The sequence below is a fragment of the Rhamphochromis sp. 'chilingali' genome (genome assembly GCF_963969265.1).
Source record: "Rhamphochromis sp. 'chilingali' genome assembly, chromosome: 7".
In the NCBI taxonomy this organism is placed as follows: Eukaryota; Metazoa; Chordata; class Actinopteri; order Cichliformes; family Cichlidae; genus Rhamphochromis; species Rhamphochromis sp. 'chilingali'.
The window spans coordinates 24,170,389-24,242,477 of record NC_137934.1 but is presented as its reverse complement, the minus strand read 5'-3'; the positions used below and the strand labels follow the sequence as shown (position 1 = coordinate 24,242,477).

General features: G+C 41.5%; 2 protein-coding genes and 2 long non-coding RNA genes across 6 annotated transcripts in view; 1 reads left to right on the top strand and 3 right to left on the bottom strand.

Annotated features, from left to right (window-relative positions):
- LOC308399525 (uncharacterized protein) overlaps positions 1-1,345 on the bottom strand; it is a 2,608-nt gene extending 1,263 nt beyond the window's left edge. The window contains exons 1-3 of one of the 2 annotated variants that reach the window (XM_080886839.1): positions 1,131-1,345; positions 132-220; positions 1-43 (exon numbers count right to left, since the gene is read on the bottom strand). The exon at positions 1-43 is cut by the window's left edge and continues 34 nt beyond it. In XM_080886839.1, the coding sequence (XP_080742965.1) occupies positions 1-43; positions 132-220; positions 1,131-1,281 (283 nt within the window). In that variant the 5' untranslated portion in view covers positions 1,282-1,345. Of the gene's footprint in view, positions 44-131; positions 327-1,130 lie in introns of both variants that reach the window. The other variant, XM_080886840.1, reaches the window with a different exon arrangement.
- A 3,213-nt stretch (positions 1,346-4,558) lies between these two features.
- LOC308400086 lies at positions 4,559-6,921 on the top strand. The gene is made up of 2 exons (XR_013972308.1): positions 4,559-4,765; positions 6,425-6,921. It is a non-coding gene; the product is annotated as an uncharacterized lncRNA (long non-coding RNA).
- An 82-nt stretch (positions 6,922-7,003) lies between these two features.
- Positions 7,004-8,957, bottom strand: LOC308400085. Of its 2 annotated transcripts, XR_013972306.1 has the most exons (4): positions 8,893-8,957; positions 8,680-8,792; positions 7,588-7,682; positions 7,004-7,479 (listed from the first exon to the last, which is right to left on the bottom strand). It is a non-coding gene; the product is annotated as an uncharacterized lncRNA (long non-coding RNA). The 2 variants fall into 2 exon arrangements; XR_013972307.1 differs by lacking the exon at positions 8,893-8,957 and having other exon boundaries at positions 7,030-7,479; positions 8,680-8,885.
- Positions 8,958-22,880: 13,923 nt separating this feature from the next.
- LOC308400290 (shaker-related potassium channel tsha2) lies at positions 22,881-45,788 on the bottom strand. Its single transcript, XM_080887918.1, has 2 exons — positions 41,844-45,788; positions 22,881-29,351 (listed from the first exon to the last, which is right to left on the bottom strand). Exon 1 carries the CDS (start codon positions 45,717-45,719, stop codon positions 44,277-44,279), a length of 1,443 nt encoding a protein of 480 aa, XP_080744044.1. The 5' UTR covers positions 45,720-45,788; the 3' UTR covers positions 22,881-29,351; positions 41,844-44,276.
- Between the last annotated feature and the right edge of the window lie 26,301 nt (positions 45,789-72,089).

The following is a 72,089-nucleotide window of genomic DNA, read 5'->3' as shown; positions in this document are numbered from 1 at the left end:
GCTTAGTGAAGATCATGGAGTTGATGGGTCCTGGCTTCACACCCTAACAGAAGACACATTTACTATGGATGGTGTTGCTGTTCATATGTAAACATGGACTAATTCAAAAACTTTAACCTCATTTAAATTACCACTGTCCGTGGCTTGTGCCATTGCTGTTCAGATTCCGTGCAGCTATGCACAGGGGGGACAACCGGCACTCTGAGTTGTGAGTAGTGTGCTGTTTGGAAGAGCAGTGCCACTGTGTGATTGCACATAACAGTGCCTGCCACACAGGAGCACTGGCTATGTGTCAGTATCACCGGCGATGAATCCAGAAGCTTAATCTAAGAAGAAAGAACGAAAATTAAAAATGTAACATCTTCATGGAAGAGCCGAACAGGAACATAGTTCAGTGTTATGGTTACGCACCCTCCTGAATGCTTAGTGTTTCCTTCTCTCCCTATTAAAACAACTTAACCATGCTTGATAACTGTAATAACTTAGATTGTGTATATTTGCAGTATTAACTTGTTGTCAAATGTTTCTGATCACCCAAACACACGTTGATTTAACTATCTGACTAGTCAAATTAGGAGTGATAAAGCAGGGAGACAAGGAAAACATTCAAGTTGATGGGCCTTTAGGAATGAACTTAACTAATGCTTAAATGAACTGAACCCCACTGAACGGGGATTAACAACTTTACACAGCTTCCTGCCTACACTTAGTCTGTGTGGTGCCTCACTCTTCCTCATCGACCTGTAGCACAGGGCTCTCACACCGACCTCCCCTGACAACCTGTCTTTATTGGACACTGAATAAAGATACAAGTACCATTAGCATTATTTCTGTATTACTCATTTCAGCATGTCTTAAACATATATATTTTACACTTAGCAAGAGTAGCATTAGGTAGTTAACTACCTCCATAGTTAGCCAACTACCTAACGCCATTATAACAGTGTCTAACTACAAAAGTGACATTAGTTAAGAAAACCTCAACTATAGTTTAGGACGACATAAAACACCGTTTAAGAAAACATGTAATGTAGAGAACTGACATCAAATGAAGGACATAGCGGAGTAACGTAGTGTTTGCATTTGACGTTAGCTAGCGTTTCTTTGTCGGTTAATTTACGTTTTCTTACCTTCGTAGTTGTGTATATATGATGCAGCATATAACTTAAATCCTTTATCTAATTTGCTGGCGGGGGTAGTCGTCACTCTGCAAATCCGATGAACATCGGTGATGTTCAATTTTGGGAGCTCTTGTAGGCAGCGAGTGTAGAACGTCGCCATGGTTTAACCGCACCGGAAGCACTGGGGCAGGACTACATAGAACGCGGAAGTGTTAGTGCAAGTAGTCCATTCTAATTTCCAGATTTCAGTTTTTCACAACATAAAGCTTTTTTCACCAATGCCTACAGTAAATAATATAAATATATAAACAGTGCAAACAATTTCCAGTGACACGATATGCTGTCAACTTGTAAAAATTCATTTTTGCTCCAAATGGCACAGCAGCCGCAGAGAAAACATTAGAACGAGACATCTTCAACATATGTACATACAAGGGAGCTCAGTTTACCATAAATTGTATGGGTGTGCATCTATTTCTGCATATTTAGCAAAAATGTGCCATTTCTTCACTCAGTGAAGTGATGGTTAAGCTTCAGCAGCAGTTTGCTCTCAACGTTCTTTCTGTGAAGCTGTAACTGTTCAGCAGTGAACAGGAGTCCTGCATGACTGAGAAGTCCTTCACAAGCTCCAGATGCAGGAAGAGCTGTACTGATTTTGATCGACAGCTTCTTGATGTGAGGAACGCCATGTAATAGATCCACACCTCCAGTGAATGGACATGAAAGGTACCTCTCCAGCTCCATTGCTTCTGGCTTTCCTGACCCCATGGATCCATCATCTTAGTCGGTTAGGCCACTGTTTGTGCTGGCCTCATTCAGCTGGCCTCTGAGTCTAGGTGATGTCTGATGAAGTTGAGACCTGTGGAAGATGTATGGTTTTCAAAAGAATTAGGTCTGGTCATTATAGTGCTGTATACACTGCCAAGCTGCAGATGTTTGGCAAGAAGATTTGATCACACTGGAGATGTTTTTACTAACTCTTGTAGAAAAACAAAATCTTGTCATTCATGTCCCGCACAAACAGTTTGCAATGAATTCCAGATTAAGTTTAAAATAAGAATGCGTGCAAGGCTAAGCAGTGCTAGCCAATGTTTGGCTGTTACTCTGGGGGAAAGACGAGAAAGACAGTGTTGAAAGCCGTGACTGGAGCCAGTGTTGCCAACTCCTCAGTAAGGAAAATCGCTATTGGCTGTCCTAAAAGTCGCTAGAAGTCGCTAAATGATGTCATCGCCTAATTTGCATAATTGGTCATGCTAATCTAATTGTAACCTATGTTGTTGGAGAGAGAAATAACATCGTGGAAGAGACATAAAGTGAGTAAAAAATGTCCTAAATGCATTTAGAGTTTATTTAGAACTACAAATTAAATTTCTTTTAGCAATTATTGGGTTTTTTTTTATGTCACAATTCCAACCCTGCTCCTTTACCCGGGCTTGGACCGGCAAAAGTGACCCGAAATAGGCACTCTGGTGGAGTTACTTTGTGTGTGTGTTTTTTAGTACCAGTTTTAAACCTTGTGATCCACAAAACAGCATAAGAGTAAAAGAAGAACTGACTGCGTTACAGCACCCGCTGCTTGTTGAGAGTAAAAGCGATACGCGCTTTCACGTCTGAAGGGGTCTGAAAACTCGCTAAATATAGCGACAAAGTCGCTAAGTTGGCAACACTGACCGGAGCTGCAATGTAGCCTCTAATCTCAATTGTACGTTTGTACAATATAATTATCACGTTCGTACAATACAATATTTGTAGTATGTATATTGTAATAACATGATATTATATAGTTCAAAGGTGAGAGGTATATTGTACCTACATGATAGTATACTGTACAAACATTAAAAGTATATTGTTAGAACAATATACTTTTCACGTTATAACGTGATATATAGCTCTATTTTTCTTTTGCCTGGGTGGCAGCTCTACGCTTACGTATCCGAGACTTTTCAGTGTGGCCTCACAAAATTATCACGACTACAACAACCATGAAAAGAGCTGGATGGACATTGCTGCTCAATCACAGCTGTGTTTTTCATTAGTAATTTAGCAAAGTTGATCGTGTGTGTGTGTGTGTGTGTGTGTGTGTGTGTGTGTGAAAGACAGAGAGAGGGAGAGCGAGGGACAGATTTTGTATGATAAGCTTCATGTTATGAACGCACAGTTTGAGGTCGCATCAGAGCATCAGGCCGTATAGTCTGAGACCCTGCATCGTGACCTATGAACTTCTAACCCCTGAGATTCAATTGTACAGTCTGAGCAGGAGCTGAATAACACGACTGAAAAAAAAAAAAATCTCAGTGTTTGCCCAGCTTAATGCAGACTGTTTAAACGAAACAAGCTGCAGTTTGACATAATAAACCCTGTCACCTGTCAGTATAGACCCTGTGCACGAGAAAATGCTAACTTCCTGGTTTGAGACCGGATGTGGGGTTGTACATTTCCGGTAGCTTTACTTTGCGGTCAATCGCGAAGATATACTCCAAAATCATGTCCAAAACTCGAGAAACAGAAAGATCGCGTTAAGTTACAAAGAGCAGAAGGTGGGAACACTCACCACTGTTGTATCATAAAAAAATCTAATGATAAATTTTGACGTTTAAAGATCGATCAGTTGTTTACATCACTCAACACAAGCAGAACTGCATTAGAAAATTAGAAGACACATCATCCACATTCAGAAGCACATCTCTGTATAGTGACTGGTCTTATGATTTAAACGGGCAAATGTTCAGCATTCAAACTACAGGTGAAGAATAGTCAAACCAGATGTTTCCCCCATTATGTCGAGATCAGCTAGTCAAGTACACACCTACACAGCATGTTAACAAACCGTGAAAAGAAGCCACACAAAAAATGAACGATTGCTGGTAGGGTTTCTATACTTTAGTATTTACGAAGGGTATGTTGTGACTTACCTTCAAAATTACAGTGGTCCCTCGCTATAACGCGGTTCACCTTTCACCTCGCTGTTTCGCTTGATTTTTAAGTGCAAGTTTGCATGCTTGTTTTTTTTTTTTACATCACATTGTGTCTTGCATAGTGATTGCTGCAGACGATCTCCTCCGTGACGTCTATGGAAGAAATATAGTATCATCAGAATTCAAGTATTTTTAGACATTGAATTTATGACACTAAATTTTTATCCTCCAAATTTCCCTGCAAAAATATTCACCTGCAAAAATTCACCTGCAAAAAATTCACCTGCAAAAATTCACCTGCCAAAAATTCACCTGCAAAAATTCACCTGAAAAAAATTCACCTGCAAAAAATTCACCTGCAAAAATTCAACTGCAAAAGTGATGAACTTTAATGACCCAAGCCAGAGCAATCAGCACCAGATCGAGTCGAGTGGCTCTCGGCCAATTAAATTACGCTGTTTGATCACATGACACTGTTAGCCAGCAGTTTGTCTCCTAAAAGAGAGCTGTTTAGAGGTGAGTGATTAAGTTTTTCTCCTAAATAGAGATCATTACAGAACGCCTAGTCCTACTTAAAATCCCATTTATTTTTATTTTATCATCTACTCGAACTAAGGAAAACGTTTGACTAACTCAAAGACAATTTCCACGCCTCCCCTGCCTGACTGCAGAGGCAGTTTTGAATTTAGGAGCAGCAAGATGGAAGCGGCAAACCCTGGCGATTCTCCGGTAAGTATATTGTTTTTTATCTTCAAGTTTGTCTTTTGAAACGTTAATTTTATTTAAATCCGTTGCTCACGTATAAAGTACACAGACGGGGTCTTTGCTCAACTCGTCTGAGGCGTGTCTCACTAAGCGCTACATGCTAGCATCCTGCTAACCGAGCTACCCTTTACATGCTGTGCTTTAGAAAATAGGATACTCGTTAAAAAATACTCCGCAGATATTGATAGATAGACGAACACTGCAAATATAATGTTGTAAACGAAAACGGCCTTTGGTGAAGTGGTAAAATACACCATGAATAAAGCCATAGATTGAATGGCTGCCATGGTTGCAGAACGGCCTGATTTAATGACAAGAATGGGGAAGAGTGAGGCGAAGTGAACCAAAGCCACAAAACACGGTCAGACAAGGCGGCAAAAGGGCAGTGATCTGTCCGTCAGTATGAAGTTGGTGTGTGCTTTGGTGAACAAAAACTCCAGACCGGTAGCAGGAAGGTGGGAGACTCGTGTTTCACTGGAATAGTGGTGAATTAAAACATCCTTTGTTGGGGACATTTAGGTGTAAATGCATCCATAAAGGTGAGACAGAGGCAGACCAGACAGTGAAGAAAACAAGGCAAACATTAGAAATATTAAAACGGAAATATAGGATTAATATAACATACAATTGGGGAAAATGTAAGGAACACAATGTAAATGATATTGTAAAGTCATTAAAACAGCATACTCTGATTAAAAGAAACAGATAATTGGGTAGGAGGATGATGATAATGATAATAATAATAATAATAATAAAATAAAAAAATGTACAAGATGGGTATGTATACTTGTAGCCAGAACTTAACAACTATAAAGTTGTAGCATGTCAGTACCTTACCCCATCCATTATATCCACACTTTCAGAAAAGGATATGGTCAATATCTTTACAAATACTATCTAAACTTAAACGGGATATCCCCTCTGCTTCTTCTGCTTCTCGTATACACCCTCAGGGTTTGTGATCAGCCAGCAGCTGATATGATCATTAATCCTGTAAAATAATATTCTTTCAGTTTATGAATCTGTTTGCATGGATTTCTTAATCTGTTTCCACTGTTAGCAGAAGTTGTGCATGCAGTTTTGGTGTGCTGCTCTCCAAGACTACAAGCTGCGTTAAAGTTGGAAGTAACTGGCCGATGTTCCACTGTTGAAGATAGCTGTGCCCATTTGTTGCACATTGTGGGTATGGAGAAGTTGAGGCCCTTGCAGGCTACCCACAATTTCCCCAAACTGAGCGATTATACATCTTCCTTCCATATTTGTATCTTGTGTCACTAAAAATAATTTTATTTAATTTTATACATTGATTAATGACCTGCAGAATCTCCTTATCATATTAAGTGATTCATAATTGTCACTTTATGCTTTCTCCATCTTGAAAGTGATGACATCCTTGCATTACATCCTTTAGGTTCATTTTCTGCAGGCAGGTTTCTGACAGAGAACAGGCAGATTTACACTATAACATGCAGCGTTCTATAGATGGACACATAAAGAAATGAAAAATTACATGTATGTGCTAACTTTCTAAACACTGTTACATTAATGATTAAGTAGATAAAACATTTATGTCAGCCTTGGCTCATAGTTCATTTAAAGACAAGAACTTTGTGTGTGTTTCAGGTCCTGCACTCTCAAAGACTGAATGAACCAGCATTGCAGCCATGGGTCACTGTGAGCATCACAGGGAAGGTTGAAGCCGCCCACTGCAGCTGTAAGGCCGGAGTCACGGAGACCTGCACCCACGTCACTGCTCTTCTGTTTAATGTAGAAGCAACAGTGATCTGTGGCACAAGGACTGTTACAGGTGAACCTGCATACTGGGTTTTGCTGGGTAATATGACCAAGATACAGCCAGAGGTTGGCCATAAGAGACTTCTCCTCTTCAGCTGCCCAAAAAAAGGCTCTTGATCAGAACAGACCATCTGTAGTGACAGGTAAAAGGAGCCGTCCTCAAAAAAAAAATCCCACCTGCTACTGTGGAGGAGTTGTCACTGCTATAATGCCATCATGTTTTATCTAGGGGTCTAGATTTATGCCTATAGTGCACTGCCATGTAAATAATTTGCATTTACTGAATGAGTATCACTGTTCAAAAATTGAATAAAGAAACAAACTAATTTTTGCCTTTTTTTTTTTATTAAAACCACTTTATAGAACATCACATCAGTTACAATGTAGAATCCATGTCACTGGAGAATTTTGATTCAATAAACAGTAAAAAGGTGAGCTGTGAAGACCAAGGACAAGTGCAGCTCACAGGTTTTCTATCCAAGGAATCCCAGAAGATTGCATGGTGTCATTGCCCAGCAGTTGTTCGCAGGACATATGGACTCAACCTCAATCCCTCACACTGAGCAGCATGAAGTGACAGTGCAGAGGAAAAACTCCCCTTTAACAAGAAGAAACCTCCAGCAGCAGTTCAGTACCAGCAGCCATCTGGGTTTGGATGGGTTTGGAGGAGAGAGAGAGACACAGAACTACCAAAAGTATTTTTTTTTATGTGATTGACTGTTGTTGTAATTCAAGCCCTGAGTGTAGAGCAGGTAAGATATAAAGTTGCATCCTAAATTCCATGCTCATGCAGAGTGTTTAGTTTATGACTTTTTCACCTGGTCATTTCTTGATGAACAGATGGTCTTTTAGGGTTGACCAAGCTGGTACCTTGACTCTGTTCTCTGCAAGATGTTGCAAAAAACAAAATCATATGGAGACAATATTGGACACAAAATATATAACAATTTAGTTAAATGTAGCATTAACTCATAGGTCTTGCTAAAGTAAACCTTGTATTCTGATTCATCACAGCAGCAGTTCAGTTGGATGATGTCAGTAACTGCAGCAAGTGTCTTGCTGACTGAATAATTACATCTTGCATAATCTGAAACAAACACATAAAGACAGAAACAATTTATAAATTAACATTTGATAAAATCTAAGAATTAATCATTTATTAGATACCAATATGAATATGTCTACCATAAAACTTGTGTGGAGCGAAGTTACATTCAATCAAGATGGTCTGGCATGCTACAACTTTATAGTTGTTAAGTTCTGGCTACAAGTATACATACCCATCTTGTACATGTTCTTTAACATTATTATTATTATTATTATTATTATCAAAATCATCATCCTCCTACCCAATTATCTGTTTCTTTTAATCAGAGTATGCTGTTTTAATGACTTTACAATATCATTTACATTGTGTTCCTTACATTTTCCCCAATTGTATGTTATATTAATCCTATATTTCCGTTTTAATATTTCTAATGTTTGCCTTGTTTTCTTCACTGTCTGGTCTGCCTCTGTCTCACCTTTATGGATGCATTTACACCTAAATGTCCCCAACAAAGGATGTTTTAATTCACCACTATTCCAGTGAAACACGAGTCTCCCACCTTCCTGCTACCGGTCTGGAGTTTTTGTTCACCAAAGCACACACCAACTTCATACTGACGGACAGATCACTGCCCTTTTGCCGCCTTGTCTGACCGTGTTTTGTGGCTTTGGTTCACTTCGCCTCACTCTTCCCCATTCTTGTCATTAAATCAGGCCGTTCTGCAACCATGGCAGCCATTCAATCTATGGCTTTATTCATGGTGTATTTTACCACTTCACCAAAGGCCGTTTTCGTTTACAACATTATATTTGCAGTGTTCGTCTATCTATCAATATCTGCGGAGTATTTTTTAACGAGTATCCTATTTTCTAAAGGGTAGCTCGGTTAGCAGGATGCTAGCATGTAGCGCTTAGTGAGACACGCCTCAGACGAGTTGAGCAAAGACCCCGTCTGTGTACTTTATACGTGAGCAACGGATTTAAATAAAATTAACGTTTCAAAAGACAAACTTGAAGATAAAAAACAATATACTTACCGGAGAATCGCCAGGGTTTGCCGCTTCCATCTTGCTGCTCCTAAATTCAAAACTGCCTCTGCAGTCAGGCAGGGGAGGCGTGGAAATTGTCTTTGAGTTAGTCAAACGTTTTCCTTAGTTCGAGTAGATGATAAAATAAAAATAAATGGGATTTTAAGTAGGACTAGGCGTTCTGTAATGATCTCTATTTAGGAGAAAAACTTAATCACTCACCTCTAAACAGCTCTCTTTTAGGAGACAAACTGCTGGCTAACGGTGTCATGTGATCAAACAGCGTAATTTAATTGGCCGAGAGCCACTCGACTCGATCTGGTGCTGATTGCTCTGGCTTGGGTCATTAAAGTTCATCACTTTTGCAGTTGAATTTTTGCAGGTGAATTTTTGCAGGTGAATTTTTTGCAGGTGAATATTTTTGCAGGGAAATTTGGAGGATAAAAATTCAGTGTCATAAATTCAATGTCTAAAAATACTTGAATTCTGATGATACTATATTTCTTCCATAGACGTCTCTCCTGTACAGTACAGAATCACTGCATCGATCGCTAGCAGTGTGACTCTGAAGTGCAGTACTGTATGTCCATGATGTCCACGAAACGTTTTGCACCGTCAAAAAATAAAATTGGCTACTTGATTTCACCTATGGTTATTTTTAGAACATGACACCCGCGATAAACGAGTGACCGCTGTTTACAGATAGTGAAAAGTATAACATTTGAATTCTTTTTCTCTTTTGCTCTGAGGCGCGGGAGAAAAAAATATATAGACAAGTCGATGAACATCATTTACAGATATATTGGGTAAATGCCCAAGACATCTATAGAAATGTAAATCGCCGCTTGATTCATTCATTTGCTTAACTTGTTTTGGACCGGAAACAAAGCTCCCCACAGTAGTGATGGTAAATTTGATTCTTTTTACTGAGTCGAGTTTTAATGAGTCACTCACCAAAGTGAATCGGGGGTTTTTGAGTCATTTGATTCACTGAGTCAGTCGACCAGAGAGTGCAAAAAATATACATTTTCACTCAAACTTAATTTGTTTCTCTTTTCATGTAAATCCTACTGCTAAGATGAATGATTCTAAAAGAAAACAACTATTTTATAGATAAAAAAAAAGCAAAAACATTTCTAAAATTAAGCAATTTCCTATCAAAATTGCTTAATAAACATTTATTTATTTTATTTTAATATATTTTTATTTTATTAGTATTTTCCTTAAATGTGTTAAATATATATTTTCTCATCTAAATGTCCACCGAGCTGTGAGCCAGGGGGCGGTAATGCGCCTTAACATTGGTTGCCAACCAAGAAGAAGAAGAAGCTGCGAGCCAGGAGGGAGGGGGTGAGTGAGTGAGTGATTCGTTCACTCTATGATTCAGCACAGGAGGTAGGGGGTGAGCGAGTCCTGAGTGATTCGCTTACGCTTACGATTCAGCACAGGAAGGAGGGGGTTAGTGAGTGAGTGAGTGAGTGAGTGATTCGTTCGCTCTATGATTCAGCACAGGAGGAAGGGGTGAGCGAGTCCTGAGTGATTCGCTTACGATTCAGCACAGGAAGGGAGGGGGTGAGTAGCTCAAATGTGCTGTTAGCATGTTAGCAGAGCGATGATACTGTGAACCAAGGAGCTATTTTCTTGATGTGAGCTTCTACTCAGGGTTTTTTCTTCCAGTTCAGAGCAGAAATTTTTTTGTTACGATACTGGATCTTGTGTTTTTCTCCAGTTTTAATTTTAAGCTAGATACATTGCTGCTAACAGCAACAGGGATGAGTCAGTTGGGCTTGTGAATCATGATTCATGAGTCAGTAAAGTGATTCTCGAGTATTGAACGATTCGTTCATGATTCGCACATCACTACCCCACAGGAGTTTCCGCACCGGAAGTAGCATATGCTAACGTGCACATAGTCTATTGCCTTCTGTTTTAACAGTTAAAGCAGTAGAGACGAGCTGTTTGCATGTGCGTTGAACTGTAGCTTGTTTAACCAGGCTAGCTGTTAGCTTATAGCTCACCCTAGCTAACTGTTAGCTTATAGCTCAAACTAGCTAACCAGCGAGCAGTTAAAAGGACAGCCAAAGCTGCACAAAACACCCACAAACGTATCTCACTACTAGCGCCGAAAATATGACTCGCAGCTCAAACTCGACACAGCTGATGTAACATAAGACTGACATCCACCTAACCACAGCTAAAAAGAGATTTAGAGAAAACTTACCGTTTCCTCAGATTACACAAGTTGAGCTTTTTCACGCTAAAAAGTTGGTTTGTTTTGGCTCTCACTGAAGACACCGACACTGAAGACATACCCAGATAGCAAGGAAACATTGAAACAATGTTGAGTCAATATCAGGCGATGTTGAATCAACGTTGAAGTGTGACGTTGACCTAACGTCACTCTTGCACCCTTTAACGTTGAAACAACATCAGGTTTTGATGTTGAATCAATGTTGAAACCTGACATTGATTCAACGTTATATTTTCTAATACTGTTGACGGCGAAAACTGAGTTTTCGAAAATATCCACCCTGGCAGGAGTCTTTAAAAATCTCAGTTTTCAGTTAACGAAAACGCAGTTTACGTGTGGACAAAAGGTGCAAACGCAAGGTAGGTGAGCGTGCAACGTAAAGTTAGGTGAGCGTGCAACGTAAAGTTTGAATTGAGTGTGAATTGAAGCGGGTGCTCTCCAATCATTAAAAGTAACAAAGTCATTGAACACATTTATACAGTTACCTTTACGTTTATCAATCATATATCACAGATTTACAATTTTTTGTAGTACTACGCTAAAAAGCAACTACAGAGCGAAAGTCTGGGTCAAGCGCTGAGGCGACGGCAAGAACAAAGGAACCCTCGAAGCGTTAAAGCTAGCTGACGGTTAGCTGACGATTCTGATGGTTCAGATGGAAAATCAACATCTGTTCAATGTCTCCTTGCTATCTGGGTAGCTGTTCTTTTGTACTGCTTTTAAGCGAAACATTCTTTGTATATGAGGTCAAGGCTGTTCATCCTCTTCAGCTCTAGCGTAGACAACTGGCTCTGCCATGTTTTCGTGTGTTTCTTTGAAACGCTTGGGCCGCTCTGCCTGCCACAGTTTAAAACTGGTCATGTGACTGCATGGCCACATCTGATTGGTTAAAAAAAGTCACCGGAAACTCCACTGGCAGCATGTTATCTAATGTGTTAAACTAATTATTGTTTTAAAAGTAACGAGTCTAATTTTGCAAATGTAGCGGAGCAAAAGTACAGTTTCTTCTTCAAAAATATACTCAAGTAAAAATAAAAAGTATCGTGCAAAAAAGGTACTTTAAAAGTATATTTTTTTCAAAAACTTACTCAAGTAAATGTAATGGAGTAAATGTAACTCGTTACAACCCACCTCTGGTGGCATGGCTGTGCTGTGTGGCAAGCAGGCAGGAAAAAGGACCCAAAGTGCAACAACAACAACAAACTTTATTTATATAGCACAGGGGTGTCAAACATACGACCCGTACCGGGATAAATTTGCATTATTAAAAAAAAAGAATAAACTTCATTTTCTTTCAAATCTGCAGTTCCTATGTTGTTCGCTAGGGGCATTGTGTTTTAGTCAGTTCAATCGCTTTACCCGCTTTTTCTCTTGGAATGGGCACCCTCATCAGCGAAATGTCTTTGTCAAAAAAGAGAAAAGTGGACACAGAGTGTTGGATTTTTCAAGAAAAATGGACTTCTTCCTATATGTTCACAGAGGTGAATGGGAAACCCGTGTGCCTAGTGTGCATGCGGCAAGTTTCGGTGCTTAAGGAGTACAATATTCGGCGCCACTATGAAACTCAACATGGTGAAAAATACAACAGCTTGCACGGAGAACTGAGAAAACAGAAGGTAAATGAAATGTTGGTTGGTCTGAGGAAACAGCAATCTGTTTTCACCCGGAGCCGAGAGGTCAGTGATGCTGCGGTGAAAGCCAGCTACGTAATTGCTAGCCAAGTAGCATTAGCATCAAAGCCGTACTCTGAGGGAGAGTTCGTCAAAAACTGCATGCTGCCACAGTTTTTGACGAACTTGACGAAGTTTACGTGAGGTAGCTTGGCGCCATATTGTTAATAATTCGGAAGGTAAGCAGCAGGATTTTGAATTGAATGCGGTACTTAACGGGAAGCCAAATCAGATCAGCAAGGACAGGGGTAATAGAGACACGCTGCCCACTAACAGTAAGGAGACGAGCAGCTGCATTCTGAACAATTTGGAGTCTATGGAGGAGAGTAGAGTTAAGACCGAAGTAAAGTGAGTTGCAATAATCCAACCTAGATGTCACAAAGGCGTGGATAAGCTTACAAAGGTCCCTATGTGGAACATAATGTCTGCCCTTGCTAATAAGACACAATTGATGATTTAACAACAGAAGACACTTGTTTATCAAACTTAAAAGAGCTATCCAAAAATGCACCCAGGTCACTAACAGTTAGTGACGGGATTTCCGGCTCTTTTTAGAGATCTGGCTCTTTTGGTATGGCTCACTAAAAAGAGCCGGCTCTTTCGGCTCCGAACCGGCTCTTCAGGTTGTTTTGTTGCTTTAAATAATTTATCATTAACAATAATATAAAATTATGCACAAAAGGAATTACTAATGTAAAAAAAGTGGTTTTTTTATATATATATATATATATATATATATATATATATATATATATATATATATATATATATATATATATATATATATATATATATATATATATATATATATATATATATATATATGGCCCCTAGAGACAAAGCACGTGCAAACTCTAAAGCATATACAAACTCCAAAAAGCACGTACAAACTCAAAAACACATTTCTAGCGTTAACTGAACTTCCAAAACAGAGCTACCCATATCACTTAAATTACACAATTGAAAGCATGTGTGTATTGTTTGTGCATTTATAGACAAGCACTCATATTTATTCAAATAATTAAAAAAAAGTTCATTTACCTGTTACTACCACACACCAAATCCGGTTGTTGATACTTCCTGGCTTGTGTAGCCACTAGGTAACAAAAGCTCAACACTGCGCCCTAGCATCCCGGAGCACTTCTGTTGTCTTTTGTACGTGATTCTGAGTTTTTACGTGTTTTGGAATTTGTACATGCTTCGGGGTTTGTAAGTGCGTCTGAGTTTTTACGCGTTTTGGAGTTTTTACACGTTTTGGAGTTTGTACATGATTAGGAGTTTGTACGTGCTTTGTCTCTAAGGGCCACCATAAATATACTTTATTTATTCACTCCACATAAAATGTAATAAATAAATCATATAATACAAAAAACAACTATTTACATTTTAAACTTTTAACTATTTAAATTTTCAGCTTTTTAAATTTTAAATTTTCAGCTTTTTCCTTTTAAACAAATTTAACGTGAAACAACACAAAACACTGCAAACCACAACACAATTAAATATAATTTAAAATATTAAAACAAAAAGAAGATGCACATTCTCTGTCATATGGGCCTGCATGATTTCTGAATCTACTATACCTTTCTAATGTGACGTTGTTGTCCTGCGCTCTTTTTCTCTCTGGCTCTGTTCCTGTGCTACTGCGAGTGTAACTAACGTCCCTCCCCCCTCTGCCCAGCGCAAAGTACAGGCCGCGCATGCGGAGTTTAGCGGAAAAAAAGGCGAGAGAGAGAGTGTGAGAGAAAGAAAAAAAAAAAACCTCACGGCTCCCAATAACGAGCTGGCTCGTGTCGTTCACTTCAAAGAGTCGGCTCAAAGAGCCATTTCGTTCGCGAACGACCCATCACTACTAACAGTGTCGGTGAGGAAACTGTTTAAGGAACCGAGGGTGTCACGGAGTTGGCTACGGGGGACTCTACTGTCAAACACGATAATTTCCGTTTTCCTGTCGTTTAGAATAAGAGCCAATTTTTGACCTCACACATGCACTCGCGAAAGCCGCACAAAGACATAGAGGGATCATCAGTTAGCTTGAAATACATCTGTATGTTGTCGGCATAACAATGATGTGCGATGTTATACTTCTCAAAGATTGAGCCTAAAGGAGCATATACAGTGAGAAGAGCAGGGGCCAAGGACAGATCCTTGAGGCACGCCGCAGGAGACAGGTGCAGCAGAGGAGAGATAAGGGCCAAAATTGATCGAGAAGGACCTATTAGAGAGGTATGACTTAAACCAATTTAGGGCGGCACCTCCAATGCCAAGTGTGTGTTCAAGCCTCGCTAATAGGATGTTATGATCTACCATATCAAAGGCCGAGGATAGATCTAGTAGGACCAAGACTGAAGAGCGTCCGGAGTAAGCAATCAGAAGGAGATCATTGAGGACTGAGCAAGGCCGTTTCAGTACTATAACAGGTAGGGGGCTGCACAATTTTGCATAAAATGAGAATCACGATTTTTTGGCTTAGAATTGAGATCACAATTCTCTCACGATTTTCTTTTCCAGTATAAATATTTATTGCACTTATTAACTGCACATCAACTTCGTAACAGTTGAGACTGAACATAAAAACAACAAATGTCTCACGTTTTGTTGTTGCCGCAAAATGTTGTACTGCTTGAAATTCCGTCTCCACCGTTGCTCGACACTGCATGTACAGAGCAGGTAGTGCAACAATAGAAAAATAGTTGCGGGACGGCACTGTGTAGCGTTTGTCTAGGGTGTTGATCATTTTCCTAAATCCCTCGTTTTGCACAGTGTTGATGGGAGCCATATCTTTGGTCAGGTGATGAGTGATAGCCTCCGTAATTTCTTTGTGCCTGCGGAAGTTCAACGGGTATAGGGAAGCGCTGTATAAGGTTCCCGTTATTGATGTTTGGGTGGTTGTCCGGGACGGATTTTCTCCTGTCACTTTCTCGTCATCCCTGACGTGCTCTCCGTTGTTTTTTCCCTGCTAATTTTAGCATCACACCACAGCTTCTGTATCACGTGGTATAAGGCTCCGCCCTTGTCATTTGTTGAGCAGGAAGAGTGAGCGCTTGTTTTCATGCAGATTACGTCCCGGATCAAAATGCGGTACAATCGTCGTTGTCTTTTTTTTTCTTTTTCTTTTTTAAATCGTTGTCATTTGGAAATGAGATCGCACATAAGTATGAATCGAGATCGCGATTTTCTAACGATTAATCATGCAGCCCTAATAACAGGGTTTGTAAGCAGACTGAAATTTATCATAAATGGCATTCGTATCCAAATACGGCTGGAGTTGTGAAAGAACAATCCTCTCCAGTATTTTGGACAGGAATGGAAGCTTAGAGATCGGTCTATAGTTCCCCAAGATCGTTATGGTAAATGGCCTGTATTTATATAGCGCTTTACTAGTCCCTAAGGACCCCAAAGCGCTTTACATATCCAGTCATCCACCCACACATTCGCACACTGGTGATGGTAAGCTACATTGTAACCACAGCCACCCTGGGGCGCACTGACAGAGGCGAGGCTGCTGGACACTGGCGCCACCGGGCCCTCTGACCACCACCAGTAGGCAACGGGTGAAGTGTCTTGCCCAAGGACACAACGACCGAGACTGTCCAAGCCGGGGCTCGAACCGGCAACCTTCCGATTACAAGGCGAACTCCTAACTCTTGAGCCACGATCGCCCCCTTATGATCAATGTTTCTTTTTTTAAGAACGGGCTGGACAACAGCGTGTTTGAAGGATAAAGGAACAGAGCCTGCAAGTAGAGATATATTCATTAGAGATAGGATGCCGGGTCCAATTACGCTGAAGCGATCCTTAACTAAACGAGATGGAAGGATATCATAAGCAGGAGAGGTGTTCTTTGATTGGTCAATAAGTCACTTGAGAGTATGGAGTGACACTGGCTCAAACTGTTGAAATGATGATGAACAACCACTGGTGGGTATAAAACTCGACACTGAAGGGAGCGAGGACTTAAGATGTAAAACTTTACAAATAAAATGAGGTTAAAAAAAAAATTCACAGAGAGAAGGAGAGCACGCCAGTGGCATTTCAGCCCATATGGAAAAGAAATAGTAAAAACTTATATGTGATTTACTCATGAAAGTGGCCACTTTTATGAGTAAATCATATAAGGCTTACATGATTTACTCATGAAAGTGGCCACTTTCTCATTACTTTCATACATTGTTTTAGTAAGTATCCAAAACATACAAGTTTCATTATATAATTTTTCAAGGGATCTTATATCTGTTTTCACTCTTATATGCTTTTCATACAAGTTTCACACAAGACAGATACAAACTTTATAAGATTTGTATACATCTTTTCCATATGGGAGGATAGGGGTTAACCAATGAATTGAAAACATTAAAGAGGGATCAGGGGTTGTGACCATGAGTAAGAATAATTTTAGATAGGAAGGCAGCTTTGGCCATTTTAGCAGCAAGTTGAAATTGCAACCGGCTGGCACGCAAGATATCATAAGAAACCTGGAGTCTATCTTTCTTCCATCTTTTCTCATCCCGGCGGCACACACGTCGCAAGGCATGTGTAGAATTGTTTAGCTAGCATCGGGAAAAGGATCTAGGGTGCTTCATTTTAACAGGGGCAACAGTATTGAGGATGGAGGAGCATGTGGAAAAAAAGGTGCTAGCAAAGTCATCAATCGTGGAAGCCAAGGAACAGTCAGGAATGGAAGAGGCAAGTTTCGAAAAAGACATTGAAAAATTCTCCACAGTTCCAGAATTAATTATACGTGTAGGGCGTAGGAGAGCATCAGGGTGAAGTTCAGAAGTACATAAGTTAACATCAAAGATAACAGGAAAGTGATCAGAAATCCCAACATTGCTTATATCCTTAATGCTAATGTCCAAACCGTATGAAATAAACAGATCGAGGGTGTAGCCCCTAGCGTGGGTTGGTTGGTTAACCCACTGGGCAAGATTAAAAGAGTTCGTTAATGCAAGGAAGTCTTTGGCTAACGGATCGTTGTTACAGCAGATATGAATGTTAAAATCACCCATAATAAGTACACAGTCATATTTTAAAATAATTGAACCAAGAAAGTCAGCAAATTCGTAAATAAAAGTCTTATTATATTTAGGTGGCCGGTAAACCAAAACAATCAGAGAAGTTCGCGAGGCGGTCATCTCCAGAAGTTGAGCCTTGTAACTGATGTAGGAAGAACAGGGTAGCTGTCGGACTCTGTATTTACATTTAGAGACCGAGGCTAAGCCACCACCTCTGCCGTTAAGCCTCGGAGAGCTAAAAAAGACACAGTGGGGACCGGGGGGAGAAGCTCAGAAAAAGGAAGCAACTCACCAGGGCGAATCCAGGTCTCCGTCAGAAAGAGAGCATCAAGGCTCGTGGTGGAGAAAAAGTCGTTTAACACAAAGGTCTTATTTACCAGCGACCTGACGTTGAAAAGAGCCATCAGTGTCCAGGGCGCAGCATCCGCACGAGTAGCACGTTGCAGGGCCCTGAGGTTGCTGTGGTTGACACCACGTCTGTACGAGGCGATCCAGGTCCGAGCAGGGAGGCATGCCGCTGGAAGGGCTGGGCTTGCTGTGAGACGGAGCAAATCCACCGGTGGCCAAGCAGTTTAGCGACAGGGCGATCACTGGAGACTGCACGGAGAGAGGGCTGGAACTCAAAACCCAGCTTTATTACTGGTAAAACTTCCTCATAAAATAAAACTCACAAAAGCAAAACAAGACTCGGAACAGAGGCGCTGGAAGGCCGGACAGAACAAACGCAGCATGTTGAGGGTACAACAGAGAGCAAAGGCAAACACAGGGCTTATATACACGGGGGAGGAATCAGGGAATGGGAAACAGGAGGGAGACACAGCTGGGAGAGATTAGGGCTAACGACACAGGGGCAGGTAAAACTGAATACACTGACAAATAAAATAAAACAGGAAATAAGAAACAAATCACAAAAACGCAAGCTTGACACTGAGAGATAGACAGAAAGAATATTAACATTGAACTAGAGGCCAGAAAAACAAATAACGTAAAGAGAACAAAACCAAGAATAACCCTTAATGCAAAATCAAACCAGCACAACTCAAAAACCCAAACAAATCATAATTTAGAAAAACACCAAAACAGAAACAGAAAAAGCTGGGTCACAATGACCGAGAACCGTGACAGTCAATCAATTAATCCAAACTCCGTGGGCTGATCTGCCAGGTAGCCTAACTAGCCATTTGAAAATAAATAAATAAATGAATGGAAAAAATAGAGTAAATTTACCGTTCTTGTTTGCAAAAGTTTTCTTGTCTAGTTGAATACAAATAAATACCCAGCAGAAGTGAAAGATTTTAAAAAATAAAAGTAAAATTAGAGTAAGTTCCTTTGTTGCATAGAAGGCCTAAGGTTCTTTTTAAAGACATCAATAACAAAAAGCTCCTCCTATATTCCTGGAATATGTCTCCGGTGTTCATAGTACCATGTTTGGTTTACTCCAGGCTGTGGTGTGTTGAGATTATCTCACCAAAGGGGTTGTTCCACTTCGTGTTGAGCTGAGCATCAAAGTGCAGCAGAGCATGACCTCTCAGCCCTCTGCAGGCCGTTCAGTAATCCATCTACACACAAGGGGGTGGGTGGGGTTTAATATAGATGGAGGTATTCGTAGAAACGAGCTTAACAAGGTCTTTGTTAGCAGGGTCCTCTGTGCGACATGTCAATAAAGGGCTTATTTCATGTAATCAGTGTAATCAGCAGCAGCTGACCAAGGTGAAGAGTTCACCATAGCTTTGTGTGGTGCTTTCATGTTAGACGATTAATCTTTGCTTCACACACAGCCATCGCTGGGCTTTATCATGTCCACAAAGTTCACTCATCTCTCAAATCTCAACTGGGATTAGCCAGTAATCCAAGGACATTCCCATCCATTTAAAGATGGCTCGTAGCCGCTGGTCATTAATCTGGGCCATCACATTACGCTGTCATCACAGGACTCGCTGGGCGCCTCTGGCCTCAGAGGAAGCTTTCTGTTAACTGACTTTGGAGGCAGGAATCCACACAATCATAGACCCATGGCTTCTTACTGTGGATTTTCCACTGAATCATCCTATATATTCAGCAGGAGATCAGTTTCAGTCAGAAGATGTTTCCATCTTAACTTTCAAGTGCAGATTATGACAGATTACTATTTACAATAGCGAGAACATCCTACATATACACGTCTTTCTTATTCAAGAATTTTAGAGAAAACACGTTTTTTGATTCATTCATGGTTTTCTGTATAATTATTTAAATGCTGCCACTGTGTTCTATTAATATTCAGGTTTGTTGTTTGGACCCATGTGATACATTTAATTACAGAATTCATGGCCTACGAGGTCAAAATCCATTATACATTTTTGTTAACATGTAAAACCAAAAGTTGTAGCTGTTTCTAAGGAAAAGCTACCAACAGAGCTTATTTTTAAAACTGCAAATAAAAAGTAATCAGTTATATCAATCTGGTAAATATGAGATTATAATATTTGTTTACGTGTATATGACAGTCCTGTAGCTATAATACTACACAGCAAGATTTCATCATTAAAATAGAAACTATTCATAGATGCATGCAAGAATAAAATAACAGAGGTAATTATCAGATGTATTAAATAATAGGTATCAGTAGTAGATTATTGTGGAAGTATAAAGACACACAGTTAGAACATTTAAATTTACCCTTAAATATTCAGGTTCTCTAAAATGAGCCAAAAATATATATGAATACACTGAGAGTGTCTGAGTGTAGAGCTCTCGGTGCTAATGGCCTCGGCTCAGTGGAGGCTTGACTTTCTGCAGGTTTCTTATGTAACGGATCTGTTTCCCAGCAATGCCAGGTCATTATTTTTGAATGAGAGCAGGGAATGCTGGAGTAGCAGGAACGCAGGTTATCTGCCGGATCTACACGGCTCTGCAAACACGAGTCAAGCTGTTAGCAAACGATACGACTCCAAATGTCCCAGCACTGCAGCTGCAGCCACAGGTCGCACCGATTACATCAGGTTAAATGTTACAACAGAAACAGAGACGTGAATTTATGCGTTAGGAAGATGCAGACATGTAAAAGTGTTTCATGTCTCAGCATGGGGAACATTTTTGCTACAGAGCAGAAACCAGAGGACCCTTGAAATGAAGTCTCATTTTGGACCCAGTTATTCTCTTATGATATTTCCCTTCAAGTATCTCAAATAGATCGAAATAAATAACTAATCATTAAGGGTAATAAAATTGAATGCTAACCAGTTATTAATTATCATTTATCTTTGTCTTCATGTTTCTTCTTTTTCAATTTTCTAGTATGTAAATGATTGAAAAGCCACTTTCTGTGCTTCCTGTACTTCAGTCTTCTTTGCATTAGAGTCATTCCTGATAAAATCTGTTTGATTTTTTGTCATGTTTTTGGCAGCATTTGTGTGTCGTTCTGTCTGTAATCACGATAACGCAGATAACACCCTGTAGGGTTCAGAGTGGGGTCACGCTAACAGAAAAAAAGCATTAGAAGTGTGCTGTGCATTGCCAACATATACAAAATACTGTATAAAGATTTAAAATATGACAAGACATTTGACCTCTTACCTCTCCTTCAAGGTCAAATAAGGTCAAAGTTTCATAAAAATGTATTTTCTTTAAAAATTCTGCTGCCTTTGTTTTCATTTAGGAAAGTATCATATTATATCATGCCATATTTGACCTCTGACCTCACTTTTAGATTTCAAAAGTGCTTTTTTTCCCCCAAAATTCATTTTACGGTAAGTATTGTGAAGAGAAGAGAATGATCTGTGTAGTGCAGCTCTGCAGGCTGGATTTGATTTAACTTTATCGATCTGTACAATTTTTACATTTTATTTTTTTAATAATTAAATCAGCGGTCCCCAACCTTTTTTGTGACAATTGTCCGACAATATTTTCACTGACCAGCCTTTAAGGTGTTGCGGATAAATACAAGAAAATAAAAACCGTACCGGTGCCAAAAAAAGAAGAAGATTTATTCATAACACACAAGAAAAGACCCAGGGAAACCGAGTTAATGATAAAAAATAACGCTAAACAACACTAAAAACCCTGAAAACCATAAATTTCACACCAGAACCTCACCTCTCTCGTGGCCTGGTACCAAACGACTCACAGACAGTAACGCTGTAATCCTATTACTTTACCAGTAAAGTAAGGGATTATATTGCAAAAAGTAATTAGATAACTGTTACTTTCCCGTAAGCATGCTGCGTTACTGTGTTACTAAACCGTGATTTTGTTTCTGAGAGTGTTTCATGACAATAACGTACGAGCATGCGACGTCTGTGGCAGCAATAGACTTGTGCAGATCAACAGTGCGGGAGAGAGTACGACCATGCAGTGTTTAAAGCTTGGAAGTACTGACATTACTTTGAGTTTGATTCTGTAAAAAGTGACAAAAACATTAGCGTCCGCTGTACACTGCGTGGGAGGAAAACTTCTTTCTACAACAAAAAAATTAAACTACAAATCTGAGCAAGCACCTAGCACGCTGCCACAGGAATGTGAAATTCACAGAGAAACCTTCAGATCCTCCCCACTGACATGACCGCTGCAGCACTGGGCAAACCTCCACCGGCCCCACTCCTGCTAAACAGGTGACAATAAGATTAAAGAGCGACACGACTTACTGTTGATAAATCTTTGATTTTATTAATTTTTTTGTTGTGTTTTACTTGCATTTATTTGAAAGAGTGAGTGTAGACACAAAAAATATTTTATATGCTGGAATATGCAGAAAATGGGTTTAAATGTTAAACAAATATCCTCAAGTCAAAGGCTGTTGCATGTAATTTAATTTTTGCTTGATGCAATGTGCATAAAGTTAAAAGAGTATAACTAATAAAACACTTTTTATACACAATTTTTAAACACAATTTTATATGATGGATTATGCAGAAAAATTGGGCTGAAAAGTCTATTGCTTTATTACGTATTCAGGTTGTGCATTATGTTTTTTAAAGTTATTTAAGTAATAAAGTAACTAATTACTTTTGAAAATAAGTATTCAGTAGAGTAAAGGCATTACTTTCTTGGAGAAGTAATCCGTGATTAGTAACTAATTACTATTTTCAAGTAACTTAACCAACACTGTTTGTGACTTCTGTTCTTGAAAAGCTCAGTATAAATGCATTTTACGTACTTATGTATAGGTGTGGGTCCAAGGCTGGAGCTTTTTCAAGCAGCACAGCAGAACAGGTGTGGACTCAAGGCTCCGCTCACAAGGCAGACACAGGAAGGCATCAGAAAAACAGCAGATGCTCACCTGGATCATGAGAATAACTGAATCCTATAATGATTTAAGGATCCAGGAATGTGTTTATGCACAGATATGAATGATCAGCATGGCCGAAGCCCCACCGGAGTGGGGTGATAAAGGCTCAGGTTCTGCAGTTCAGCACAGTTCATTTATTTATTAAACATAGGTGGTAAAAACATAAAGCCTCATTAACTTTAATAAACATTATGTTATAATATACAAATCATTTACAACATTGCAATACATACAGAGAAAGAAAAGGCCACATTAAACTTAGTCACAACTAGTATTCAGAATGACTCTGTTGTGCATATACAGTATGTACGATCTCAAGCCGGACATATATTACATATCTCTTTTTTTCTGTTGTTGGACTTTCATACAGTGACACACACACACACACACACAAATACCCAAGTTACCAAAAATAAAATCTGTTATTTGAGATTTTTTTTACACTCAGGACACAAGTTGAGGTTTTGCAGACGAGTATTTTTTTCCCGTTGTATCAGCAGGACAGAAGCAGGAAAACAGCTCGACACAAACACACAGCTCAGTGAGCGAAAACACGACCGAGCACACGGACACACTGCAGGTGCTGCACAGCTGGGATCTCCTTTTTTCTAAGTCTCACAGCCTTGTGAAAAAAAAAAATTAAAAAATAAATAAAAGCATTAAATCCACACTGCTGACACTGTCTGATTTTTATTACTGATATGTAACTAATCATGTCACAGCCTTAAACAGCAGAACTTAATGAGTGTGAGTTGGATTAAGTGTCGCAGTCATTCCACATTAGCTTATCCTATTTAAACACAAAGAATAAAAATACAAAATCTGACCATCTCAGATTCCAGTGAAACACTTCTTATTGGAATTAATAACAGAATTCATAAATAATATTTCAAAGTAACATCCTGAATTTCAGGACACATGAACATAAACTTCATTCTATTAAACTTCATGGGATTTAATTCACAGAATATTTTAGTTATTACATATTTGGATTGGTGAGCTCCACCAGCTTCTACATCACTAAGTTCAAAAGTGATGGTAGAAAAGCAAAGCTTCTTAAAAAGAGTATTTCTTTAAGGGTTTTTGTTAAGTTTGATGAACTGAGGTGGAATAACCGTGTGTCATTCTTAAAGGCTGTGGCTGCTGTGTGCTGTGTAATCAAATGTGCTGAGATTCTGTAATCTAAAGCTAAGAATGAAACCAGGCTTTTTTCAGCCTCACTTCATTAACATTTACTTTTTGTGTGTGTTCGCATTTCATTTTGTTTTGTTTCAATATTTGTTTTATTCTAATGCTAACGATAGCGCTAACAGTGGAACTACAGTCATTTAAGATGATGGAATAACTTTGGTCATAACTTAACAAACAGGCTGAGACAGACAGCGATACCAGTGAAGGCATTACTTTGTAATACCACAGGATTGTTGACAGAGTAATGCAGCAAACTGAACACGCATGTGAACGGCATCACTATCACGGGAACAGGAAAACATCTGTATCATACAACAAGAAGCAGCACTGCAGAAGCTCAGGGAGAGGCAGCTGGGAGGCTGTAACGGTGTTAGAATACGCTCACATTAGCCTGCCTTTAATGCAAAGAATACTTTACTAAGACTTTATATTTCCTCTAAATTACACTGTGTACTCTAAAACATGTTTTTAAGACAGATGTGCAAAAATAAAAATCAGCTAAAACATGAGAGCACTGAACAGCAGAAGCTCTCTGAGCTTCTGCACAATATTATTCTCTCTTCTTCATCACTTTAAACCAGGAAGACTGCTTACTGTACATTCAATACATTACTGTACATTACATTATTTCAACATCCTCCACCGTCTCTAATAAACACACACTTTCTTCTTCTGTGGTACCTCAGATGCATTTGACAGGGTTTTTAACAAAAACGATTTAAGGCACTGTGAACATTTTTATGCACAGATATGAACAGCCCGCTGATGATGTAGTGCTTTTCATGCATTATTGCTCAGTAATGAATAACTGCATGTTTATGCTGGTTTTCCTGCTTGTGGTGCTCTTAACAGCAACATCTAATGTTTCCACCAGCTCTGCACTGGTCACATGTTCATATTCTTTATGATTTATAACAGCTGTGTTTAAAAAATAAAGGTAAAAGCTGTGGTTTGGTTTCAGAAGTGGCACATGCCCTTCCAGCACTGATGTCTCCTTCCAGGATACTTTTAATGAGGTGAAAGGAGGTGATATGATGAGGGTGGAGGGCTCTGGATAAGAAAGGGTCCTACATGTAAATCATGACTTGCTCAGGCTGGCAGCAATGATCTGAACTATTTTAAAAGGATACAGCTTTTACTGGAGTCCTCGAACGATTTGCAGGACATGTTTGGAGCTGATTTGACAAAACGATTGTTGGGAAGAGTGAAGAAGGTGATAAGATTTCTTAACTCAAAGCAAAGTTTTGCCTTAATTATTTTTAAAGATTAAACTGAATGCAGTATAACCGTGCAGCTGGATCGGAGGAAGCTGTTTATGTTGAGTGAATAAAGAATGGGTTGAACCAGCCAGTGGATGTTAGGGGTAAGAAGTGCACTCTCACTCTAAAGACCAACTTCAATCTGCTGAATTTCCCATTTATGTGACTGTTATGTGACAGAGGCGTAACTCTGCAGCTCTGACCTCTGCTGTGGAGACATCAGGAAGTGTGAGATACCCAGCAAGCGTCATGTTCCGGGGTGAGACTGGACAGAGTGGGACACCAAAAACTGAACCACAGACAGACGAGATGATGCAGGTTCAGACAAATCAACAAATATGGATCAGATTATTGCAATCAAATAAAAACAAACAAACATGTAAGTCTTCTTTAATCCAAAATTAAGTAATTTGGTTAAATGGTTCTGGTTACTCCATATATCTAACCCATGCATGTCTTTGGAGGAACCAGAGAGTTCTCCACACAGCCAGTGGGTCTGAACGCTGGACTTTGTCGCTGAATTAACCACAACACTGCCGTGCCAGCTGTTCTTGATACTTTCAATTTGCTCTTATCAGTAAAACAAAACACAGAATTTCTCTTACTAAGATGTCTAACTGGAAGTCCAGGAAAAACGTGCGCCTCCAGCAACAGCGCAACTTTCAATTTGACTCGACATCAATGAAAAAGGTCCAGCGGATCATTATTTAATGATAGTTTTTGCTGTGGACCTGCAACCTTCAGCAGAACAGATCTGAACATGAGTTATTTTACTTGACACAAAGCTGGAGGAGGCATCTTTACTGGGGCTATAGTGCTGCATATGTATGAGCAAATACCCACGTCTACCTTATATGTCTATGCTACGTTAACAGAAATACTGCAGGTTGGATGAAACTTAAATCAACTTTAATCTTTTTAACTGACTGAAAGACAATTCAACAAATCCGACGTTTGCTAAAATATTTAAATTAGCGCTTGTTTTAATGCATTTGGTGTTGCAGGTTCATGTGAAGGAGATGGTGCGTTTAATTAAAAATAAAGTCCATAAAATGATCTTAAGATTTTAGTTATCATGCTTTACAACAGGAACACTGAGTGGCATTTCTCTGAACTTCTGTAGGAGATAAGAACAAGAAAAGACTCTATCAGGTTTTCAGTTTTTACAAATCAGTTTCCTTCTAGAATTCTTATTTCCTTTCACTAATGCTTTCATCATCAGCTGCTTCAGGAGACCATGAGGAGCCACAGCATGAGGAAGGTAAATCAAACAATGACCTGAACAAACCTTAAATCCAACCCCAGCACCTCTGCTGATGTTGATGGCACACAAACACACTCACACTCAACAGAAAGTGACACATCTGCATGTGCATTCATGGGAAACACATGGAGATCGATCAGAATTAAAGATTTATTTTATCAAAAATAGATCACAATTAAAGTTTGTCAAAAAAAGAAATGGCATCGATACGTGGAAAGAAACAAAAGCAGAGAAACAGAAATCAGAACACTTCCACGCTGAAGTTCCGAGAACAGAGAAATCACTATTGCTTTTTTTTCTTGTTGCATGACAAAAGCTTCGGTGACGAGCCTGAACTGAAACCTGAAGATGAAGTATGAACACAACGGACGATGTGGTGAATCTCAATGATGGTTAAACATGTGGCGCTTGGACCAGACTGACTTCTCTTCAGTCGTGGCTGCATTCACTCTGTTATTATTGCACGCAGAGTATGCAGAACACATTAATCATCATAACTAATGCCCAGTCCCTGCTCATCAGTGCCTCCGTCACACACAAACCTCCCTCGGCTGTTTTTATGTTAAGCAAAGCAGAATTACAACGAGACAAAACTGCAGAGTGGACGCAGCTGCATGACCAGCAAAAGTCCAATATGTCAGAAAACATTATGACCTCACATCTTCCGCAGAGCCAGAAAACAGAGAGAAATGAGCCAAAGTCAAAAAGCTGAGTTGTAAATGATCAGCTGTGACACACCTGTGGAGTCAGAACTTGTACCTGACAAGCCCACAGAGTAGACACACCCTTCAAAAACTTCAGCCTTTGCAGCTGCTCCTTCTCCAGCGATGAGCACTGGGTGGAGGATTTTTGCTTCACATGAAGCAGCTGTAAGACCAGAAAGTGACGGCGGTGCAAACCATCCAAACAGAATGATTTAAAGAGAACCTAGTCACAGACACAAGACAGAACATGGACATCTGGACCACCATAAACATGAATAAATTTAATGATTTGGGCAAAAAAAAAAAAAAAAAAACTTTAAAGAGCACACGTGCTGCCCCTCAGTTTGGCCAATCAGAAGTGAACAATTAGGGAGGAAGTCTTAAAGAGACAGGGGCTAAATCAGCTTGTTCCAGACAGGATGAACTGTGGGGCCCAGTGTGAGACACAGAAGGATTATTCTGAACTGTGGATCATGCAAAGCTGCTGCAGGGGAGTCATATGATAAAAAACAAAGACCTGGAAATGAGCAGAATAAATCATCGTCATGCAACAATACGCAGAAATTCGCATATAGGCAGTTAAGAAAGTCACAGTTTAGCTCACTCAGTGACATCTGAACATGGCCCATTCCTTCAGCTGAGCAGCTTCTTTGGAATTCCTTTGATTAAGCAAAGAAGACATCAGCACCCTGAAGCAAATGAGCTCAACAGCCACTAAAAACAGCTTCAGATGGAAACTGAGATTCATTTCTCTGCTGTTTTTACCCAAAACTGAGACGCTGATGTTCGCATCTGATTCTGAGGAAAACTAGAGTCCAGTTTAAACCCTGCAGCCTCAGGTCTGTACCCATAAAACCTGCTGGACTGGACTCCTTTCTGGTTCCAGACTGGTTCCACCCTGCAGTTCATTTATTGCCCTTTAAATACATCCAGAAGCAGTCACATACACTCACGAGCACATCCAACTTCACAAATAAATTAACAAAATGTGCAAAAACAAGGCTCTAAGCTGTTTTACGCAGACTGCATAATTCTGATATTTAAATCCAAGGTCAGGATCGGCTTCATACAGATATTCCATATTTCACACTATTTAATGTGTTGCTTTTTTCCCTCCAAGATTTTAAATGGCAGTTTGGAGAGCGTTTGGGTTTAGTTGCACCAAGTAATTAGATGCCTAATGAGAGCTGATGCAGGGACACGGGTGTTAAAGCTTCTGTTGGTAATGAGCAGACACTGAGGTAGATGTTCTCGGCATAACAGATATACAGCATTCTGATCAGGAACCCACACACAGAAACATTCAGTGATAAATGCATTAAGCTGTCTCTTTTTGGAACCCTCGTTTCCTGCACAAACATTCCTCTCAAAGGGAGCAGACGTCTTCACCGGAGCTGCCCCCTGGAGCTAGAGCTGCTTTGTTTGTACCAAGGCAAAAAAAACGAACTAAAGAAAATCCAAACACATTAGCAAAAATGTTAAAAATCTACAAAATAATTCACCAAGTGAACCAAATCCTCTCCATATAAAACATATACAGTATGATACTTTAAAAAATAGAGATTTAGCAACTAAGTTCATCATTAGAACAGAATCATTTCAGAATATCAATGAGCGGCTGATGTTGTTGTTCCCGTTTGTCAGAGTGCTGGGTTCAGTCGGACGCGTTCTCTTCTCTTCACATGCTCTACTTTCCAAGCATGCAATAATATGTTTTGGTTTGAATATGATATGCAACGCACAGAAAGGACGTAAATGGTCTTTTTCTCTACAGCAGGAGGAGCATCTCCCCACAGAGCATCTACTCGTGATTATATGGAGGCCTCCATCAGCCAGAGGACAAGAAGCAAATATATGAAGCAGGATTCAAGTAACATTTGCCTCGTACCTCAGAGTCTTTAGCTTTGCTCTTTGAAAAAAAAAAATCAGGTCGTCCTCCTGTGATGGGAGGGCGTCTCATCCACAATTTGTTTTATTTCACTTTCATCAGAGGATGGAGAAGAGCGGTGATGGCAGCAGTTGTCGGACTCTGTCAGCTGGACGAGGCTCATCGTTCTTCCCCTGAAAACAGAGAAAAACACTGAAGGTAAATCCAGCAGGATTAGATTATCTCTCCAGCGACGTTCACATAACACAGTTTTATTTAAAATGGTTTTCCACCAAGAAATGTAAGTCCAAAGAAACATTTAAGATCCAAAAACACTTCATTACACCCACAGGTGAAGTGCTGCCCTCTGGTGGTGAGAGTTTTTGTCTGCATGAGGGCAACTACAGCAAGTACCTTTAAAGAAGGCGTTTGATATGAATACATTATCACCTTATTACAGCAGAACACAGAAACATGAGGTCAAAATTAAGATTGTATGGAAATAGATTTTTAGACGTGACAACTGACCACAAATATGTTTTCCCAGCAAATATTAAAACAGTCTCTTTGTTTGTTTTTGCATTGCCTGAATTTGTTAATTTCATTGATTTCCACCTGAAGCTGACAGATTTAAGGCTCAGAGCTGAAGTGTGATCAGACTCATGTTCTCACTCCAGACCTGCCTCCATCACCACAAACAGTCACATGCTGAGGCAGCCAAGGACAGGACAGAAAGCAGCTATCACTTCGTGTTTATTCTTTGGTGACTCCAAACACTGAGTTACACTTACACCAAAACCTGACTGACAGAAGTCTTCCACTGGCCTGGTCATTATAGGATGATTATGGCACAAGAAGAAAAAAACACTTTGTCCTGAACTTGCCCTTCTTTGAGTTAAAGGAGCTCACGTTCAGCCCCGCTCTGTCAGATGTGGTCTTACAGATATCACACACATTTAAAAGATTCTGATGAGTTGGTGGTGGGAGCTTTTGAGAAATTTACCCTTTAAATGAATAGTTCCTCCTCCGTCCTCTCAGTCTGGTCATTTGTACCCTCGAATTACTCAAACATCCACTTAAATTAAACATTCATGCCCCTGAAATGACTCACTTGTCTGAAACAGCTAAATTAAATTCACAAAAATAACATATATGAACATATGTTCTTAGAAAGACTCCAACAATGAAACTGCAGGATTCACAGTAGCATGAAAGACAAGGTGAAGTTAGTGAATAAATGTTTCTTAATTGGATAAGATTCTTTATTGTGAGGAGAGAAATTACAAATCTGACACCGTGTATTTTGCTTGACATTTACTGCACGCTGCTGGAAATATTTTGAAGGGTAAAATCACATCGATAAAGCCGTGCAAAATTGACCTTCATACTATGAATGCTTTCAGCATTTCAGGCCATGAATACCTCCAGATTTAGCTCTGTTTAAGTCACCTTTGTTTGTCCAGCTTTTTTTCACTTTTAGCAGATGGTACTAGTCTCTAAATGTAAGAGAAATATAGATCTGTGATCAAGGTCAAGTTTATTTATATAGCACATTTCCAAAAAGTCAATGCTGCACAAAGTAGTTAACAATGTAAAAATGCCACTAAAATAAATCAAATGCAAAACCAAACACCTTACATGATCACTTAAGTGATCAGTCACTTATCCCACATACTGATATGAGTCTTCAAAGTTAACCCAGAATACACTTTTTGAAGAAAACACATCCAGGGTACCAACGCTGGTTTCTGCTGCTCTCCGTCACAGACGTTAAAATGCTGCAGTGATAGATCCACCACACTCAGGGTCACAGAACAAAGCACAGATTGGAGTGGGCATAAAATTGATTTGGTTGCACTTTTGAACTGCCCTTAACAACAAGTGACCCTAATTCAGAGTCTTTTCATCATACTTATCCTCACCAAGCATGTGGCATCCCACAGGGTTCAATCCTGGATCCCTTAGTTTTCTTCGTCAGTTATTCTAACCAGTGTTGGTCAAGTTACTTGAAAAAAGTAATCAGTAACTAATTACTGATTACTTCCCCAAAAAAGTAATCCCGTTACTTTACTGATTGTTATTTTCAAAAGTAGTTAATTACTTAGTTACTTAGTTACTTCTTAAAAACACAATTTACAACCTGAATAGGTGATAAAGCGATAGAGCTTTCAGCCCAATTCTACTTTTTCTACATAATACATTATACAAAATGTAATCAAATGGAAAAGTCCCTTTTTAAAACTTGTTTTATTAGTTTTAATCTTTTAACTTTATGCATCAAGCAAAAATTTAATTATATGCAACATTCTCTGACTGGAAGAAATTTGTTTAATATTTAAACCTATTTTCTGCACATTCCAGCGCATAATTTTTTTTTGTGTGTGTGTGTTTACACTCACTCTTTCAAATAGATGCAAGTAAAACACAGCAGAAAATAAATAAAGTCAAAGACTCAGCGGTCCTTTTGCTCTATTTTCACCTGTAAAGCAGGAGTAGGGTAGGCGGATGTTTACTCTGGTGCAGGTGTGCCGCGGCGGTCAGTGGAAGAATCCGCGAGTTTCTCTGTGAATTTCCCATTATGTCGTAGTGCACTCGGTGTTTGCTTGGAAGTTTAGGGGGTTTTTTTCGCTGTAAAAAGAAGTTTTCTTCCCACGCACAGCGGACACTAATGTATTTGTCACTTTTTATGGAATCAAACTTAAAGTAAGGTCACTACTTTCACGCTTTAAACGCTGCACGCTCATACTCTCTCCCGCACTCAATATATTATCCATTGTTGATCTGCACACAGCTGTTGTCACTAACGTCGCACTTGCTTACGTTACTGTCATGAGACATTCTCACAAAAAATCACAGTTTTAGTAACGCAGTAACGCAGCGTTCCTACGGGAAAGTAACGGTAATCTAATTACCATTTTTGCAATAGTAATCCCTTACTTTACTCGTTACTTGAAAAAAGTAATCGGACAGACAAAAGCCGCACTTATTAAATGTTTATATAAAATCATCTAAAATGCCAGTTTTTTACACCATTGAAGGGTTTGATTTACAAAGCTGATGTGAGTAGAAAGCTCTGCAGGTCATCAGCTGACAATGCACGTTTTTACAAACTACAACACAGAAAATTCATGTGAGTGATTGCCAACACAAAGAGCAGCACAGGTTATTGGGATAACACAGTGTAATGCAGGTGTTTGTGTTTGCTGCTGAAGGAGGACAATAGATCTTTGATCTGAAGGTGAACTTGTCTATTAGACACTGATGCTGTAGGTTGTGACTTCTTCTCTGGATAAAACTCAAAGGACAGGAGACAAGATTCACCCAGAGATAACGAGAGCTAACAGAGGACACCGCTGTGTATGTCACCATTTCACAGTTCATGACAAAACTTTGCTTTATCTGTTTATCAGTCTGATTTGAACTGAATATTGGATCTAGTTATCTTTTTTTGTAAGTTCAGTTTTGTAAGTTCATTAAGTTTAGTTCAGTTTTACTGAGGGCTAAAAGCATGAGAGGTTAGTTTTAGATCTGATGCTTTTTGCAGTACATTATGTGTGTATGACTGATTTATTTGTTCCACCCCAGGATATGATATCATTATGATTATGAAAAACTTTAAATAACCAAATAAAAATAAAAAACCTGCAACACGCTGCATTGTGATAGGCTGTGGCCCACTGAGATTTTACACCCAGGGGGCCCAGGACATTACAAAGACCTGCAGCCTGGGCCACACTGATCCCGGGACACTGGTGAGAAATTTTAAAAAAAGAAAAAGCTTGTCCAGACAGGAAGTGATGAGTGGAACCAGGACAAGCGAGCAGCCTGTGAGCTGGAGCATGAAGAGCAGTGGCTGAACCAGCTGTGGATTGCATGGAATTCATAAATGAATCCACTGAAACTGCTCCCTGTGTTTTGTTGAGCTTCACTTCACCCCAGCAGATTCTGCAAGGTATTATCAGCTGGCATCTTTAAGCATGGCTGCACATTTTCCACAAAGCCATCACTAAAAATAGGTTGTTATCCAGGAAGAGGAAGTGGTGAGGAATCAAATCGTAATCAATATCACAGAAAGAAAACTAGCAAGATTTCAAAGGCATCAGCCTTCAAATCAGATAATTAGGGGTGACCCTGATGTCTCATCACTGCATGTGATGTGTTATCGTGTAAAACGCTGCCTTCTCTCTTGCGCTGCATAGGCAGAGTTATCCAGACAGTGAATGATTTGATTTGAAGTTGGTGTGCAGTATGGTAATGCACAGCCTCTAAAAGCTCTGTTTTTCTAGGTATCCTTGAATGTAGCATTGCAGTGCTAAGCAGTCAGCTGATTGGCACACCTGGTCTGGAGAGGCAGATTAAAGCCACTCGGCCTGTTAGCTCCCTCGCTCTCTGTCTGACTTCCTGTTGGTGTCAACTCTTTGATTTTTAGTTAGTTTTCATAAAGTTCACAAACTCACATCATCTCCATCACTGACGAGCACCCACCATATTTACAACAACTTTATCTTCATAATGGTGAGAATAATTATGCATGGCTGCATCCATGAGAAAGAGGGGCCTGTCTGCCCTCATTCACAACTGTATGGTTATTTCGGAGCAGCTGGCTGCATGAAGCAGGAACACCGGAAGGGTTTGAGTTTGTAAAGGGTTTGAAATAAGTCTCATTTGATATCTGCACCATGAGAGCTCTGCTACGAGTTCAGTCTGATCAGAAAGCTTTATTTTCATTCCTGCAGCTGAGGAGTTTGTAACAGGTCTGAGTCTGAACTCACTGCAGTCCTGTCCCAACTCTGACCTGACTCTGACCCATTTCTCAGTGAAATCTAACTCAGACTTCACCCAGCATTAACTCTGAACCTTTCTAATGCAACATATGTGGCACTAATATAATCCTAACCTGTCCTAGATGACACACGCACGCACACAGAGCCCAATCTCCTGCTCATATTAAAGTTTATAGTGTGAGGAAAGCATACAGTGAAGCACAACTGATTAAAAATGCCCAAACAAAACCTGAGCCTTTTTATTACTTAGCATGTACTAGCATGTCTGTTCACAACAGTTAGGATGATCATATGTGTCTTATATATTCTCATCAGCCTTTAAATAGTACGTTATCCAACCAGAAGGGGTGATGTACCCTTTTTAAAGCTGTCCCACCCCTGTCTGAAGACCTGTGGCACATGTTCTCTGTCTGAATTCCAGCTCACTTCACTTTTTACTGCTCAGTACTTCCCCTGGTAGACATCACAGAACCACATGGATGACAGATTTCAACTAAAAGTAGAAACAAATTACACAAGATCAATTTTCATTAATCGTCATCAAGCCTGTGTTCTCGTGGTACTTCAGGTTATATGTTTACTATATCAAAAGGTCAGCTGGTGCTTTTAGCAGAGCTGAAAGTGAGTTTGAGGCCCTTTTGAGGGAGGTTCCTTAAAGTGTTTCATGCTCAAAGTATCACAAACAAACTCTGAGGAAATATCAGAAAAATCAAAGACATCAGAGTCTCAGGAGCTTCAGAGATCCCCAGGTCTCACGACTGCAGCCATCTAGGCTGAAGCCAGCGGGCAGTTATTTATGCATTTTGCTACGGCCCTAGCAGGGCCTCCTCCTGAAGGTGCCTGTGTGGGCATGTCCCACTACCTCTTCTGCCTGAGGTGCCACCTTTCCCTTTTGTGCAGCTGACTCTCGTCAGTAATTAAAGACATTTAAGCCCAGGGAAAGGTGAGCTCTGGGCCAGAGTGCCATGCGAGTGGTTACAGCTCGCATTACGACCGAACTCACTCACTCACTCACTCACTCACTCACTCACTCACTGTCTGTCTGTCTGTCTGTCTGTCTGTCTGTCTGTGTGTGTGTGTGTGTGTGTGTGTGTGTGTGTGTGTGTGTGTGTGTGTGTGTGTGGTTAGTGAGCTGTGTGTCTGGGACTTGTATCTAGTGAGCTGCTCTCTTTTTGACTTATTTTGTACTTTATTGACCAGCACTTGAGTTTTGTTTGTTCCTTTAAATGGTGATAGCGGCTTGTCCGTCTCTTTTAGTTAGTTTTAATAGAAACTTTAACCATTTTGCCTCTGTCTCCTTTTCCTGACCCGGACACTTTTTGTTACTTCCCCCCCCCCCCCCTCATCGCCTGGACCCTTTTAGGGGAATGTAACAATTTTGAAGCCACTGTGCAAATGAACAACTGAGTGTAGTGATCACTGGGCTATAGAACTTGAATAGACAGATCAATAAGATAAAAAGCAACCTGCTACACTTGTACTGAGCGGAATATGGTGGACATTAGCAGAACAGAGTGAGTGAGTTTGTGTCGTCTTTATTTGGTGGGTGAAGTTTTCAGGAGCCTCTTGTGTCAAATGTAAACGGACTACAGGGGGCGCTGCAGGCAGCTGAGGTTGATGTCTGAATGACAGCAGGAATACAAACAGCGTTGAATCAGATCGGTGTGGGGTTATGTGGATGTTGTGTTGTGTCACCGTGGCACCCAGAGCTCAGCAGCTGCCGAGCTCTGGATAGTTTAAGGCCTCGTGTCGGTAATCCATCAAGCGTGCGTGACGTAAGGCCTTTAAATAACACCGACCTTCCACCTGAATGAACGTGTCAAATATCACTGGGCGACAGACACCTTTTTGTAAACAGAGTCTCCGGAGATTGAGGACTCTTTACTGCTTCTATTTTTTTCTGTTTCACCGATTTGATTGATTTACAGCTGTTGCGTAAAACAGCATCAATCACTCTACTCTTTTATCAGCCAAACAAGCTCTTTCACATGTTTTTTTTTATTTAACTATTTCTTGGTGGAAAAATACATGTTCAAGCCTTCCGGTCATTCACATTTTTCAGGCAGCAGCCCTCAGGTTATTCTGAACGCAGCATTCATGCCCAAAAAGCAGTTTAGACCACAACATGGTATATTATTTCTTTTTTTCCAGCAGCAGGAGTCATAGTTTTTCAGCAGATTCAGTTCCGTGTTTTTTAACCAAAGCAGTGGTAAAGCTACAGCTTTACTATTATTATTATTGTTGCTGTTGTTGCTTTTTTTCCTTACATGGTTGCGGACGGCTGTGCTCTGTGTGCTGTGATTTCATTAGTTACACTTTTAACTCATGTTCACACTGACTTAGGTCTCAAATAATAAATTCGATAATCGTGAAAAATATCTTAGTTCACGTTCACTGTATTTTTACCTGACAGTGAGCTTGATGCAAACTGACATATTTCAATAGGAATACATTTATATTGTAAGCTAAAAAGCCAACAACATTACAGAGAAACAAGCAGATGATCTCCTATGAACAAGCTTGGTGACAGTGGGAAGGAAAAACTCCCTTTAACAAGAAGAAACTTCTAGCAGAACCAGGCTCACGGAGGGGTGGCCATCTTTATTGTAGGTGCTACCTTACAATACAATATAACTGTTGTTGTTGTTGTTATGATTTGGTGTTGGATAAATAAAACTGAATTGAATTGAAATAGAAATCTGCCAAAACTGTCTGGGGTGAGGGGAAGCAGACAGGACAACATGAACACTTCATCTAAATCTAACCTTTGATGATAGAAACAATGTTTTTAAAATCAATGATAAAAAAAAACTATAACAAGTGACTTTAATTTGAATTCTTTTGGCTTTTTTTTTTTGCTCTTTTTCTGAGAAAACGTCTTTAGCAGTGCTCTGTACATGAACTGGATTCAAGGCCCGAAACATCTGCTGTATACCTCTTCCAATCATGCTAATCTCCGTTACTGGGTTTTTTTGTTTTTCTGGTTTGGCTGTCAGCACGAATCTCCTCTGTCTCGTCCTCTCACTCCTGCTGTCCTCCCTCCATCATTACCTCAGTGTTGCTGCTTTTGCCTGTTTGTCTGTCGTGAAGTGGAAAAAGGAGTGGGCTGGGTGGTGGTGGTGGTGGTGTTGTAGCTCGCTGTAGGCCACTCGAGGCTTCGGGACAGATTCCCTCAGCGCTGACAAAGACGCTAACAATAGCTGTCAGAGTGTAACTCTGCCCCGTCCGTGTCATCCAAGGGGAAACCTGTTTACCTCCGCCTGCACCGGCTGCATGCATATGTTCAGAGAGGACATGTAGAGGGAGGAGGAGGAGGAAGGGGTGAGGTCACAAGAAGGGAATCTAACCAAAAACGCTCCCCAGGGAGAAGCAGTTAGTTAGCGCGATGCTTGTTATAGCTGTCATTTCTCCGGCTCTCCGTGTGACACGCTGCGTTACGTAACAGTGAACCGGTCACACAACACGCTGCAAACAGGTCGGCTTTAAATAAGAAAGGCCTGTTGTGAGCTGCTTTTATTTACAGGACACATCCCTGAATCACAGCATCCCCGTACTCTGTCTGTGAGCTCGTTAGGTCTTAGAAACTGTAGGCAGCGCTCGAGTATGTCCAGTCTGCAAAAAAAACTGAGAAAACATTTCATAAGGACTCAGTCGACTTATAGGTTCTGAAAACAACTGATCGGACCAGCTGTTTGTCTCTGTGAGACTACATTTCAGCATCCTGACTTACATGGAAATGATCTGAACAGCCATGGAAAAAAGTCCAGGACTGATGATCCAGAGGGCAGCTAATAAAACTAACCTCTCATCAGTAATCTGAGAGGACACTGGCAAGTTACAATGATGAAATACAAGGAAAATCTGCATTAAGCAGGACCTCCTTAAATGTAATAAAGTGCTGATATAAACTGGTTTTAATGTTTCCTGCCGTCACAGGTCTCTCATCGATGCCTTTGTGTATATTAAATTACAGATTTATTAAATGTGAATGAGGTCTGATTAAAGTGAGTCTGTTTTGGATGCACTGAAGGTCCAGCGGTGTCCAAACAACTGCAGGGAGCAGCAGTTGCTGCCACCTGCAGGCCGACAGAGGTGCTGCGTGATGTTGGCTTTGCAGCCTGTTTATGACCTCAAACCATGAAGTGAAGTCCAGGATTGATCAAAACAGACACAGATGGACAGCAGCAGGATAAATTGCATCTCTCCTCATTTTGTAGTTTGAAACTTTTCTGCTGTAAAAACATGGCATTCTTATTTTCTCCTGGATATTTGGGATTAGTTGGATCTGACGAGTATGAAAACTCATCTTTATCCTTAAACAGGAAGTTGTTACATACTTTCTTTTTTAATTATGTTCTCATATGAAGATGTAAAACACACAGCTGAGCTGAATGAAGGTGCAGGAAAGCCTCAATGTGAAGCTCCAGAGTCTCAGGAGGTTTAGATAAGAGTAGCCTGATGATTTAGGACTTTATATAGAAAAACTCAGTGATGGATTTAACAGGGAGCCAATGAAGAGAAGCCAGTATAGGAGAAATATGCTCTCTCTTTCCTGTTAAAATCTGTTTGGGAGTTGCAAAAAGGCAGAAGAGTCTATGAAGTGTTAGTTAGTAATAAAGAGTTGGACATGAACTGAATCTAAACACCAACCTTGATGGTTCACGCATCCCCTGTTTGAAGTTCAAAGGTTAAAGCAAACTGAACTTAAGATCAGCCTCTTCATGGGTGTAGTGCATTTTCTGGTTGCTGTCATAAAGTCTCTAAAAAGACCTTAAAACATCTTTTATTCCAAGCAAAACATCAGGACCAAGGAGCTCATTGGGCTCAAGATCCATCACAGGTTTCTGTGAAGCACATTTTCATTTAAGGTTTTCTTGTCATTGATTGGTTGTTTTGCACAAACAAACGAGAATTAAAATAAATAGTAAGACTGATTTGACCTTGACATTGACCTTGATTATAGTTTAGCCGATCCTCGTGTGTATGTTTGATTAAATTCTGACCAGAGGAGTGATCCCTGGGAGCCCATCACTCCTTCAACTGGACGAGCTAAAAATCTGCTGACTTGGAATACACTGGAGTTTGTTTTTACACTACATGCTCTGCTCAGATATCTGTGACATTCATTACATCATCACCCAACAAAACGCCCATTCTGTGCATTTCATCCACCATAACTAACTAACTATGACAAAACCATCAGCCCATGTCACTGTAAAACATGATAAGCTGGCTCTACTTGAATTTGAATTATGCTAATTATTTTCCTAAAAATAGTAATGTTAACTTGATGGTGAGTAACACCAGCTTTACAGTGTACAGCTCCGAAGAAGGATGAACCTAAGAGTAGATCAGTGTTGAAAAAGGTCAAATTTTAAGTTAAAAGCACTTCATAAAACCTAAACCTAACCTAAATTGTAGATTCTTCTCAGAAATTAAACTCAACATTTACATTATGCATTTAACTGCAGAGATGCAACTGTTTGTGCCCCATTACTCACACTGTCCCAGGAACCCTGCTGTTATCCAGTTGGAACAACAGTCTCAGTTAGGGATGGGTATCGTTTAGGTTTTATCCGATACCGGTGCCAAATCGGTACTTTTGAAACGGTGCCGGTGCTCAAACGGTGCTCAAACCGGTGCTTAAAGAATGGAGAACACAAAATTGGTCCAAAAACCTCTCATGTTCAGCTGGTTTTTTGTAAAAAGATAACAATGTTAGCCTTTTCTGCAGCTATAGGGCATATATGGTATCACTCTTGGCTGCAAGCAGTGCTTAATCAATGGAAAAAACACAAACTTTATCCAAAACCTCTCATGTTTAACTGTTTTCCACTTTTTCTTTGGTCATTTTAGCCTTTTTGGCCAGGGTGAAGGGAGGATCTGCCATCAAACAAGAAGACAGCCGCATGTAGCTATGATGATGTTTGCTAGTTCACCTTACATGCATTAATGTAATAACGTGGTTAGCCTACTCAACGTAAATTACACACGAACATTAAGCTACTCACGCAGAGAAGAGCGGCTGCTGCTGCATCATCATCCTCATCATTTCTGATACACTGGCAGGGCTAGGGGCCAGGACTCTCCTCTTCGGGGTTTTTGGGGGATATTGCTAACTCCGGGTCAGATAACAGGCAACCCACCCGCAGTAGATGTGCTCGGTGTGAGGTCTCGCAGCAAGCTATCAAATACGGCGCATTTCTGGGCTTTTAAAAAAAACGCTATGCGTCGCCAGGTGTTTCATCGGATTCGAGGTGTTACCTCCTTTGACAGTATCACAGTATCAGCTTAAAGCACTTGTTGCAGGCTGCTGAGTTTGCATATTTTGCTGTGAAGTACAGCCAGACTTTGACCGCTTCGCCTTGGGCATTTTTAATCTGTAGCTCTGCTCTAAAAGAACGTACGTACCTGGACCCGCCTACTATCCTCGGAAACGTAAAATTATTGGCTAGAATCTAAAGTGTATCACAGCTCAGGAAAAAAAAGCACCGAAATAAAGCACCGAAATGTGCGCTGCTTTTCGGTCTGGTTACTACCGTTTATGTCAGAACCGGTGCCATCATGGCACCGGACACCGGTACCCATCCCTAGTCTCAGTCATGGTGGCCTGGTAACTACTGAGACAGCACATGCATGCACACACACATACACAGCAATCAAGATCCAAACACAGAATAACTGAAATAAGGATGACAACATTGAACACTTAAAGAAAAACTCTTTTTTGTAAAACTAAGCTTACCTGTACTGCCTGTATTTACATGATGTACACATTAAATAATTCTCAGTGTATTTAGGGATAATGGTAGTGCTGTTTGTCACTGATCTGTGATGCAGTGTTCTGTTTTAACACACAAAAAATAAGTAAACTAAAATCTTCTTTGTTTTTGTGGTGATTCTACATGTGTTTTTTTTTTTTACTTATTCTGAGCAGGTTTTAAGTATCGTATGATTGTTTTGTAGTTTTTTCCCTTGGTCCTCAGTTTTTACCTTACATCTCCTTGAAATCATTTTGTGTTTCTTTGTCATCAAACTCGAGTCATTTCTTTATCTCCTTGCGGCTGTTGTTGTCACTCTGGAGTTTTTTGTGTGTCTTTATTGATGTTTTGCATTTTCATGCTCGTTTTGTCTCTGACTGCAGTCATTTTGAAGTCAGATTAAATGATTTTCTGGCTGTTTGGAATCTGTTTGTCATGATTTTTAAATCAAAGATCAGTTTCCTTCTTGAGCTCTGACTCAAAGCCACGAGGAGGTAACAAGACTGCAGGCAGTCAGTGTAATGTGTAAACTGAACCTAAAGAGCAGCCTGACCAACATCCGAAGCACACTGTGTTTTATCTCTGTATACTTCACGCTGCCGTTGCCTGTGAATGATAGTTTTTCTTTACTTCAGACTTTTTGCAGTCTTTGTGCAGATTTCCTTCTGTTTGTCTTTACAGAATAATTGCTGGGAAAACTGTATTAATTATGAGTAGCTGGCATCTCTCCCTGTTTTAGCAGCAAATTTTACTTGCAGTGTCAGTTCTGCTTAAAGAAATAAACCCATACAGAGTCATCATCACCTCTGCAGCTCCGAGGAGATTCTGTGGCCTTATAAAGCAGCAAACACAAGACCCAGTCAGGGAGGAGCAGCTGCACAGGGAGCATTTACAGCCACATATGGTGGTTCTGTTTGGTTTGCTCTCCTGCCACTGGGTGGCCAAAATAAGACAATGCACCCTGTTTCTGATTCCAAGGAATACCTCAAAGCAGCCTAGCCAATACCAGACAGGTGTGTGTGTGTGTGTGTGTGTGTGTGTGTGTGTGTGTGTGTGTGTGTGTGTGTGTGTGTGTGTGTGTGTGTGTGTGTGTGTGTGTGTGTGTGTGTGTGTGAGAGAGAGAGAGAGAACTTCTTCTTACCTTTGTTTGGAGTCTGATCGTCCATCCGTCCATGAATCCATCCTTCACTCAGATAATAATCCATTAGACGTTCACAGTGAAAACATCTCCTGGGATATTTTTTTTTCTTTTCTGTTTTATTCCATCAGGTCATTTAAAAACTCCTTTTTTTGTTTCCAGGTCCATTTTATGGTCCATCCTGGAGTCCAGGTGAGTACAGGTGAGCTGTTTTTACATCCAGAGAGTCCTTGATCTCCGACTGGGACCCCACAGGCTCCAACACGGACTTTAATAATTACCTGTGACACATGTCTGCTCAGTAAGCATATTGGCTATCAGCCTAATACCGTTATCACAGGGTATGGAAGAAAAAAGGTGCCAAAATAATTTAAATTGCATATGTGAAGCTGGCGTTACAATCTTGCTGCATCTAAAGACTTTATTTTGAAAAGCTTCTCAGTGTATGTGGTTTAAATTCCCCTTTAATTTTAGTTTCCTTACTGGAAACACAAGTTTTGATAATTTTTTAATAAATTTTAAGAAATAGCCATGAAATTGTGACTCTTTGTGCTTCAGTTTTTTCTGGGGTCACATTATTTCCATTAAAGTGCTAAAATGTAATAAAAATGTATTAATCGCTGTTTTACATTCATGCAAGTTAATTTTTTGTTTTCATTTGGCTTTAATTTTATGTGTTGAAATTAAGCAACTTAATATATATGTTAATATATATTAAGTTGCTTATGTTTATATATATGTATGTATATGTTTTTTAATCAACAAGTCTTCGATATTAATTTGAAAGTGCTTAAAAATTTTTCCTTTTGAAAATATTTTTTAATTTATATTTAGAGTGGGGAACAGAAATCACATAAAATCAGAGTTTGCCAGATATTTCAACCTTATCATCTGAACAATGAGTTGTGATGTGAAATTTGACATTAATTTTGTCCTTTTCGCGCTGCCATATGCAGCCAATATGTAATAACAGTTGATCAAGTGACAAAAGTGAGTAAAACTTCAACTCGAATATTTGACTTTTAAATTTTTGTTTGTTTTCTGACTTTGAGTTTTATATTTATGAGAATTTCACTCGATTAAATTTTAGTTTTCTTTCTGTGTGGATTTCATTTGTCATGTTTTAAAATAATTCTGATGGTTTCACAGTTTAAGCTTTTTATGTTACAAGCAACTTATGAAAAACTGAAATGTAAAATTAGATTTGAAACTAAAAGAATTTTGGCCGCACGGTGCTTCCACACAATAATCGCACTCTGTATTTTCATGTTTGCTTCAAATGTAAAGTGTTTTTTCTTCTGCTGTCCAAAGCACAAAAATATTGTTAGCAGATATACTGTCACTGTTTCTTAAATAGTTTTATGTATATTATATATATTTATCAGTATTGGTTGAGCTCTAAAACATCAAAAATATTGCTAATATTATTCTAATAAGCTGCTAAAGGCGAGGATTTGAGGCTCTTCTCAGATTCTTAGATTTTTTTTAAACTAAAATACAGAGTTTAACGTCTTCATGTAAGCTGGGGGAGTTTGTGAGCATTTTAAAGCCTAAAATAACGGAATCACTGTGTGTGTGTGTGTGTGTGTGTGTGTGTGTGTGTGTGTGTGTGTGTGTGTGTGTGTGTGTGTGTGTGTGTGTGTGTGTGTGTGTGTGTGTGTGTGTGTGTGTTGATGGCAGGTGAACCATGACTTTGTGTGGGGTGCAGGTAATGTTCAGCGGTGGATTCAGACAACATGGAGGCTTTTCCACAACATGGTGGTTTTGTGGCCTATGCGGTCTCAGCCCGCGTGTTTTCATTCCTGTGGCAGACAATACAGAAAAGTCTGGAAGGTTGCTATAGAAACTGCATCCACAGAGAGACACGCAGGGCCTCGGCTCGTCCACACAGCGGTGCTGTTGGATTGGAGAAACTGAGGTTGATTTCATAACGCTCACACAGTCTGCGTGGCAATAACAAGGAGCACGTGCTCGGAGTTTTCCCCACAGAAGCCTGATTGTTTGTTTCTGTTTGTTGTTGTTTGTTTGTTTTAGTAATAACGAACATTCTGATCAAACATGGTGTCAGGGACGGACTTTAAATTTAGATTAACGGCTTTTTCCAACAAGCATCATCTGATCCACCCCGAGCTTTAACAGGTGTGTGTGTGTGTGTGTGTGTGTGTGTGTGTGTGTGTGTGTGTGTGTGTGTGTGTGTGTGTGTGTGTGTGTGTGTGTGTGTCACCAGCTCCACTACATAAACGTTAATAATCAAATGTCTGGATAAAGTGCTGGCGCTGGCTCTTTCATCACTTCTAAGCTTATGTTTGTCCGCTCGTGGCGCGCGTGATGGAAGACGGTTTCGGGGGTAAACGTGGGTCCTCTCCGTGAGTCTTGGATGGCAGAAAAAAGGAGCTCTCCGGTGTGCAGTCACAGCAGAGCGCGTGATGCTGCGGCTCAGACGTCGGTGAGTTTGCCGCTGTGGGCTTTGTGCGGGCTGCAGTTGGTGTATTTAATGGAGTCCGCGTCCTCGCTGCCCAGAAACTCGGACTTGGACAGGCTCGACCTGCTGTCGCTCTTCCTGAATTCTCCGAAAGCCGGCTGTTGCTGTCCGCAGGTCACGTGCGTGTACTGGAACTGCTCCTCATGCTCCGTCTCCCGGTGGTAGAAGTAGTTGAAGTTGGACACGATGACGGGGACCGGCAGCGCGATGGTCAGCACGCCGGCGATAGCGCACAAAGAGCCCACGATCTTCCCCCCAATGGTGACCGGGCACATGTCCCCGTAGCCCACTGTCGTCATGGAGACCACAGCCCACCAGAACGCGTCCGGGATGCTGCTGAAGCCCGAGTGCGGGTCGTCGGTCTCCGCGAAGTACACAGCGCTGGAGAAGAGGATGACTCCGATGAAGAGGAAGAAGATAAGCAGTCCGAGCTCGCGCATGCTGGCCTGCAGCGTCTTCCCGAGAATCTGCAGTCCTTTGGAGTGTCTGGACAGTTTGAAGATGCGGAAAACCCGTACCAGGCGGATGACCCTGAGGATGGCCAGAGACATGGCCTGCTGGCCGTTCCCTTGGTGCTCCGCGAGCTCCAGTCCCAGCGTGATGAAGTAGGGCATGATGGCCACGATGTCGATGGTGTTCATGATGTTCTTGAAGAAGGCGGCCTTGCTGGGGCACGCGAGGAATCTAACCAGCAGCTCAAATGAAAACCAGATGATGCAAAGCGTCTCTACGATGAAGAACGGGTCTGTGAAAGGGTTCGGTTTCTTTGCGCGCACTGTTCCGTTCGCTGCCAGGTGCTCGTCAAACGTCCTGGCCTCCTCGCGGAACTCCGGTAACGTCTCCATGCAGAAGATCACGATGGAGATGAGAATGACCAGGACCGACACGATGGCGATGCCCCTGGCGGGTCCGGAGCTCTCTGGGTACTCGAACAGGAGCCAGACCTGCCGCTGAAACTCGTTCTCGGGCAGCGGGCGCTCCTCCTCCTTAATGAAGCCCTCGTCATCCTTAAAATTCTCGATCACCTCCTCTCCAAGCTCATAGAACTTGATCTCCTCCATGAAGATGTCCACCGGCACGTTGACGGGTCTCCGGAGCCGGCCCCCGGACTGGTAGTAGTAGAGGATGGCGTCGAAGCTGGGCCGGTTCCGGTCGAAGAAGTACTCGTTCCTCAGCGGGTCGAAGAAGCGCATCCTCTTCCGCGGGTCTCCCAGCAGCGTGGCGGGAAACTGCGCGAGCGTCTTCAGCTGCGTCTCGAAGCGCAGCCCGGAGATGTTGATGACCACGCGTTCGCAGCAGTCCTGGCTGTCCGCGCGCTCCGGCTCGCACGCGTCCTGTGCCGACAGCGCGGCCAGCGCTACGGTCTCGTCCAGGTTCTCCGCGGGCACCACCGTCATGATCCCCGCGCGCTCCTCGGGGCTCTCTGATCCTCCGCCGAGCCTCCGCGTGTCCTTCTGCGCCCCCCGCGCTCACCTGTCCGTCCGCGCGGCGCTGTGCTCTGGATTCAGCCGTCACACTCGCAGCATTTTAAGCAGACTTTGCCCTCCCCGAGCTGACGTGTGTGTGTGCACGCTCCGTCACGGAGGGGGAAACAAACACGCGCACATGCTGAACGCGAGAGGGGCACAGAGCTCCGGGAACACCGCAGAGATGCGGGATTCTGAGAGTTTGCGTGCGTAACGAACCTGTTGTGTCCTGCGCGGGCTCAAGGTTATCACAGGGGCTGCCGTGTATTCCTTGACGTGATGTCACGTTTGAAACAGCACGCATGCAGTCACAGCGAAGACGTGTGGAGACAAAGAGCGCGAGACTTTTCATGCAAAACGCTCAAATTTCAGGCAAAAAATCCGCTTTTTCATTCAGAATTTGCAGTCGAACGAATACCTGTGGATCCGTGATGCGTCCTCCTCCCGCCCTCTCACTCCTGTCAGGTGGCGTGAACGGGCAGACACAGACAGGCTCTGCAATGTCACGCTGCAGCCGCTCCACACAAACCCGCGCTGACGTTTCCACAGCAGCTCCCCCATCCACAAGTTGTGCACGACCTGCGAGTCTGTGCTGTGTGTGCATGAAACAACAATAAACAGGAAACAATAACAACAACAACAACAACAACAACAATAATTATTATTATAATGAGAGAGCAGTGACAGCATGGAAGGTAAACACTGCGTGTGCAACAAGTCCAGAGGAGGGGTGCATGTTTGTGTGTGTGTGGGGGGGGGGGGATCAGGGAGAGTTTCTGGGCTGCAGCTCAAAGCAGTGACGTGTTTTCCTAAAATAGTTGGATTTCTCCCAGGGCCTCAGGAAAAGTTTCTTTTCCCATGGAATAGCCTGAGGGAGCTGCAGGGGAACATGAAAAAAGAGCTGACATGAAAAGGAAAGAGCAGATTTGCAGCAGAGATGAAGACACAGCACGTGAGTCCTTCAGAAATACAAACAGCAGCTGGGATGAAACCTGGACTAATTCTGACAGCAGGAGAAACACTACATGTCCCCTCACCCAGAAGTCTGCTCCCTTTTCTTATGCTGCCAAAATGTGAAAACTGTTTTTCCAAAGTGAAGTCACATGTAAAGGGTCAGACTCATGCAGAGAGGAAACACTCAGAACACCCCCCCCCCCCCCCCCGCCCCCCCCATAGGAAAAAATACTCCTGATTACATTTTCCTTGAGGACATTTCCTAAAGTGCTAAACATGTTCATACCGAGAATGATGTAGAGATGAAATTCAGATCCAGCTGCTTGGGGTTAATGAAGGAAAACTGTGCTTCCAGGGAATCTTGAAACTGACAATTTGACGTCATGTGATAAAGTATAAATGGCCCGGCCCTTCAGGCTCACTTATGTGATATCAACACATTTTATGCTTTTCTTGTTTAATTTTAATTGTTAAACTGTGAAAAGGTCACAGTGTGGAGCATCCTCTTGGGCATTAAATAGCCCACGAGCAGAAAAACAATCGCTACTGACCAAAAGGACTAAATGCCTCTGACGCCCGGCTCAGGTCAGCTCAGACTTGTTTAATGGGTTTAAAAATGCTCGTTTGCTAATAGTAAAATTCTTTATTTTTCCAAAATTGACAAAAAACAGTCTTTTAAACTCACATTCTCTAATGTGGGGGACTTCTCTGGTTATAAAGAAGATTATATTGAGGTTTTTAAGTTAATGAGCCTCCTGCTTACATCATTTCTGCCTAGTTCTGTGGAGAAAGAGTGACGACCACCTGCTGAAGTTCAAACTGAGCACAAGAACGATGAAGAGAGGTGATTTAAGTGACTTGGTTTCAGAAATTGCTGATCTGCTGGGATTTTCCCAGGCCAATAAGGCCACCAGCAGAAGATCACACCAGTGAGTAAGAACAGGAAACTGAGGCTATAATTCTCACAGACTAACAAAAAGCGACACTGTAAGATGGCAAAATGCTTACTGCTCTGACAAGTCTCGATGGTCGAGTCAGAGTTTGGTGTGAACAGCACGAATGCATGGATCCGATCCTTAGAGCATCACTGGTGCATGGTGGAATGGGAGGTTTTCATCGTTGCTATGTAGCTGACAAGTCTGGATCAACTGTACGATGGTATCATGTTAACATGGACCAAAGTCTCTGAGGAATATTTGCAGCACCCTGATGAATCTGAGCCATGAAGCATTAAAGCAGCTCTGAAGCAAAAAGGAGAACACTGTAATAGCAAGTACAGTGTTGGAGCAGGTAAACCAACATAAATATTTACACTAACTGCTTTATTAGCATTTTAGTAGTGCATTATTAGCGATTTATTAGAGGCTAGTGTAAATATTTCTGTTTGGTTTCTCACCCTGTGGAAGCTGCACAAGGATCCTCTGCATTACAAAGTGCAGCTTGCTGGACTCACAAGGCCTTTTTGTTTTATGAAGCAGTGTTTCCAACATTAAATTCTTCTCCGTGCTTCCCCACATGCTCACCTCATTATTCAGGCCCTGATATTCTGACTCATACTGAAGTCCCGACTTCAGCTGCCTGCAGACGACCTCTTCAGTCTGACACTACCTCATTTCCTGTATCCTGTGAGCTCATTGGTGTGATACACTCACACACGCTCATACGTATAAGTCCTGGATTTCTTCTCTCCACATGTTACTGTGAGGATGTTTTAAACTCACTGTGCTTCTCCGCTGGATTCTCTGGCAGCTCATCAGGTTACTGCAGAACATCTGTCAGGCCACCAGCTCCAAAACACTCCAAAACACTCCTGAATGTCTGTGATGAGGTCATCCCACACAGTCACATGTCACGGTTACAGTCGTGACATAATATCACATTAATTTGACAAATTTCCAACCCTTAGAGTTCAACTCAGGTGGTCAAGTTGTCCTGAGGAGCTTCAGATCAAGACAATCTCATCTTCTGCAAAGTTTTATTTATATTCTGGATGAAGAAAATGTTTTGGGATATAAAATAACTAAAAATCACGATAGTTCTGTTTAGCGCCCCCTGGTGTCTGGATGCTCTTAAACTATACGCTCCAAATATGCCATTTAGTCATTAATCTTATCCAAGAAACATTTTATTTGACTTTTATTTTAATGACTTGTGGAGAGGAAGTGTGAGAACTGAACAGTGTCAGAGATTCGTTGTCCTCTTACTATTAACCCACATAGAGAAATTAGTTAAATTTTTGTCAACCTAATCATAAAAGTTAATTAATAATTCTTACGTAATTTTTGTCATTTTGTGAAGTCATTGAAGTTAAAGGGAATCATATCGGCTCAAACAACTGACATCAAAACTCTACTTTTCTGTCGAAACATAGACGCGATGAAGGTTAGCGAGAAAACCACAGCTCAGAGGTCAGAGCTTGAACCTGACTATCTATATTAGTTATTGGCTCAGTCATGTGGGTCTAGAGGCTGGCTGGTGACTCCCTGGCAACCACTGGCGTCTAGGGAAAGCTGTGTATTCCCACCTAGTTGGCAACTGGTTGCTGGCATTTGCTTGCAGTGACTGTGAAATCACTTGCTGTTATTGCTGCAGTTATGCAGATCTAGAGAGTAGTCAGTAACTCTTGTGATTAAAGCATCTGAACAAAATGGGTTAGGCCCCGAAAAGTGCGATGCAAACCAAAAATAGAAACTCTTTAACTTCAAAGTAAAAGTTGCACCTTTTTAACCAAATTGGTTACAACAGTAAGACATGACTTTTACTCTGAAGACGTTTCCAGTTTGCATCACACTTTTCCAGGTTTCACTATCACTCCACAAGAAGTTGGTTAGAAAAGGTTAGCTGGTAGAAAGGTTACCATCTGCCATGTAAACTATGGGTGACTGCAGTAATCTGCTACCAACTAACGCAGAAACAAGAAGGTTTTAGGAGTTGCACCCTCTTTGTGACCACACGTGTACCTGGCGCCAGACATTAACCACTTGCCAAATATTTGGGGACCACACATTTTTCCATAGTGGCCAGAGGTTGCCAGGAGCCACTGTCCAGTCCCTAGGTGTGACCTTAGCGGGCCATCATCGAAACATTTGAGATACTTACTTTTCGGACGTTTTTACCACGACAGTTTTCTAAGTCTGAGAAGAGGAGCTCTTGCTGCACGACTCCACTCCTGACCACCTTGGCATGTTTTCCACTATTTGTTAGTTATGAATGGGTCGCTGCAAGCTGACATGCAAATACCACTGAGATTTACTGAGCTCATTAGCGCTGACCAGCTCAGCTCCAGCACCCTCTTTGAATGACCACAGAGCGTACAGAGGATTTTTTTTCCCACCCTCAAATTCTTTAGACTGTCACTTTAATGGATGTTGGTGGACGTAAATTCTGAACTCTGCAGTTCTGGATCACTTACGGAGTCTGACATGAAATATGGCAGAAGTCCTCGAGGATGGTGGGCCTCGGAGAGCAGAAACATGTATACTTTGAAACGCTCCAGGAGCATGACAGCTTTTTTAAGATACTATCATCTATGTGAGAGGGAAGTTCTCAGATACTTCACTTCAGTGGAATATGAAAAAATATTATATTTAAAGTAAAAAAAAACAAAACAAAAACAGAACAATGCTAACATTAATGCAGGGCTGTATTTGAATGTTGTAGCTGATCCAGGAACAGCTTGTTGGAATTAACTTCAAGCTGTTAGAGTCCTAAAAATGAACTTCAGGTTACCTCCAAAGGGTCAGGGCATAAGTCTGACAGCTCGCAGCGATTCCACATCTTCAAATGTGGCTTTCTGTCAGATGTCATTGCCAACATTCAATTCAATTCAGTTTCATTTATATGGCTCCAAATCACAACAGCGAATACCTCAAGGTGTTTTATATTGTAAGGTAAAGACCTACTATAACACAGAGAAAACTCTAACAATCAGATGGCCCCTATTATCTAGCACTTGGCAACAATGGGAAAGAAGAACTCAGTTTTAACAGGAAGGAACTAGGCTCCGGGAGAACCAGGCTCTGGGAGGGGTGGCCATCTGATGCCATCTGATGCCACCGCTTATGTGCGATTTTATGACAGCAGTTAATCATCATCAGTCTTACCCAGAAACATTTTCTCCTCCTTCAACGTTGGCTCCTGGAGCTGAAGCTTTATTTTCTGTATGAAGCTGATGATTATAAAACAGTCTGATGTGTCCGTGACTTCAGTGTCAGAAGGAGGTGGGGCTTTTTGGACACTCGTGTGATCTTGAGCGATCGTGGCTCAAGAGTTGGGAGTTCGCCTTGTAATCGGAAGGTTGCCGGTTTGAGCCCCAGCTTGGACAGTCTCGGTCGTTGTGTCCTTGGGCAAGACACTTCACCCGTTGCCTACTGGTGGTGGTCAGAGGGCCCGGTGGCGCCAGTGTCCGGCACCCTCGCCTCTGTCAGTGCGCCCCAGGGTGGCTGTGGCTACAATGTAGGTTGCCATCACCAGTGTGTGAATGGGTGGATGACTGGTTGTGTAAAGTGCTTTGGGGTCCTTAGGGACTAGTAAATACAGGCCATTTACCATCTTTTGATGCAAATGTTCAAGACCCTAAAATGAGAGCAAACTGTTCAGCTGTTGTTCTAGTGTTGAGTGAACTTCATGGGATCTTGTGTTAAAGTTTTAAAGTCTTGCTTTTCATTGAGCTTCATTTGTTATTTCTTTTTAGTTCCTTCACTCTTTCTTTGTCTCAAATCTTCATTTGTGTTTGACTTGAAGGGTTTTTTTTTTGTCTTGCAGTAGTTTGACATCCTCTGTCTGCCACACATCCCCCACCTCAGTCACCTTCACCTGTCCTCTGGCCCCCAGCTTTGTCTTGTGTTATTATCAGTTTCCTGTGTATAAATAGTCCCATCTTCTCCTTCATCATCCGGTTCATCGTCTTCCCCTTTATTTAATCTCTTTCCTACAACACCTTTTTCAGGCAGTCTTTTCCTTTTCACACATGTATCTGATTGCTAAGGTTGATCCTTAGCAATCTCATTCGTTTGTCAGACCGCAGCAGCAAACACAATCAGACAAAGTAAGATTCAGTTCAATTGTATCCGTGCCGAGTGAAAGTCTCTGCTGTAGACATGGATTTATATTTGAGCGTAACATTTCACCAGTTGGGATGTGTCCCACTTTAGGAGGCGTTTCATGTGTTCATTACATTCATGTCCTAATTCCATTACACACTAATCCAGCAGGTTACTATCTCATGTATGGTTGTAGCCCCCCCCTCAGGGAGCAAGGAAGCAGGTTATTTGTTCTACAACTGAAAGTCTACCAAATTAAAAGGATATCATCCCCACTTTAATGCTGGTACCAGGTGACTTCTTCAGTGAACCTTCAACGTTCATCGGCTCCTGGAAGTGTTGGCAGGTTGTGTTTAAATTAGAAACGTGATGGCTGTGCAACTTTCTTTAGATTCCAGTTTGTAAAATTATTTTAACTTTGAAATATTTACAAATTGTTTGGGGTTTTTTGTAGTTTTTGACTGGTCGCTGCATGCGCATTTTTGGTCAAGTTTGACATGAAGTTTTGTAAAGGGTCACACTGGTTTCGGCTCCTGACAGTAAAATGTGGGAATCTACAGGAAGACTTGTCTTCCAAACTCATGTTTCATCTTATGAGATCCGTGATATGCAAGTTACACTGAATCCAAGTTAAATATCTCTGTTCTGTTTTCTAAAGATCATCCAGAAGCTTTGAGTAAAAGTGGCAGTTTAAAGGCATTTGTTTCTCTGTGGAGAATAATTGGCGGGAGGATTTACTCTTATCTCAGCAGCAGAGAAAAAAGCCCTGTCTCCTCCTGACACGAATCATTAATTGAAGTCACTGACACGTCTGGGCTTCGTTTTTTATAATCATCAGCTACATGCAGATAATAAAACTTCACTCTTTTCAGCTCAAGGAGCAAAGGTTGAAGGAGGAGAAGATGTTTCCATGTCAGATTGATTATGATTCTCTGCTGTCATGTTGGCTTCAGTGTCCAGAATTAAGTCAGTCAGAATCCAAGTGAATAACATTAATAAGCAAATAAGTGTCTAAATACTGAATTTATATGTTTATGAAGGAGTAAATATACTTAGTACATGTTTACAATATTTTTAGAAAAATTTTTAAAACTGTAAAGAAGGAAATACTACACTACAATATTTAAGTACTATTATTGTGATTTTAAGCACATAAAGGTGTAAATAAGTTCGTTATTTAACATGTTCATATGTAAGGAAGTAAATGTGTGTACCGTAAGCCTCTTCATATAAAACTAAACACCCAGCACGCCCCTGCGGGCGGTTTATCCTTCAAGCTCGGGTCCTCTACCAGAGGCCTGGGAGCTTGAGGGTCCTGCGCAGTATCTTAGCTGTTCCCAGGACTGCGCTCTTCTGGACAGAGATCTCCGATGTTGTTCCCGGGATCTGCTGGAGCCACTCGCCTAGCTTGGGAGTCACCGCACCTAGTGCTCCGATTACCACGGGGACCACCGTTACCTTCACCCTCCACATCCTCTCCAGCTCTTCTCTGAGCCCTTGGTATTTCTCCAGCTTCTCGTGTTCCTTCTTCCTGATATTGCTGTCATTCGGAACCGCTACATCGATCACTACGGCCGTCTTCTTCTGTTTGTCTACCACCACTATGTCCGGTTGGTTAGCCACCACCATTTTGTCCGTCTGTATCTGGAAGTCCCACAGGATCTTAGCTCGGTCATTCTCCACCACCCTTGGGGGCATCTCCCATTTTGACCTCGGGACTTCCAGGTTATACTCGGCACAGATGTTCCTGTACACTATGCCGGCCACTTGGTTATGGCGTTCCATGTATGCCTTGCCTGCTAGCATCTTGCACCCTGCTGTTATGTGCTGGATTGTCTCTGGGGCATCTTTACACAGCCTGCACCTGGGGTCTTGCCTGGTGTGATAGACCCCAGCCTCTATGGATCTTGTACTCAGAGCTTGTTCTTGTGCTGCCATGATTAGTGCCTCTGTGCTGTCTTTCAGTCCAGCTTTGTCCAGCCACTGGTAGGATTTCTGGATATCAGCCACCTCCTCTATCTGCCGGTGGTACATACCGTGCAGGGGCCTGTCCTTCCATGATGGTTCCTCGTCTCCCTCCTCTTTCTTGGGTTTCTGCTGCCTGAGGTATTCACTGAGCACTCGGTCAGTTGGGGCCATCTTCCCAATGTATTCTTGGATGTTCGTTGTCTCATCCTGGACTGTGGTGCTGACACTCACCAGTCCCCGGCCCCCTTCCTTCCGCTTAGCGTACAGCCTCAGGGTGCTGGACTTGGGGTGAAACCCTCCATGCATGGTAAGGAGCTTTCTTGTCTTTATGTCAGTGGCTTCTATCTCCTCCTTTGGCCAGCCTATTACCCCAGCAGGGTACCTGATCACGGGCAGGGCGTATGTGTTGATGGCCCGGATCTTGTTCTTACCATTCAGCTGACTCCTCAGGACTTGCCTGACCCTCTGCAGGTACTTGGTGGTTGCAGCCTTTCTAGCGGCCTCTTCATGGTTCCCATTTGCCTGCGGGATCCCCAGGTACTTGTAACTGTCCTCTATGTCTGCAATGTTGCCTTCTGGTAGTTCAATCCCCTCAGTTCTGACTACCTTCCCTCTCTTTGTTACCATCCGACTACACTTCTCCAGTCCGAACGACATTCCAATGTCATTGCTGTATAGCCTGGTAGTGTGGATCAGTGAATCGATGTCTCGTTCACTCTTGGCATACAGCTTGATGTCATCCATGTACAGGAGGTGGCTGACAACTGCTCCGTTCCGTAGTCGGTATCCGTAGCCAGTCTTGTTAATGATCTCACTGAGGGGGTTCAGGCCTATGCAGAACAGCAGTGGGGACAGAGCATCTCCTTGGTAGATCCCGCACTTGATGGTAACTTGTGCTATGGGCTTGGAGTTGGCCTCTAGTGTTGTATGCCACATCCCCATTGAGTTCCTGATGAAGGCTCTTAGGGTCCCATTGATCTTGTACAATTCTAGGCATTCCAGTATCCAGCTGTGGGGCATTGAGTCATAGGCCTTCTTGTAATCAATCCAGGCAGTGCACAGGTTGGTCAGTCTGGTCTTGCAGTCTCGGCTGATTGTTCTGTCTACCAGTAGCTGGTGTTTTGCGCCTCTGGTATTCTTGCCAATTCCTTTCTGTGTCCCGCTCATGTATTGACCCATGTGCCTGTTCATCTTAGCCGATATGATGCCTGACAGGAGCTTCCATGTAGTACTGAGGCAGGTTATTGGTCGGTAGTTGGAGGGGACCGGTCCCTTCTTGGGGTCCTTGGGGATCAGGACCGTCCGGCCTTCAGTTAGCCATTCCGGGTGTCTCTCGTTAACTAGCAGCTGGTTCATTTGTGCTGCCAGACGCTCGTGGAGTGCAGTCAGCTTCTTCAGCCAGTAGGCGTGAACCATGTCGGGCCCTGGTGCTGTCCAACTCTTCATACTGGAGACCCTTTCTTGGATATCTGCCACTGTGATGGTTACTGGACCCTGTTCAGGGAGGTCGCTGTGGTCTGCCCTCAGATCCACTAGCCACTGAGCATTGCCGTTATGGGTTGCGTCCTTCTCCCATATGCTCTTCCAGTATTGCTCCGTCTCCAGCCTTGGTGGTGCTGTTCTCTTATTGTTCCCTTGCCACTGAGAGTACACCTTTGCTGGTTCTGTGGAGAACAGCTGGTTTATTCTCCTGCCTTCTGTCTCTCTGGTGTACCTCCTCAAGCGGCTGGCCAAGGCTGTGAGTCTTTGCTTGGCAGTTTCCAAGGCCTCAGGTATGGACAGCTTGCTGTATTTCTTAGGCACCTTATTCGTCGCACCTTTCTGCAACTCCGTTAGTTGGCTAACCTCCCTCCGTGCTACTTTGATCTTGCCCTCTAGCCTCCTTCTCCATGGAGGGTACTGCCCCTTGTGGCTTTTCAACTTGTAGCCAAGCATCTCACTGATCACTGCTGCCGTATTGTAGATCAGCTTGTTAGTGTCGGTAATCGTGGTTGTAGGTATTGCCCGTAGTGCTGCATTAACATCATCTAGCAGACCTTCTGAGGGTACTTCACGTAATCTTGGTAACCGGCTACGGGGGATCCAGGTTTCAAGCTTGGCCATGATCCTATTTTTCAGGTCAGTTCCTCTCGCACTCAACTCTCCTATCGCACTTGGGGCTATGTACCCAATCTCGGGTGGGGGTGATGATATCTCCCCCCTGACCTGGCGTCCTGACTCCTCCTTGCCGTAGCATTTGTGTTGTACCTCGTCAATCTCTAGCTGTGAGAGCAGTCCCTTCTTTCGAATGTTGGAACACTGAGCTACTAGTTGTTTCGCCGTCATTGTGGATGTTGGGTATCGAAGAATCCATAGGTCCCTCATCCTATTCATGTAGCCCCTTCCGCCGGGGTTACTTGCGTAGTAGCATTCCAACAACGCCCTGTTTTCGTCCCTTGCCCACCGATGCCTTCTTGTTCCTTCTTGTTATATATATATATATATATATATATATATATATATATATATATATATATATATATATATATATATATATATATATATATAATTCCCCACTCGCCCCTGTGGGCGGTCAATCCTTCAAGCTCAGGTCCTCTACCAGAGGCCTGGGAGCTTGAGGGTCCTGTGCTCTGCATGCCTGTGCAGTGTCTTAGCTGTTCATCGGACTGGGCTTTTCACCCTCCACAGCTGGATAGCGTAGTGGTACACGCCTTTGGAGCAGAGGTTGGCAAGATCGATTCCCATCTGTATCCAGTAAGGGTCCTAAGGCTAGACCTACCCTATGCTAAGCGAGCCTACCGCAGACATGAGCGAGACAGATAAATATGAAGGCATGCCGGCTCGGATGTTGCCTGGTTCAACAAGGTCCCCGTCAGGTGTTGAGGAACCAGGGCACCCTGACGAGAAGTGGGCTACTGGAACAAGAAGGCATCGGTGGGCAAGAGATGAAAACAGGGCGTTGTTGGAATGCTACTACGCAAGTAACCCCGGTGGAAGGGGCTACATGAATAGGATGAGGGACCTATGGATATATGAATTTATGTGTAATATAAAAAAAAAATATATATATATATATATATATAAAATTCCCCACTCGCCCCTGTGGGCGGTCAATCCTTATATATATATATATATATATATATATATATATATATATATATATATATATATTATGTACTTTAAATGACCTTCCTGCCAACAAATGTTTGAGTTCATTAAATTTTTTGGGTCACATTTATAATAATTTAAGCAACTATATGTCAACACATGTAAATATGTGCAATCTATGTATCACTTTATAATCAAGATATAGAGATTAATGTTTACTTTTCAAAATATAAAATATATGCAATATTATGTATGTAGTATATATCTGTATATACTACATACATACATAAATACATATACAAGTATATGTATACATAATAGTAAATATGTAGTAAATACATAAAACTCTAAGGAAATAAAATGCAATTCAATTCAATTCAATTTTATTTATAAAGCACCAAATCACAACAAAAGTCGCCTCAAGGCGCTTCATAGGTACAGAGAAAAACCCAACAATCATATGACCCCCTATGAGCAAGCACTTTGGTGACAGTGGGAAGGAAAAACTCCCTTTTAACAGGAAGAAACCTCCGGCAGAACCAGGCTCAGGGAGGGGCGGCCATCTGCTGCGACCGGTTGGGGTGAGAGAAGGAAGACAGGATAAAAGACATGCTGTGGAAGAGAGACAGAGGTTAATAACAGATATGATTCAATGCAGAGAGGTCTGTTAATACATAGTGAGTGAGAAAGGTGACTGGAAAGGAAAAACTCAATGCATCATGGGAATCCCCCGGCAGCCTATGTCTATTGCAGCATAACTAAGGGAGGATTCAGGGTCACCTGGTCCAGCCCTAACTATATGCTTTAGCAAAAAGGAAAGTTTTAAGCTTAATCTTAAAAGTAGAGATAGTGTCTGTCTCCTGAATCCAAACTGGAAGCTGGTTCCACAGAAGAGGGGCCTGAAAGCTGAAGGCTCTCCCTCCCATTCTACTTTTAAATACTCTAGGAACAACAAGTAGGCCTGCAGAGCGAGAGTGAAGTGCTCTAATAGGGTGATATGGTACTACAAGGTCATTAAGATAAGATGGGGCCTGATTATTTAAGACCTTGTATGTGAGGAGCAGGATTTTGAATTCAATTCTGGATTTAACAGGAAGCCAATGAAGGGAAGCCAAAACAGGAGAAATATGCTCTCTCTTTCTAGTCCCTGTCAGTACTCTTGCTGCAGCATTTTGGATTAGCTGAAGGCTTTTCAGCGAGTTTTTAGGACATCCTGATAATAATGAATTACAGTAGTCCAGCCTGGAAGTAATAAATGCATGAACTAGTTTTTCAGCATCACTCTGAGACAGGATATTTCTAAATTTAGAGATGTTGCGCAAATGGAAGAACGCAGTCTTACATATTTGTTTAATATGTGCATTGAAGGACATGTCTTGGTTAAAAATGACTCCAAGGTTCCTCACAGCGTTACTGGAGGCCAAGGTAATGCCATCCAGAGTAAGAATCTGGTTAGATACCATATTTCTAGGCTTTTCAGGGCCGAGTACAATAACCTCAGTTTTATCTGAATTAAGAAGCAGAAAGTTAGCGGCCATCCAGGTCTTTATGTCTTTAAGACATTCCTGCAGTTTAACTAATTGGTGTGTGTTATCTGGCTTCATGGATAGATAGAGCTGGGTGTCATCAGCATAGCAGTGAAAATGTATGCTATGTCTTCTAATGATACTGCCTAAGGGAAGCATGTATAATGTAAACAGAATTGGTCCTAGCACTGAACCCTGTGGAACTCCATAATTAACCTCAGTGTGTGAAGAGGACTCTCCATTTACATGAACAAATTGGAGTCTATTAGATAGATATGATACAAACCACTGCAGTGCAGTACCTGTAATACCTACAGCATGTTCTAATCGCTCTAATAGGATATTATGGTCGACAGTATCGAATGCTGCACTAAGGTCTAGCAGGACAAGCACAGAGATGAGTCCACTGTCAGAGGCCATAAGAAGATCATTTGTAACCTTCACTAAAGCTGTTTCTGTGCTGTGATGAGCTCTGAAACCTGACTGAAACTCTTCAAATAAGCCATTTCTCTGCAGATGATCTGTTAGCTGTTTGACAACTACTCTTTCAAGGATTTTTGATTTGAAAGGAAGGTTAGAGATTGGCCTATAATTAGCTAAGACTGCTGCACAGTAACTAAATACATAAATGTACAAATTCATCTATGTTAGCATGAATGATGGACTTGAGTGTTGTTATATTCTGAGATTTTTTAAGTAAATGTATGTGAGCATTCAGACATATATGGACTGACATCATAATGTCTGCTTTTTATGTCATTAAAGCAGATTCAAAATGAAGAGCAGATTTTTAGAGTTCAACCAAAATATGTGAAACACTTATTTTGCACTTATATTTGAATCTGTCTGTTTTATGTTCTCCCCGTGTTTGTGTGGGTTCTCTCCGGGTACTCCAAACACATGCAATCAAACTGATATAACTTCCTGTATGTCCTGCAGCTGCTCCTTCACCACTGAGGTCTTCAGTATAAATCCAGCTGCATTTGCCGTTTGTTCCTCTGCTCAGCTGCCAGCTGAGTCAAGGTGAAGGTTTCCCCACTGTGGGGTGCATTAGAAGATTACATTGTTCACTATCAGTGAACCTGATGAATTAATTTCCTGCTCTGTTCAGTGTCTTAAAACAAGCCAGTACAGCTAATGGTGATGGACATCAAATGTCACCTGTCACACTGACCTACTCACAGCTGACCAGAATATCAATGACATTTAATGTAGTCGTGTTTTTTCTTCATGATAACATTTTCAGTTTGACTTTGACCAATGACACGTGCAGAGGTGGATGCCACAGTAATGTCCGGCAGCATGGACACTACTGTCATCAGTAGTAATACTGATCTGCATCAGTGTAATCGGTATACCAGGAAACCAAGCACCGAAAAAAGTTCCCCTTTGCTTGAAATGCAAAGTGCAATTAAATGCGTTATTTGTTTTAGCGTGTTATTTTTTTCAAATTAATGAATCACAATTAACGCATTAAATTCCCACCTCGAATAATTATGTGTTAGGTCTGCAGCAGATTTGCAGTCAGTCCAGGGTGTCCCCTGCCTCTCTCCCTGTGATAGCTGGGACAGGCTCCAAAGGCTGGGCGCACCCTGAACAAGTCACCAGTCTGTGACAGGGCCAACACACAGACACACACAACAGCCATTCACAGTCCCATTCAGTTCATAACTATCAAATAACCTCTGTACATACTGATGGTGATTTAAATCCATCTCTCCATCAGACCCACTGTCTCTGATTTTCAGTCCAGTTCTTGTGTAGTTTTCACATCTCGGCCTTTCCTCCTGTTTCCTTTCCTTAAGAATGGCTTCTTGACCGTTCTGACATTTCTGATGAGGTTTCAGTCAACAGTAGATGATCAGCTGAAGGTTCAGATGCTTCTCTCAGCTCCTTTGTCAGGTCGTTAGACTTGATTTGTGATTTATTAATTTGAATTATGATGAAAAAATCTATATGTGAATATTCTTGCAAAGTAATACTTTATGCTACTATACGATAATACTTTTAGTAAATTGTGAGATTTTTACAGGAAACGCATTTTTAAACGTTTAGATGCTGAAGAATTTAGAAAAGTAACGACATTTTTATAACTATTAATTTGGTCATTCATCAGATTCTCAGCTTTACTGTGTCTTCAAGATTTACCAAATTAAATCCAAGATCCTGACGACAGTTTGACAGCACGTACCAACGTGAGTGTCTTCCTTTTTCTTTTTGTCTTACTGGTTAAAAATGACTAAAAAAATCTTTAGAATTTTTTAAGAACTTCAGGCAACAAAGAAGAGCATCTTGTTATTCAAAATGAACATTTGTTGTAACTTTCTACTAAAAGGCAAAATGGATTTTGTATATTTTCTTACTATAAAATTATATATGAGACACATTCGTTAGAGGTTTGTGGAGCAACTTTCAGACTATTGAGACAAAAAGAGCTGATATATATATATATATATATATATATATATATATATATATATATATATATATATATATATATATATATATATATATATATATATATATATATATATATATATATATATATATATGTACTCAGCGTCCTTGGCTTTGTTGTAAACTAGCAGCTGGTCTCTTGGGGTCTTCATCAGGTTTGTGGTTTCTGTGCTAACAGCTTTCTTACACACAGTTGTTTCCCTCCGTTCAGGCTGCCATCCCTGTCAGACGTCTGCAGCCATGACCTCTCTCCAGACTCTATTAGCATGCTTGATGAAACTGCCGGACTATCACCCAGCTCTGAATAACATCCCCTCCCCTCCCCCAACACCAACAGAAATACAGCCGAAGAATAACGGCAAGCACGTTAGAGCTCGTGGGGAGAGGAACATAATTACAGTCGATGCAGAATCCATCGCATCACGTCCAGTTTAGATGATTTACTGCCGCCACTCTGTGCTGGTTTCAAAGGGAAGCTGCACTGATAACACAAACAATAACTTCAGGGATTCTGCAGCCACAAAGGCCGCTGAGATTGAGTTTGAAAGACCTGAAGGTTTGTAGAAGGTCAGCTGCTAAAATACAGCTTCAATAAAGACACATTCAGTGTGTAATCATTATTAATTATTTCCAGTTTTTCAGGTTCTGTATTTTTGTTCTCTGCCCTTCCCTGAACTCAGTAAAATAATAATTCTTTGAGCTTTTTGAGTAAGTATAGTTCCTCACATTTTAGATCAGAGATGCAAGGATCATTTAGAGCTACATTAAGTATCTGTGTCAGCATGTCCAGCCCTAAATGTCTGCTAAAGGAGTGGACATCTTTACTTCTTTACTTTTTCTGCTGCTCGAGCAGCTTTGCGTGATTGAGAGTTCAAAATAATGCTTCTTTATCTGATACCAGGCCTTGCTGCAGCACTTCAGTTCATGAACATCTGAAGAAATCCTTGACGTCAGCTAAAGAGGTTGAAAAAGGTTAGAAACCATGTTTTGTGACGTCCCTGATGTGGACCAATGAAGACATTTCGTTTGTTTTTTCAGCTCAAAGAATAAAGCATAATTTTATAAATGGTTGATTTGAAAACCATCAGGTGATGGGTTACACTGACTCACTACTTGTGGTACAAAGTGGTATGACACTAAAGTGGAGCCCTGCCACGGCTCCGGTTCAGCTGATGTCGCTTCAACACAACACTCTGCTGTCACATCTGCTGGGTGAATTTAGGGGATTTTGAACAATTTGTTACACACAGGAATTTATTTATTTTTTTAAAAAACAACTTCTAAATAAAAAACATTCCTTGTTATTTATTGAGCCAGGAAAATAAATCTCATTTGAAAGAATGCCCATATAGCCATCACTTACATGGACCATAATACACACAGCACAATGCAGAAGATCAAGACTGATATTATGAACTTCAAAGCTCAGGCACCTTAAATCAGGTCATCATCAGCGCAATAGCCTCCAGATCACTTCAAATGTCCTTAAAATCATTAAGTGAAAGCAGCTCTTGAAGATTTTGGTGATTATGGAGCTGATTAAAGTCAGAAGGAGCAGCGAATTCATACGCCTCTTTTCCAAATTCAGTACGAGCTTCAGGCAGAAGCAAGACATGTCAGGTTGAAGACAGTAACGTCCCACATTGCTTCAAAACATGGCAGTAAGATGGAAGCAGACCAAGAATGGTTTCATTAAGAAGAATATAGCAGTGGGTGAGATAAAGCACACCATCCAGCCAAACACTCAGCGTGAAGTGATGAGTATTTTACATTTGTTATGAATCTCAGTGTGCCGTGATAGTACAGCACATACAAGCATGCAGACAAGTATCATCACAATCCAGCACTGAAATAAAAGTGGAAACAGCAAATCTCCCTCATCCTCAAAATAAAACACACAATTTTAACTTCAGTGTTTTCCACCAGTTTCTGACTGTGAAGCTTAAAGTGATGATACTGAGATACTAACTCAGAGCCCTGGACTCCCACAAACCATCAGACCCAGTCCACATGTGAGGGGAACCCACATTTGGGAACCTTCCAGAGGCCAGTGTGTGCTGAGCACACCCTCTCCACCCTCTGCTATTTCTGTTCATGTTCATACTTCTCACACTTGTTGTCTCTTTATATGTGGAGAGCTGATGATATGCCCCTCCCTCCCTCCTCCGGTCACATTGACTGGTTTCAGCTGCACATCAATACCTCCGTCCACAGCAGGACGCAGCCGACGCTAATGTGACTAATTTGAGGAGTGGCAGGGTGGTGGACGGCGTGGGGGGTCAGTGACGGATGGATTCGGATTCCTGCTCTTGTACTAAAGCAAACAATGATTGTCCTGAAAAGCCTGCGCATATTTTTAGGGTCTGAGTGCGTTTTACGTAACGGGTCACAGGAACAAGAATAGCTCCATCAATCACTGGGGCAGCGGCACCCAAACGCTCTGGGAACGCTGGGATTAGAAAACAGCTCACTGTGCCAGAGGAGGCCCCACCAGCCAAAACCCCATTTCCACTTCGGGCGTCCAAAACACAGGAGGCGAGTACATGTACTGCACCCATATTCACATCGTGTCATGCTTTTATTGATCCAGCAGCTGGAGCTTCACGTTTCTCTGCTGAATCATGTTTTACAGCACAGAGCTGCATCCATCCAGCTTCCCGTCACCCCTCACCTCTCTGCATTTCCTGCCATACATCACTGTTTATACATTTCTTTTTGTTCTGGTATTTATAGTATTTCTGTTTTCTTTAGTCTGTCGTGTGGTATTATCATTATTATTATTATCATTATTATTATTATTATTATTGTTGTTGTTGTTGTTGTTGTTGTTGTTGTTGTTGTTGTTTCTTTAAGATTATTCTGACGTTTCCTGTGTTTTCGTTCGTGTTTTGGAGATTATGTATCGGAATTCCAGGAGCAGGACCACGCCTCCAAACACGCTCCTTCCGGTTGTCATCTATATAGGTTCCCCCAGTTCTGCAATCTGATCATTCTCGTTTACGTGCCCCACTCTCCCTCCCTCCTTGTTCTCAGTTCTTTAACTTCTTCATTTCTATTTAGTGTATGGGGATCTGCCAGGCCTGGGAGCCGTCGCCAGTCCCCTTCAAGGCCTTCCCCAAACCGCAGCTCAATTCATGTCAAAGCATTCACTTTTACCCACTAAAACACTGTCAAACCTAAAATGAGGACGTGGGCCCAGCTAGTGAATTGATTTTCATTCTTCTTTCAGACGCCTGTTTCCTCCTGTCATGTACTTTGGTTACTTCTTGTTTTACTTTGAAGGTTAGCTTCCTGTTGTGCTTTTTTTAAGTTTTACTTTGGGACAGTCAGCCTCATTGTCTTCAGCCATGTTAATTAGATTCAGCTATGTCTCATAGATTAAAAGAAGGTGAGGAGCAGACACTTTATTAAGAGCAGGAGGTAATTTTATGTCCGCTGCAAAGCAGTTTTAAAACTGCCCCACCGCCACAGTCATAAATCCAATCTGAGTGGAGCTTTGGAAGTTAACTGGTTGTTGAGACATCCTGGCAGAGTGTGTTGATGTTAAACATCACTATAGGTATGCAGAGGCCGTGGCTGTCCGCTGTGACTCTATGAGAGGTGACAGCAAGCAGATTGTTGCAGTGAAACCTCGGACTTTGTCATGGATTGTGATTACATAACGGCTGAACGAGCAGACGGTGCACGGCAGCGGCCTGCAGAGCGGTGCCAGCTCAGGGCCATGTGGCGAGGACGGGGCGGTCCACACAGGAAGTGACCGCGGACAGAATGGTGACACTGCTGAATCAGGACTGACTCAGCTCACTGCCAATGAAACGGTTTATTCATCAGGGCCAGCTAAACACGAACAGGAAAAATACAGGCATAAAAGTGAAGACAAATAAAGATCTGAATGTTACTTCACACTAAAGTTTCTTTAAAGAACGTCATAAACAACGTGTGAGCCCACACTGACTCTTCATCATCCTCAAAAGCATTCAAACAGTTTAGACTCTCTGTACCTGAATATAGTGATGGGTGAAGGGTTCTCCAGACATGTCAGTATTTAAATATATATTCTAAATGTACTTTGTGAAGTTTCCTCCAGTGAATGATCAGAAACAGATCAAACCTCCCGAGTACCAATGCTGCTTTCTGCTTCTCTGCATCACAGACATCAACCTGAAGTTTATTAAAGCTATGATAGATCCCTTAAAACTGGATAAAGAAATCAGATTTAATCTTTAGATTCTTGAAGTGGGAGTAACGCTGATCTGGATGCAGTTTCTAACAGACTTAAATGTGATTTTCAGCCCTGAAAGCTTCGTATGGAGGTTTGGTGCATGTCTAAAGTTATGAGGGCTCAGACATGGTGAGAAACTAATTACCATCAGATTTGGATATCAATGATCTCTAGAAATATTCCTGCTATGAAGGTAAAATTTCATATGCCTTCATTAAATACAGTAAAGTTATTGAATGTGTCTTTAGACTGATGGATGGTCACTGTTTTAGGGCGTTGGTATCATTATCAATATAGTAAAGTTGAGCTTTAGTTTTTCTCTTCTTTTCGGTTCACCTGTTTGGACTGTTGAATGAGCTTCACACTGTTTTCACCTGTTTCATTCCTGACCTGTCTGTCATTCACCAGACCTCGGTGTATTTATAGCCCTTTCCTCCCAGTGGATAGTAATTGCACTGTTTAGTTCTGTATTTTTTCTCATTCTTAGTTTATTTTTATTCTTTTGGCTTTTGTATTTCTTGGTTTTGATTTTTGGCCTTTAGACTCTCATTTTCATTAGACTCTGTCCTGCACTCAGTGCAATCTTTCAATGATAGAAATCAGCCATTAAATGATTGAAATGGTTACTTGACATCAGAATAGCTCACAATTAGAGCAGAAATTCTGTCTACCTGTACCTAACCTGGCTATAAAACCATTAATGTGGACAAAAAAATCATCAGCTGAACATTGAGAAAAACCTCTGAGCACCACAAAATGACTGCAGTATTATGACATGGGGCAATGTGTCATTGTGAAAGTGTTCATTAGCAAATGTTTGTCAGCTCCAAATGCATCAGTCTGTTTGTGTTTTTGAAAACCTGCTTAGTAGCTCAAAAGCAGCTCTGGAGAGGAGACATTTTGAGAAGAGTGGGATGAATGGACCAATGAAATATCTGTAAACTGTAGAAGGAGTTTTGGTTGTCAGTGTGGAGCCGTTTTTATCTGTGTGCTTCAGGACACTGCAAGGTGACGTCCTGATCCACCATTACTCATCGCAGCGGTCAAACATGGAGGTGACGCTGCCAGTCAGGGCTGCTGCTGCTGCTGATGTGCACTCCATATACCCCACAATAATCACATGCACATCCATCATGTCACTGTGACATTAGTGGGGCTGTTAACGGCACCCCGCAGAGTCCCGCTGTGCCTCAATGTAATTCCAGTGCTGCCTTATGGCTGCAGGCATCATCACAGCAGATAACCCTAGCCGCCTCATCGCCTCAACTACAGCTGGTGAGCAGCAAGAAGAAACAAGGCCTAAAGCTGGATTCATTCCCACCTTCTTTGCCCAGGGGCTGCAGAGGAGGAAGGGGTTACCTGCCACACCAGGCTGCCCTTGGAAACCTGGGAAGTCCTCTCTGCCTCCAGCAGCAGCTGCAGTGGGAGGCAAAGCTGCAGAGATCAACCTGTCACGTCCCGTCACACGGCGAATTATGCGGCCTTCAGGACAGTTCTGCTCTCAGGTCTGATGAGCTGTGGTCAAACATGAGCTCACAGCATGGAAGAGGCAGACGCATGAGCAAAGGTAATCATCCCATAATATCCTTTCAAAGATGATATATGACCTTGGGATACAAATGATTGCAGAATCCCTGCTGATGCAGTCATTCCTCATTACAAGAAAAGTAACACAGAAGAAAAGTCTGAGAATCAAAATACACTTTATAAATAATAAAATATGGAATATTTAAATAAAATAACTGATGCATTGCATTTAAATCTCCATCTATGCATCCATCTCTATTGCTTATCCCTATCAGGGTCCCGGTCTGGAGCCTATACCAGCTATCATTGGACGAGAGACATGGTACGGCTGGCCAATCAGACGCTACTGCACATTTAAATCTGCTTCATTTACAGACTGAGGTGTCAAAACAAAACGACTTGCAGTCTTATAGAAGTCTGTGAGAAAAGGGCCAAAATGATGGATAAGTAAAAAGTCCATTTTGTACACTTTGGTCATTCTGAACTGTCGGAGAGAAGGATCACGCAGAGCTGCTCTCCGATTGATAATTTTTCAGTCAAATCATTGACAGGTCAAAGTTCTTCTGGTAGATTAAAAAACCGTTTTTCTTGTTAACATTTCATTTTAACATGTGATTTTAGCATCACACAGTGTCTTCCATGCAAACATTGAGCTTCTGCGGAAATTACCGCAGTTTTACTGATCAACAACCAGCATTCTTACTGAACTGTCTGTGGAATTTAACACTGCAGTGGTAAAGATTCTTGAATGTTTGATTTCTATTGATAATCTTAATCATCTCAATAAGTAAAGCTTTAAATACAGAGAATGTATTTCAGTTCTCTGGTCTCTTCATTCTGCAGTAAAAAAATCTAAATAAGAGGAACATGTTGCAGTGAGCTGTAGCAGTAGTCACGTGTCGTTCAGTGTTCTCAACCAGAAACTATAAAATCTTTTGACCTTGTCCAACTTCATTCTGCGATGGACCAGCCACACATATCAGCTCATTTCATTATCTGCTCATTAATTAATTCTACAGTAAGTCGTCCCGTGAGAACTCGAGCTTTAGCGGTTCAACAGCCCATCGACACACTGAGTCCATCCTCCTCCTGGAAACTGTCATCATTAACACAAAAGTTAAACAGGAAGAAAACTAAGACAGGTGGTAACAATTTATATGCAGAAACACATCCAGTATGAAGAGTTTTCAATAAATGTCAGTTTGGTAAATGCTGATTTCCTGCACATTTGTCTCTGTTCGCCTACAGCAGCAAAATCCCAAAACGAGCACCGAGATGAGCCGAATAAATGAAACTGAAATCTGACCAATGAAAACACATTAAATCATTTTTCTTTCTTCTCCCTCTGTGCAGAAATCCAGTCCCACACCTCACCATGATCGTGCAGCCTCTCCGCTTCACATAATGAATAGAGAAAAGTACAATAACTGCAATTTCCCACAGTGAGATGACCCCAATCAGGCCATTCAGGAGAGGCGGTTATAATGAGGTGGCAGTCACATAAAACTCTCATTTCAATAGCAGCGAACAGTTTTCTGTGTGACCGCTGATGCTGAAGAGGAGAGAGGAGTGATTACCACTTTACTATCAGCATTTACAGCTCAGAGATTTCACCAGTTTGTACCGGACAGAAAGGATTCGGGTACACATGACGTTCAGGACGTAGATTCTAGTTTTTATTGTTAAGAAAGAGAAATTAGTTCAGTGCTGCAGGAACATCACAAAGGACGGATCTCTCTTCTCTTGGTTCTCCATTAAATGTGTTTCTGGGTCAAAGGTCTTTTATTCAAGTCTCACATGTTAACCAGTTCTCAGGTTCCTTCTGTCAGGAAGAACTCGGTGTTTTTTTTTAAATGTTGAAGAGGCTGAGATAAGGATTGGCCCTCTGAGTCTGAAGCTGTGGTGATCCACTAGAAAAAGCTGGAACGTTAACTCCGGGTCGAGGAGGAGTTCCTGCCTTAAGTGGAGGAGTACAAGTACTTTGAGGTCTTCTTCAAGAATGAGAGGCGAAGGAAGGATGAGGACTGACAGATGGACTGTGGCAATATCTGCTGTGGTAACGAGAGACCTGAGCGTGTAGGAGAAGTTGTCACTCTACAAACTGCAATCTTCCCCGCTTGCATATTTAAGAACACTTCTGAATGGCTGCCATGCCAATAGCTGCAGTGAAAAACATCTTTGCATTTACTCAAGCAGAAGTGAACAGCAAATAAAGTCACTCTATGAAGGGAACTCCAAATATTCCAAAAATACACTCAATAAACAGCTCTGCTGTCAAGAGGAGGTAATGACTTCCATCTGCAGCCTTTTATATTTGGTGGCTCTGTAGCAGCCATAAGACCCCATTACAGAAGAGAGGCCTCAGTGATGAGAGATATGAATCAGCATGAAAAAAGCAGAGTTGCAAAGTGGCTTGCAGGTGTGGACTGAGGCAGGCTAAAACAGCTCGAATGTCCTGTGTGAGGACAACGTGCAACTGTTAGCTTTTAGACTGAGCTGAATGTGACTCCTAGGACTGCTTAAACAATTTTCTTTGAGAGAACATGAACATTTGTACTAAATTTAATCACGATCCATCTGAATTATGTAACAGACAGAATCATTAGAGTGTGGGATGAATCCTCTGGGAACATGAATGTATGACTGCAGTTTCACTGGAATCTGTCCAGTAGTGTACTTAAAGTTCCCGGAGGACTTGTGTATGAGGTTCAAAGCCAGTTTGTGAATAATTGTGCACAAACTCCACGTGCTCTCAGGCCTGAATCACAGGCCAGACTGTTTTGACTGGATGATTTAGGATAAAATTATCTTAATTTAGCATCCAGAGTTTGCTTTGCTGTGACAGATGATTGTCTGTTAGCAGCAGCCAATTCTCCATATGCTTCCCTTGGTGACCCAGATGTCTTACACTGATGAAGCATTCCCTGGCCTTGTTAACAGCTCTGAGGTTAACGGTCAAAGGTCAGGCTTCCCCTGAGCTTGTAGCAGCCACAAATGAAATAAACAGTGAGAGGAGGTGACACAGCAGTTATGGGTTGACAGCTTTGTTTTTACAGAGGGGACGGATAGTGCGGACAGTGCTGAAATATTGAAGCTAACACGTCATGTCCTGGGCTGCAAACAGCTCATTAAAAATGTTTTACTGAAGTACACCTGGCTCTCACAGAGAGGATAAAAGCACCTGTTGCGCTCTTTTTGCTGCTGCATTTGAATTCGTACATTGTATTACAGCCTCTTCTCTTCCCTCCACTGATGAAACATCAACCCCTGACTTCAATTTTCTGGCACTCATGTCACCGTTTTAGGACGTCTCTGAGACTTTTACAGCTTCTATCACCCATCACACTCTGGGTTCATGAGCGCCTCCTATCATCTGCCTGAAACAAGTAACCTCATCCTCATGTGGGCAAACAAATGCACACTTTGGCATTCACGTTGAGGTTACAGAGAGCCGGGAATGCTGGGAGTTGATAATGGCTCCTCTTCTGAAAAGTAAAAGCTCTCCAGTGCGCTGATGGAGATGTGAAAACACACCACAGAAGAGACTCTGGATATGTGCTAATGAAAGATGAGTAGCAGCGGTCACTGTTCAGCTGGGAAAAGATTAGTGATAGTAATAACTGTGGTTCAAGTTCAATATCAAATTCAAACTGTTTTAAATTAATCATTATTAACTTCATAAACTTGGAGAGAAAATCAGAGAGGCTGAGATGGTTCGCACACATGAAGGAGGGGAGATTGGATGTATGCGACAAAGGATGATGAAGATGCTGGGCAGGAGCAGAAGAGGAAGACCTCAGAGGATTTTCATGGATGTAGTGAAGGAGGACATGCAGAGGGTTGGTGTGACAGAGGATTGTTGGGATAGGAGGAGATGGAGGCAGGTGATCTGCTATGGTGACTCCTTTCTGTTTCAGTGCTGCTGGAGTGAAAAGCATGTTAACGAAAGAGAAATGAAGCAGATTCAGAGCGTTGGGAGAAAAGTCGTGTTGAAGTCCATGCAAAGGTTGAGATGTGCAGCTGCTTTTTTCCTCTTGATGAACTGCCGCTTTGCACCGAGCTGCCGTCCTGCAGAAATTACACACATGTTTTTTTGGCTTTGCATGACGGGCTAAAGGACAAGAGTGTGTCGACACAGGTGTAAGAAGATCATTTTGGGGGCATTTTTTGGCCTTCAGACAACAACATTTTGTGCTGTATAAAGTTGACTTTATGTCACATTAGATATTGATGTCATAGCACAGCATGTGTGTTATTTTGTTGTTGTTGTGTTAGTTTTACGTTTGATTGGCTCACAAGTGCCTGAAAACCCAAACATAAGACTGAGGGTATCATACATATTGATTTAATTGAAAATACACTACGGTATATATCAGATCATTCTGGTTCCTCAGATCTTTACTTCTCCTGGTGCAGTACATGCAGTCAGTACAGTGTGAACCTGCAGTGACACAGACCCACAGAGTGTGATGGAGTTTTTATAATTTGTCTTCTCCTCTCCCTCCTCCTCCTGCACCCACACATACATATCTATCATTTATATCAGTCCACCCAGACACTGGTGTGCCACTTTGTGAAGGCTGCTGACTTGATTTACTGCTCTATCAGCCACAAGGTTGCAAAGACTGAAGTAATACATCCCAAATCTATAGGTGACAGCAGTCAGTCCTCATTAGGAGAGAACAGACAGTAAAGATAAGCTAGAATTAATATCTAGGAGTATTTTTCATTGATACGGCAACAGCTGATATGAACTGAAGGAAGCCGTTCAGAAATAATACATTTTCTTTAGTCTTTTCCTTTCTGTCCACAATTTAATGCCCTGTTAAAATGAGATGAGGAAACAAGCCAAAAACAGTCATCTTATTCCATTCCAGTCAAGTGAGGGCTGAAAAGTAGAGCCAACACTGAAACACCAAAACCTGCAGTTCCTTCACAGTCCAGCAGAGGCAGTGAGTCAGTCCTCATAGACTCCCATGTTACAGCAGAAATAAATGTGTTTATAGCCTGATACACAAACTGTTTTGGACTCTGTATACAGGTTCATACCTTACAGGCAGCAACTATGACCATGTGTTGTATGCATTCAGAGACGTGCTCCACCTTCTGTTTGAAACTTTATGGTGGAGGAGTCACACTATAGCAGGACAATGAGACCAAACACACATTAAAGCTTTCAAGAACCATCGGATGACCAAAGACAACCAAAGATGACTGACCATCATGGACTTTAGCCCTGTTGAAAATGTATCGGGCTGAGGTGTCTGAGGCTCTTATTTTATTCTTATTCTTCTTATTTTAAGTCTTTTTTACATTTTCAGATTTCCTCAACATTTGGTTTGACTGAACTTGTGCTGTGGTAGCACCAAGCTGAAGTCTTAAAAAATTCAGTGCAGTAAAACTATAATCAGTTACAGTTCAAATAAAGTGATTAACATGTAAAACAAGAACCTGAAGCCTGTTGTTTTGAAGGTACATTGAGTCTGTAGGCTTAACT

What these genes read in the sequence shown, in the direction of transcription:
- LOC308400290 (XM_080887918.1), bottom strand. Translation starts at nt 45,719, where the DNA reads ATGACGGTGGTGCCCGCGGAGAACCTGGACGAGACCGTAGCGCTGGCC.